Source organism: Motacilla alba, chromosome 4, assembly GCF_015832195.1.
Source record: "Motacilla alba alba isolate MOTALB_02 chromosome 4, Motacilla_alba_V1.0_pri, whole genome shotgun sequence".
Taxonomy (NCBI): domain Eukaryota; kingdom Metazoa; phylum Chordata; class Aves; order Passeriformes; family Motacillidae; genus Motacilla; species Motacilla alba.
Window position 1 is genome coordinate 18,857,348 of NC_052019.1, and position 72,089 is coordinate 18,929,436.

The 72,089-nt window shown below is 35.7% G+C and overlaps 1 long non-coding RNA gene across 2 annotated transcripts; it reads left to right on the top strand.

Annotated features, from left to right (window-relative positions):
- The first annotated feature begins 12,532 nt into the window (after positions 1-12,532).
- On the top strand, positions 12,533-53,080 carry LOC119700867. 2 transcript variants are annotated; one of them, XR_005256906.1, is made up of 4 exons: positions 12,533-12,649; positions 17,961-18,105; positions 45,920-45,977; positions 51,926-53,080. It is a non-coding gene; the product is annotated as an uncharacterized LOC119700867 (long non-coding RNA). The 2 variants fall into 2 exon arrangements; XR_005256907.1 differs by lacking the exon at positions 12,533-12,649 and adding an exon at positions 16,813-16,898.
- Positions 53,081-72,089: the final 19,009 nt, after the last annotated feature.

Consider the following 72,089-nt stretch of genomic DNA (forward strand, 5'->3'; position numbering starts at 1 on the left):
CCTATCTTTTAATGTTCTAAGCAGCTGTACTTCCAACAGATGTGTTTAGTGTACTTACTCTTATGAGTAATTTAAACAAAGGACCAGCCAATCTGCCTTCTTGGATCTGGTGTGCATTACATGCATAGGAACAAGTGAAGGTCCTGCAAGAGGTTAAAGTTTAAAATATTTTTCAAAGATCAGAAAATAATCATAGAATCACAGAATGATAGAATATTTTGGCTTGGAAGGGACCTTAAAGATTATCTAGTTCCAGCCACCCCGCCATAGGCAGGGACCCCTTCCACTAGATCAGCTTGCTAAAAGCCCCATCCAGCCTTGTCTTCAAAACTTCCAGGGGCAACCACAACTTCTCTGGGAAACCTGTTTCAGTTCCTCACCACCTTAATGGAACATTAAAAATTACTCTAACATTAATTTTCAATAAAATTGATCCTAAAAAACCTACAAAAGCCATACCTGCACAAGAACATAAACTATTAATCTAATTGTTGAACATATTTTTTTTCCTACAAGAATACTCTATTTATAAAGATAATGTCAAGTCCTAGAGGAATATTAGAGGAACACCTAGCTTGCTTACTGATATGGTACACACAGTTTGACAGTTACAGGATTAATTCAGGGAAGTACTTAAACATGTGCCTAACTTTAAACACTGCTTAAATCTCATCAACTTTAATTAAATTTAAGTACATATGGGAGCACTCTCAAAGAATAAGATAATTTCCTGTAAATAATTTTTTTCAGAGGGAAAAAAGCTATATGGAAAAAGCTTTAACTGTAAAGCTTTCAGTTTCCAGTTGCAGTAATGTTTCTGCCTAGTAAGTGGATTTACTAGTTTTAAAGTAATTTTATCTGGCTTGCTTTAGAAGTAGCAAAAGTAGTGAGTGTTTATTTTATTCTTTAATGCAGATGAATGGAAAGAAGCAGTAAATATGAAGCATAGCTGGTTACTTTTATCCTTGGAGCAACTCCTTTGGCTTCTGTGTAATGTTGCTAGGGATGAATTTGGTCTGCTGTTGGAAGACTATTTGTTCTGACTGCATGTGACAGCATAATTTAGTAAAAACATATTAAATATACCATTAAGCACCACACTTCTAGCATTTCTGAGATCCATAGGAATGATGTTCAAGCACATGTGGTAAATTGCTCCCTGGAATTAATGGACTGATTTGATTGTTGTCTACAAGATTAAAAATAAATAGGAAGTTTTTGAATCAGGAATTTCAGAGGAAAACTGTGAGAGTTGATAAGCACACTTAATACGCTATCTAGATGGACCATTAGTTTGATCTGGCATGTCAGTTCTTATGTACCTGAAAATAGCTTTTCAGTACACAAATGCCAAAAGGAATTTCATCTCAGGCAGAGGTTAGAACAAGTTAATTTTATTTTAAATTATTTTCGTTTGTAAATGTTAAAAAATAGAATGATCAATTTTAGCAGAGTGCATACATCTTAAAGGCAGAAGCCCAATATATTTAAGAAAACACGACTGAATTCAGCCTTCTGCCTTTCTGGTGTTGTGGGAATTCAGGAGTTTCCAGAGTCAAATAAACAGCTGCTAATGATTTTGAAAAATAATGCAGACTCCACCTGTATTTGAAGTTTAGCTCATTTACTGTACTTCCATGTCAAAGTGCATGAGTGTTCTGTTTTCAAAAGTGACCATTTTTTGTGACCCAAGGGGCAACTACTGAACCATTCTAGAAAATAATTCATGGACTTGATGCTTTTGTTAAAGATCTATGAAATTCTCAGTTTTTAAAATTGGAAATATACTGAATGATGAAACATCCTCATAAAGGAGGAAAGTAAGAGATTAATGATCTTTTAAGATGTGCTTGAATACTCAAGGAATTTGAGAGCTGTACTGGTCATGTATTTGCTTCTTGCATGTGAATTTTAGATGTATTGCAGAGTTTGTACAACTGCAAATTGAATTAAGTGCAAATTCAAAATAGATCAAGTATTGCATAAAGGCTAATTTATTGCATAACAAAATCTACTTTAGATCTAGAGGATCTAAAGATCAGTCAACAAAGGAACCACTTGATAGGTTGATTCTGTTTGACATCTGAATGAAGCTGGACTACTATGTCTCCGTATCATTTGTTTCTTACACATTGGTTTAACTTTGAAAGTTAAGATAGAGAAACAGTGGGTTTTTTCCTTAAATTTGTTTAGATTTTTGACAAAAATATAGTCAAGGCAAGTTATGAAAGAAGACAGCTATCATAAACTTCTTATAGGATGTGTAACAAAATCACAATGTCTTACACGTCCCTTTCTCCATTGAAGAGCTGTGACTTCTGTCATAAAATCTGCAAGTTACCTTAACAGGTAAATGAGCTACTTAATTTTTATTTTTATTTTTTTAACTTTTCCTCATGGTAGATTCCAGCTATACCCTTGGATGACTGTGACCACCTGTTCTTCCACACCTGTTTCAATTTCCAAACCATATGTTGCAGTCGCAGACTAGAACTGCCATATATATGATGTACTTTCTCATAAATATTTCATAGGCTTCCTAATCTCTGTGATTAAAATTAATTTGAAAGCATTGATTTGCTGAAAATCAGGACTGAAAATGGTTTCTCAGTATTACATCTGTTCCTTGGACAAGGAGTTGTAGTGATTGCTGAATCATAAAAAAATCGTCATAGAATTATCAGCATATTGCTATCAGATATTAACGTTATCTTTTCAAAATGAACTCCACTGTGATCAATGGTAAGGAAACAGAGGATACAATAACTTGCTGTAACACAAGAATGTTTGCAGTCATTTGTATGGTGATATCTCCTAGACTAAGTGCTCAGATAAGTTTTACAATCACAGGTTCAAGTAAAAAATGTCTTTAAATTACTTTATCTTAGGTAATTTAGATAGCTGGCAAAATCCTCTCCTGGTATAAAATAAATATTTTAAAATTCTTTTCAATGAAGTTATAACAATTTGTATTGAATATACAAAACCACTCCACTCACTTGTATGGATACCTAGAAGTTCATAAATTTTTAAAACATGATATGCTTGGATATTAAGTTATAGTGTACCTTTCATTCGCTTGTCAATACTGTGAAACCTCATTCAAAATATATTCTGTCTCTTAAACTGGTCCCTGAATGGGAAACCCTCCATACCCATGCAAGATGAATGCTGGGGGTAGATAATAAAACCATTTCTCATGAAATTAATAGGCTGAGTTTTAGATCCATTCTCTGGACTTTTAATCTCTTCCTACAACAAAATGTGGATCCCCTTGCCTCCCATGGGCATATATCTTCACCAGCTTGTTCTGAATTGGTTTGGAAAGAAAAAGAAACCCTTGTACGTGAACATGCTTTCTGAAGCCATTTGCCTATGCTGGAAATTGAGATGGTCTTATGAAAGCCCTTTATGCCTTACTGCCTTTCATCTACTCTGAAGTGTTTGAAAGAAGTGGAATTGCTTGCAAAATAATTTGTTATGGCATGGACTTTATGCTTCACTTTTACCCTTCATAATGAACTAGGAATGTATATTTATTACACTATGCAGGGGTAGTGAATCATCATGGGTGATGCAGAGCTGAATGTTTAATTAATACCATGGATAAACCAGAATAATATTATGCTATTTACCTATTATTGTTGAAAGATCAGCAGCTGCCAACATAAAAAGTCAATTACGTTTGTAATAGATTGTACTGGTGAGAAATAATGGCTGCTGGAGGTGGTATGCATTTCTTTGTTTCTCTGCTTTCTTCACTCCTCTGTGCTTGTCTTTTTCTTCCCCATTTTTGTTTACTACTTATTCAGTTCACTGATTACTTATACAGAAGGAAAGTTGTAGTATTAGAAATAAACCACTGCTTGCTTTCTTCTTCTTTTCCCCCTTCCTTTTTTTTTTTTTTTTGGGTTTATTATGTCCCTATCATTTTCATAGTCTTTCTGCCTTGTTTTAAATGCAGTTAATAGAAATTGCAGTGTGGGAAAATGAGACTATCAGGAAAAGTTAATGCTTCAAGCTATGACTGTTATAGCTTAAAAGAAGTCTTCCTAAACACAAAGCTCAAGGAATAAACCCTACAAATTTTCAGTGTCTAAAAACTTAATTTCAGCTTAATTTGCTCATTGATTTATCAGAAGTTTGGTTTATAATTTGTCCAATAATGTTTAAGAGAATCTTATGCTAAAAGTTAAAATTCCTTGTGTTGTGTAACATAGCGTCCTCAGAGTAAATAGAGAAATAGTCATCCTGATTTAGGCCATGAATTTTGTATTTAAAAGATGTGCTGTCAATAACGTTTTGAACATTATTTTAGAGAAAAAAAAAAAGACTTTGCAATATTAACTGTTGGAGGTTTCATGGTATGAGATGAAGTAACTTTTTCTCATTTTATTTTGGTATTGCTTTCCCCTTGTCATAAGAGATGGATGGAGTCTAGTTTCCCTGACAGTAGGGATCTAATATTAACTGAAACCACCTCATTATCTTTATTTATCATCTGATAGACTTTTGGCTGTTTAGGTCACCTCTAGGCACAACAAAAACTGTTTTTAGCCACTCATGCCAGCATAGGACTGGTTGACTCAGAGATTGCTTTCTACCCCTTTCTCCTTTTCCCTTTAAAAAACTTCTGGGATTTTTTTATTTAATAAAAGCCTTGGGGTTTCTTGTCATTCCACTTTAAATTTAGACTTTTTCTGCTCAGAAACACAGGAATATGGCTCAGTTCTCTGAGTTGCAATTAGTGAGTTCAGTGCGATGAAGATAAATTAATTGAAACTGATGGAATTTGGGTTATCATCCATGGCTTTTCAAAACGAATTTTTCATGTTTTATTTTACTGTGTGATTGTCTTGATCTATAATGCCACAGACTTGCTGAGATGTTTTGATACAGTTTAGTCTTTCCATATTTCCTCCAAAGTCATGTTATTGTGTTTTCCTCCATATGCTTAATTAAAATACCAAAATGCCTTCCTCAAGCTACTTAGTGACATTTAGTACAATGGAGAAAAAGAGAGTAAGCCTTTTAATTGGTAGTTCCATGTATGAAAACAAGCAATTAGTTTCTGACACATAAGATATGACAGAGAAATTTATTCAAAGAAGTTAGGCTGGAGCAAAGTATGGAATCTGGTTATGTAATGTATAGAAACAAGAGCACAGCATCACAATCTTGGTGCCTTGTTGACACAAAACATGAGGCTAGAGCCATCCTTGAAATGAAACAGAATATTTAACTCATCTAGGAAATTAAAGCATGTTATGTAAATAGGAATGTGATGGAGCAGTGACTAAAAACCCAGAGTAACCACAAAATCTGACCTTCTACTAAGGACTTACTACTTCAGATAGAAAAACTTTATGTATTTGACTGAACTATGCTACTGAGATTCAGCCCATGCTTAGTTTTAACTCTGCCATAGGAAAAGCTCAGTAGGACTCTTATTTGGCCACTAGAACTTTTCCTCTTAAGGACTTGACTAACATGCACCTGTTCTTATGGTCTCTCTTTTGAACAGGGATAATAGGCAAACTTTAGACAGAATTTGGAGCATAAACTAAACATCAAGGTGAAACTTGGAATGCTCCGACATTACAAAAAATAAAAGCAGAAGGAATCACATCTTGATGTTTTACTCTTTAACAATAATGAACAAGTCTTAAACCAAAGACCTCAAGAGTGTTTATAGAGTCATTCACCATCAACCACAGAAGGTGGAGATCTGAGACTTTTTTATCTTTTTTCTCCTTAAAAAAAAAAAAAGAAAAGAAATTACTATTTTTTTTAGTGACCACACTGTCATCACAGAACTCAAATAGTTAGTGATTTAAGGAAAAATAAGATATAGTATTGGTAGATAAGTATAGTTCTCTCCACATGCTTTGCTTTCCCGGCTTCTAAAAGCAATGTGCGATAATAAAGTTTCTACTGCCAGGAGGGTCATCCAGAAAAACTCTCCTTGAGTTTAAGTGAAATAAATGTACTTTTTTCTTTTTCTTTTATGTTGATTTTTAGGGGAACAAGGGGAAAATGCTTTATGTCCAAGGTTTGACAGGGATGTTTTTCCAATCAGAGAGAAGCATACATTTATTTTGCTACTAGAATACAACTGCATTCCTGGAAACGCCAAGGTGAAAAAACCCCAGGGTAATTTCCTACAGCCACACAATATATAGGTTAAACAGTCTCACATTAGGTTAAATTCAAAGCTGGTGCAAGATATTCAGTGGGAAGGTTGAACAAAGGTCCTCAAAGTTATAACTATTGATTCTGGTTAGTGATATAATGATTAATTAGATGTCACTCAAATAGTGATATGTCAATAACAGCTTGCTGGGCTCCAGTAACAGGTATCATTAAGTAAAATTTAGTGTGAGCTCTTAACCCTCCTACTGTTACTACTTTTCTTAGTAAAGCTTAGAAACCCTTAACAATAGCAGAGCCGCTTGGCTTTTGCTCAAATTCGCACACATAACAAGATCATTCATTGTCACCAGTTCAAAGCCATCCAGAAGAGGCAGAAAAAGAGAAAGACAGAGAAGTGATGCAGCTAAGCTAATAAATGAGGCTGTCCAGGGAAGTTTGGGAATAGGCTAGCCTGAATGGTTCCTCGTGGTTTCCTTGAAGGCCTGGGGAACTTCACCTGCTACAACTCTGTCTTTCCTCCTTTATGTTGTAGAAATCTTAAAAAGCAGGAGCAATGTCCTAACAATGGAGGCAGGGTGTTGTAGGGGCATCACATTTTTGTTTGATTTTAGCCTGGAATGGCTTTTAGTTGCTTTCAAAATGCAGTAAGATGAATGATGGACATGGAAAAGTTTCTGGGATTTCCTGTGAGTACTTCAGGCATGCTAATATACCTTACGAAATCTAATTTTATTTACGATTCCTTATTAAATATATATGTGTGTACGGCCAGAAGAAGGAAAGTCAAAGGCACAATTCAATTGCAACCGGATTTCTTAATTTCTGTTTGATTTTGAGGCTAGCATTGAGAAGCCTAAGCCATTTTAATTTCAGTAAGGTTTAAGCTCCTAACTGTATCTGTGAAGTGGGGTCTTGGTATGTTTTCACTTTAAATATCTCATGGAAAAAATAAGTTTCACTCTGGGATGAGAAAAGAAGTTTAGAAGTCCTGAACAGGTGGAGGCAGTTAAAACACAGACTCTGTAAATTCCTGAACCTGGAAACCTAAGGCTGCAAGATCCAAAATACTCTTTCTATTAAACCATTTGTCCTGGTTTTACTGGGGTGTAATCATCAAAACTTGTTGAATGCAAAAGGACTTTTTCTCACTGGGAGCTCAGCTTGTTCTAGTTTACTAGTTCCTATTAATTTGTTTTAAATAAGAAAACTCAATCAAATATAAAATTTGAGTAAGAACATCTATAGATTTAAACCTCTCTGTTTACCAATATTTTTAAAGGTAGACACAAAAATGACTACATATATTCCTGCCTTTAAATGCATTTATCTGTCTTTGCAAAATTATTCCAATAATTGTTAAATGAATTAAAGATCTCCATTTGTTGTCTGTCTTGTCACACAATATTTTGAATCATAATTTGTTCTACTGTTGTAGCTCAAGCAGACACATTTTCTTTTATTTGTTCTTTAGAGCAAGTCTAGAGATATTACTCCAAAAGGATGGTTTTTGTGGAGCTAAAAGAGCCAAGGGTATGATTAAAATTCGGCCTTTGTGGTTATCTGTGGTATGTACTTACCTAGAGGCTGTCTCTCAATACTGTAAGACTTGGAGAAAATGATTTTCTGAATAAGCCTGAAACAAAATGGCTTTACAAGAAGCATAATGAAGCAGTACAATAGCCAGTATTCTTTTGTTATGACACTCTGGTACTTTTTGTTCTGTCTCCCAGTGTTCTAATAGAATAATCCCCCAAATCACCAAAACAACATATTTCTGTGAGAGTTTTTGATTTCTCCTCATCATGACATCCTGGATTACAATGACACTGGTGATCTGAAGTAAAATATCTGACCTGGAGGGTGATATTATAATTTAAAAGATATTACAAGTCAAATACACTCCTTTCTTCAGTGTTGGTCTCATATAATCAGTTTTTCTGTCAAATAAAATGTCCTCATATAATAATACTAGAGATCATGTCAATATCTCTGGAAAAAAAAATCACAACATTTAAGATTGTTCTCTAGAAATTAAATAATGCTAGAAATGGAATGTTGGAAGTTGTAACTAAACACACTGCTTTACAGAATTAAGTTCCTAGGAAAACTACCTAAGAAAAATAAGACAATTTTTTCTTCTGCTTTTGATAAAACTTCTGATAAAAATAGGAAACTGCTGAATCTGCAGTCCTTTATTATGGCAATTTATACATAGCGATCCTATGTTCATACCTAAATAAGCATATATGGGATTTGGCTAACAGTTCTGACCTACCTGAACTATACAGTTTAAACCACTTTTAATTTCAATGGAAGTGTGATACTCACACATAGTAAAAAAAGCCTCCCAGAAAAATGGTGAAAAGATCCTGAGTACTAAGAGTACAAGTACTCTTCGTGTGATAGGAGAGAGTGGTAGGAAGAGCATTGAGGAGTTTTGGTTTGTTTCTTCTCTCTTCTTAAATATTCTTTGAAGTTGCTAAGTATTTTTTCCTGCCTATTACACCATCATCTTGAGTGATTAATAGTTGTTAAGGTTCATGAAGGGAAAATATTGGATGTTAAAGGCTCCTTCATTTATCAGAGAAAATCACAACAAGAACTAATGTCTGAATGTTAAAATCAAATACATTCAGGTTAGAAATAAAGTGTCTTTGCTGTTGCCAGTGTTAAGAATTGAAATTACTTATAGAGGGAAATGGTGCATTTTCCACTTCTTGGTATTTTCAGATCAGTCCTGTATGTTTATTTCTGAAAGGTATGATTCAGTCAAAGCCATTTATTACTGATGTGACTACAGGAGTAATTGGGTATATTGTTTAGCTTGAGATACGTGCAAAGGCAGACTAAATGCCTCAGTGATTCCTCTTGATCTTGAAGTATTTTATTAGACAAGTCTTTTCAAGTGGAATATAAATATTTTAAGAGTTGAGGTTTTATAGAAAACCATTTTATTTTTATTTTTGAAAGTATCAGCTTCTCCCCTGAGGCAACATTTTACTATAAACACATTGTACTGTATGTTGATAATGGTCTCTGGATTTAGTTTTTTCTTTTAAATTTGGCTTCTACTAACCCTATGAAAAAATAGACAGTTTGATTAAATTCTATCCACCTATAATGATCTTGCTTTAGATATTTGTATTATATTTTTCAGGATCTTTTCACCTTTTGAATTACATGAATCTGAAACAGCTCTGAACCCCAAGTTGGCAGTGGTATGGAAGGAATCCAATATAACCTGATTTGTTTGGATCATTGCTTTAATGCAACTACAGAGGCACAAGGTTCACTAAATAGATGGAGAAAGCTTAAGTCTGTGTCTCAAGGCCATATAGACCATTGAGTTCCTTGAAAGGTGCCTTTTGTTTCCTGAGAGCTTTCAGTTAATTTGTTTGTTTATATTTCTACTGCATGATTTTTAGGGCCTTTGAAAAAGAGGGGCAGAATTTTTTTCAGGGAATCACAGGGTGGCTGAGGTTGAAAGGGACCTCTAGAGACCACCTGGTCCAAAACCCTGCTAAAAGAAGTATCACCTTCAGTAGGTTGCTCAGGAGCATGTCTGGTTGGGTTTTCAATATCTCCAGGGATGGAAAATCTTTGAATTCACAGCTCTCAATTTGCTAAGACCACAAGATGATGTGGCAACTGTCTGAAATATCTCTCTGAAAAATAATAGTATTCCAAACTCTTCTGGAGGAATCCCCAGCCGTGTTTGTGAAGCTACTGTGGCTCCCTGTCCCCTGATACAAGTTACTTCCAGTCTATGCACACAAGTCTGACATGATTGTGGCCGCTCAGACCCCCACACAGAGTGGTGCCTGTACTGACACCCATAAATGCACACACAGCCCTCACATAACCATGAGTCTCACAGTCAGCCTGAACCTGTTCCTCCTCTCTGTGATCAGAAGACACAAAACTGCTCACTATCTGTTCGCATGATACTTGTTTTGTCATATTTCCTCTATTTTCCTGTGTTTGTTCCTCCCAGTTCACCTTGGTTACACTCTTCCCATCTTTGGTCCTTACATTATACATACCATAAAAAGTTTGAACATTCCCACAATTAATGTGATGCATCCCTTAATAATTTTTACACAATCCATGAATCGTCTTCACCACTCCATTTCGTGATAAATCCTGTACCCTTGAAGGCAATAATCTCCTTTTAGTCGGAAGGCCTCTGAGAGAGAGATTCTGCTGCTGACTCATCTCAGTGGGATTCACACCAGGGACAATAATTTTCTCTTGATAGCTTTAGAGGCAGCTGATTCAATGTGCTCTAATTTTCACTGATTAGGTTTTTACTGATTGTGTTACTATGGGTCTTCCACTCATGACTGTTCCTTAGATCCTTGCTGGGCCTATCTGTTCAATTTATTATCCTTTCATCACCGACTCTACAGACAGCTAGTTTTTAAATGAAGCAAATGTGGAACTTTTAAAGAACTGAAAGAAAATTTCAGGTTTTTCTTGCACCAGCTTGCTTTACCTGTTTAAGGAAGAAGTTACCCAATTTGGAAACTGAAATAATAATGTATCCTTAGCTTTTCATGCAAACCATAGGAAGGACAGTATGGGGAGTTCAGATGCTTTCAGTTTTTCTCTAATCTGTACCAGAGAAGCAACATCTGATATTAAATTCATGTCTCTATGTTCAGTATTGCTGGATTTATGCACTCAATTCCCTGGTGGTCTCAAGTTGATCAGATAGAGCACAGTTGCATTTCTGTTCACAAAGACCACCTCATAGTGCTCTATGCAGGCTTTCTGCAGCAGTGGAATGGCTGATATGTGATCTGGAATAATGTCTATATGGAAAAAAAGTTAGCTTTTCAAAATTTTTGAGCCCTTTTGAACAGACAAAGTGAATTTTTCAAAGCTTTGTCTCGTACAACTGACTTATTTTACTCCCATCTTTGGTACCTTTCTACTTAATATCAGATTGACTGTTTCATGGAACCATAGTGCAAGCCGTAGCTCTGGAGAGTGAAGGTATGTGGGTATAAGAAGTAGCTGCTCTTAGGGAGTGTGAGAAACTATAAAAACTGGAACATTAAAAGTAAGAAATTTGAATTTAAAGAGAAAAAAATGTACTTCACCCTCTTTCCATTAATTCTCAGGAAACATTTTCCTCAATCTATCACTCAATATTTAGTGCTACATAGGTTGCCGATAAATTGATTCCTTTGCTTCAAAGTAATAGAATGCTAAGCAGGACTTATAAAGGTGGTTTATGTTCTCCTTTAACAATTAAGTTTCTGCTTACTCTTTTTGGTTAAATGCATGTCAACAAATTTATTGATTAATTAATCATTATGTCATTAATCATTAATTCTTAATGCTCTTCAGGATAGTAGCTCCTTAAATTGGATGCACTTATTAATTATGGGCTATGGCTTCTGAAATGCCCCCTATTTGACCTTTATATTTGACACTGGTAAAAAATGAGGTTACTGCTTATCCTGGACCTCCTACTTGGAAAATATAGTAACCTGGATCATTAATTTTAGTTGCTATCTGTTAGTAATGAAAATGTTCATAAGTAAGTTTCAGTGGGTGAGTGCCTAAAATTAGCATAATTTTTAAAGTTAGAAGATGCTGATTAAGGAATAAGAAATTGACTCCTCATTCCTTGCTCTTTCAAAATTAATCTGATTTCACTGACTTCAGACCCTTTGTAATTGCTCATGGATAGTTTGATGTGTCATGAAGTTAGTAGTTATATCACATATAGGGATCTTCAGTGTCTGTGAAACTTGTGTCATAATTGTTGTGTTACACAGGCGGGAACACATTACTGTGATGCTAATATATTTTGCTCACCAGTTTAACAGTGTTTAAGGTATTGAAATATTACTTACATTCGCTCTATTATATAATATAAACTGCTTCAAATATGATGAAATTTGAAAGATCCCTTTAGTGCCTCAAATCATTCTCTTTGTTAAGCAAGCAAGTACCTTTTAGATGCCCGATGTAAAGTCTTATTCATTGAAAGGATAAGCTGTGATAGCATATATGCTTACAGTTAAAAGAAAAAAGACTTCCTATTTGGTATAGCACAATGCATTAAAGAGTCCATACAAGTTAAAAGAAAGTGATTATGGTTTTAATGCCTAGGCAACTTTAATTTGTTTCCTTATTATCACCATTAAGAGTGTGCACTGCTGTTTTCATGGGGGAGAGGCAGACCTCTGTTTTCTGTAAAGCCTTTCCCTGGTCTGCTGTATGTAGCAGAATACTGTATATATTCCTAATATTAGAAAAAAACTGCAGGAGAAAAGAAGTCACTTTCCCAGTTATGCCTTTCAGAAATGAATTCTATTCCTCCTTTTGCTTCAGAACTCCTACGTGATCCTGTAAAAGGTATCTGCAAAGACTCATAACGCAGTCATGTGGATGAGGTTCACTGAGGATTGGGAAGCTGCATCCCTGGCATGAAGATATTTGGTTACCTGTTATCAGCATCACCAGCACATTGGTACACTAGGTGAAAATATGGTTTCACTTTATCTACTGTGTGCATCCTCTGTGTTTCTGTTCTGCAACTAAAGGTTTAGCAATTCAAAGAAGTCTTCTGAATTTTATTCAACAGATTTTATCACCGTTCCTCCTCTTCAACTGCATGGAACATCCTTAAAGGGAATTTACAAAGCATCTTTATTGGATGCTTGTTGCAGATTGGAAACTGAAGGTCATGTGTCCTTTGTACTTAACCTTTTGTGACTCCTGACAAATTAATACTTGAAGGAGAACCCTATTTTAGCTGATTGATTCTTCCTTTTCTTGTGTTATCTTTGTGTGGCTTTGAGACTTCTTTTCCCACTTGGGTGGAAAACCTTCACTTTGATGGTAGCCAAAAAATGATCTATTTATTGGGTGTTGTTACATGTAGTGTAGATCAGGAAATATTATAAAGTTAGACCAGGAAATATTATAAAGTTACAACAGGAAAACTTTAGAAGAGCCTTAACAAAATTAGGAAAACTTGAAAATGTCACATTTTGAATCAGAAGGCCTATTAGCTGCCCAATGTGGGAATATTTTAGCAGATCTGAATGTCTACAGTGGCTATATTAAAACATAGTTCTGAAATGACTGACACCTGATTTGCATATATTATGAAGATGTGTCCAACTAGTTCATGGCAAAAAATTAATTGAGTTTTTCCAAGGCTTCAAATTTTTGGCTATTTCATGAAAGAGTCCAGGTTAAAACAACCCTACTTAAAGATATGGAAACTAAAGAGTCATAAGTGGTAAATGTTTTGGAAATTTTCATTTTGGTGAGTTAGTATGTGAAAAGGTGATTAGAGTTATCAGAAGGAAACTCCAAGCAGTACAGAGACAGTTTTTCAGAAAAAAACCCCTGAAATTTATGATAGAACTTTGTACCAAGATTACTAAGATATTTATAAGTTACAGGATGACTTTTCCATTATTATATAAATTAGAAAAAATAAAACAGCCTCATTTTAAGGGAATGAGTATTTCTAAACTTAATTATTCATATTAAAATGAAAAAGAAGTATGCAATTCTTTTTGAGTGCATTGTATAGCTATTAGTAAACCATTATTTTAAAAGGATTATTACATACCTTGTCTGTAGTGCTCATTTCTCTGATAGAACTGCAGCTGATGACTGGAATGTTAAATTTGTTTTCATTGAGGGAAAAAAAATCAAAGAAAGTATAATGTTCTTCTGTAAAAAGCATGAAGAATTCTAGCTGTCTGTGTTACCATAACAAATTTTAATGAATTTATTTCTGTGGAACTGATAAATAAGTTTTTCATTTGAAGTGCATCTCTACAGAAACAATGGACTACAGAAGAAAAGTTTAACATTTAAACAATTAGAATTATAATAAAATTATTTATAATTACAATATATAATATATAGTATATAATATAAATTATATAATTATATAATGATTATTATAAACAATATATTATAATATATAATTATAGTATATTATTTACAATTATAATATCCTCATACTTTTGAAAGAAACTTTTTCTTATTAAATTTTATTCCTTTATTTATAATGGCAAATTGCCATTAGAATTTTTTTAAATAACCTTTAAAAAATTTTTATTACAATTTGAGCAAAAAACAGAGCTAAACTGTTTACATTTCAATGGCTAGCAACTGTATTCTCCACTGATACATAAATACCTATCTTTTTCCTCTCTAAAATGAAATTTGAGCATATAAATACCAGAAATGAATGACTGCAAATATTCAAGCTTATAGTACTGGTGCACAAGGCAAGTACTAAGAGTTGTTAATTGGAATCTTCTGCCAATAACAGATTTACGTGTCTCATATCATGCTATATGATTAAGTTGTAATCCTTTTTTATGATTGGTCACTTTTCAATATGGACATTGCTAAAATTGCAGCTCCAGGTTATTCTGGTAGGCTGAAGGTCCCTCCTGCCTGCCTTGGATACCAGAGGTGGTAACATTCTGCTGTTTGACATCTGCATCCACCAGGGCTGCACAGGAGACTGCTACTGTGTGCTGGCATACCAACAGAAGGGGCACAGTAGTAAATAGTGCCTTTGCACTATTGTTTCTAGTGCTGTAAAACTCTCAGTGAGCTGTTTTAAGTCAGTGCAAAAAGCAGCTACTGAAATCCAGAAGAGACATCATCTTGTCTGTGCATTGTACATTTTTTGTTCCTCCTCCAGTCTATTTAAAAACAGCAGGGATTTTGGCTTGCAGCTATGGGTTCTCAGCTGGCTCCCCTTGGAGCAGGTATTTCCCTGATATTCTTACTGGCTTCCTTTCTAATTTTTGTCTGTGTAGCCATATACACATAAAGATTGTATGTAAATGTTTGCAGGGTTCTGCTGGGGTTGCCTGGTCCTGTTTCAGGCTTTCAAATCCTTTGCAGTGGTGATACCCTGAAGGATGGCAGCATAATAAGCATGCAGATATGTGAGTCAGCCAGTCAGCCTCCCTCTCTGAAAAGATGGGTTATGACAATTACTGTAGGAAAGGAGGTTGCTAGAGAAGCCTTGCTGATAAGATTAGTGGTGGTGCTGATACTGGCTATGTTAGCATGACACACCTTCACAAGGTCTGTTATAGTAACACTGCAATTCGCTTTTACACAGAAAAGTACGAAAAGAAATAAAATCAGCTGATCAATCTATTTTTATATTTATACACATCACCTCATATTTAATGGTAAGAATATAAAAAAATAAAAAATTGTTTATCTAGGAAAAAGTTGATACATATTTATCAAGTCCTCACGTCCAAATTACAAACTAAAGGATCTTTTTAGTTTCTATGTGACACACAAACTATAGATTTCAAAGCTTACTACTGTTGCAAGGCTGTGAAAGAGGCAAGTTTGTACTGAGAGTAAAATATATTGTATAGAGGTGGTGGTCATGCCAGGTTTTGATCTCTTTGTATGCCAAGAGCTTTCTCAGTCTGAGACACTTAGACATCTATTTACCACTAACTCCAAGTGATATTCAGGGCCAATTAGGAGCCCTGACCAAGGTGTGTACAGAGCATGCTGAAACCATGGCAATGAGGTTCACACAGAACATGATGTGATGGCTGCTTTTTAGTGTCAGATATCCTTTTCTAAGCTTTAAGTTAGAAATCAAAATTCCCTAGATGCTCGCTGATCTGGATGTAAATGGATATTTAGTCCTTTAGGCTGCATTCTCAAAGCGGCCAGCTGTGATAGAAGCTGTGTTATTCTTACAATTCCAAAAATTAAAGGAAATTATATCTTGCAGCTGTATACCTGAAGAGTCCCTCTTCTCAGTGAAGCCTTTATTTTGTCCTATACATTCAGCAAAATACTCTGTGAGCTTCACACACAATTAACTTACTGTGTTGTCAAATTCATAATTTTTGAAGAAAGTTTCAGTGGAGAAAGTGTCTCAGCTTCTAGCACTCTTCAAGAAGTGACTTTGCATAAATAAGATTAAAACAAAAATAGACTTTCATTGTCCTAGTAGAACAGCCCAAAAATCCCAAAATTCTGGTTAAGTATTTTTGGCAAAAGACTAGCAGTAACATTTGTATTGATGTTATGAAAATTTCACTACTTATCACTTTAAACCGCCAACTCCACATGAAACAACTGGATTTGATGAGCAGCCAATATGATTGCAAATTGTCATAACAGTTGACTTAAAACAAATGAAACTCAAGCCAGAGTTGTCTTACCAGGCTCAGTAATCCTGATGCACAAAATCAATTCAAAATGAGAGTTCCATAGGTCAATGAGAGTTCCACAGATCTAAACATGAGCAAAAACTGACTGGCAGAATAGGCTATTTTTTAATCTACTTGATTTTGGCAAAATAATTAGCTAGAGAATTGAGTTGTAACCCAAATTCTTATTGCTCAAGCTTTGGGGATTAAGAGCAGGTAAACTAGCATTACTGGAATCTTCAAACCTTATAAGTAATAAAATTTCACAAACACAGCATTCTGGGAAGGAAAGACCACCTCTTGCATGGAGTTTTTCTTTGTGTTGTCCTAATTCACATTTACTGTTTACTGTTGCCTAATTTTAGGAAACTCCATTCTGGAAAAAAAATGTTAATTTTGAAATCCTTTGTGTCTATAGACATGTTAACTGGTAGTACAGATGCTAGGTTTATTTTTTTCCTTTTCTTTGATACAGTAGTGCTGAAATTGTCTTCCTTTCTGGAATGAAAGTTAATCCTTTGTGTGAAACAACAATAGCAAATAGAAAGACAGGTAATTATCTCCAAAAACATGAACTGATTTGTTTGAAACTGAACATCTATGGACTAAGCTATATCAAATTTAGACAGTGCTTCTGAAAATTGTGGATGTATAGTAAATCACTAGCCTGAGGGCATGCAAAGCCTGAAAGAACAAAAGCAATGTCCCATTTTACCTGTAACAATCTGCTATAAATGATTTTGTAAGTTGCAGCAGTATTTTGTATTGTGGGAAGAATAAGTAGTGCTTGGCATACCTTATGTGCAGTGCAGAATTCTTTATCAATTACTTTAATAGGAGAGAAGGTAATCCTTTGTGAAAAGACTCTCACTTGGGAAAGTGAAATGGTTAAAATGTTACAAAGTGGATGATTATTTTTAATTTTTGGATTACAGTAATGTGGTATGTCTGTTATCTAGCAAATCCATATGCAAAAGACAACTGACCAGAATATTAAACATAACCTCTAACTAGATAAGAGAAGCCCTCAGTTTCATAGATGATTTTTTACAGCTACTAGAGCTAAAATAGATCTCAATTAGTGAACAAAAAGCTTTCTCAGGGTTTTTGGGAGAATTGTAATAGAATGTGAATTCAATGAGGATTAAGTTCAAATTCTGCAAATGGTTTTAGGAGTAAGAACAACATATCCTGAAATCTCACCTTTTCCTAGATTTAGCTGACTGTGTGAAGCAGAAATTCACAGCTTCAAACTGGACTTAGGCATGGTATCTTTGGGGCGCCAAGAAACTATTGGCGTTTTTTCTCTAATGCATGGTGCAGAGCAGGAGTCTGTGTCTGTGCTATGAACAGAGCAGCTGGCCAGGGCAGAGGGTACAGGTAGTGTGCACCCAGAACCTCCCCAGGTGGAGAAGCCCCCACTCTGCTGTCTCCTTGCAAAGGGCTGAGCTCACAGGCATAGAGCTGTGGTGGTACCAGCTGAGGGACAGACTCTCCACCTTGGAGTGATTTTGGGCATTAGTTGCTAGGCATGGAAGAGAAACGGGATCTGATGCAAATCTTGGAATGCAGTTGCCTTGTATTCTGATCTGAAGGTTTTCCTTGTATTTGCAGAAATCCTGAATCCTCTTCTGCATCACATCACAGCTTTTGCACAAGGACTCCAAAAGGCTGGGGGCCAACAGGCTGGTGGCTGAAACACTTTTGGCTGCAGAGAAGGGATTAAACTTGGACTCCATTAAGTGACTTTAGCTGGAAGGTATGACTTTGGGTGAATGGCTTTAAGTAGTTTACAGGAGACCTCATGGTAGTGATAAAACTGGTGTAGTCATTTTTATTCTAAACTTTAAAACTGGAGGCATGTTAAACAGATATTATATGAAGAAGAAGAGAAAATTAATCTGTAGCTATTGATTAAAGTTTCTGCAGACCTGAAAAAAATATAAAGTAAATAAATGTTTTTTATTAAACCTTTGTCCTGTTAAATGACAGGAATCTACATTCAACTAGCATAGTGTGATTTACTCTTATGGTAACAAGAAAACTTGAGGCAGAAACTAATTTTCCGCATCCACTGAACCTGCATTCATGTGAAAAAATCTAATGATTGTAATAGAACTACCTGTGGGAATAAATTTTAGTGCAGAGTATGAAGTGTCCAAGAAGGTTTAACATATGCAATGTAATATTATTCAGGTGTTATGGAATACCAGCTCCTCCTATGAGATGTCTGCTTTCTCAGTAGTTACACTGAAGCTTGCAAAGAATGCAAGTTTTTGTACAATTTTCAAACTCTGTGTGCTCAGTTCAGAAAAGAACTAAAAGCTACAACTCTACTTCTGTAGTTGTTGAAGTAGTGCTAAGTACATTCAGATGTGCATTAAGGAAATTTGAATACAATTTTAAAATATTTGCTTTACTTTTAGTTAAAAAGAAGTGAGCTTGAATTCCTCCCCCACACCCCCAACTCCCAGGATTCTACCTCTAGCTATGTAGAGATATCTGTTATACTTTGCAGGAAGTTACTTAGTGCTTATAAGATCACTTCCTATAGTTCTGCTGTGATGGCAGTAATCTTCAGTATGGAGGGGGTCTTTATTGCTGTTTTCCATGCATTTACATTGTAAGGCAGCAGTTTTTATGATTTCATCAGACTTGAATGTTAATGCTGACTGTAAGCCAAATCCTGCCTGTCTCACATGCATACTGGTATAGAGAACTTTATAGAAGTAACAGGATTTGGCTCTTTCTAATATTAAAACGTTTGAGCTTTTCAATGTTTTACATCTATTTATTTATCTTTGTTGTATTTCAAATATGCATGATATTGATTCAGTTGACTATACCAGCTACAGGGTCATTGCTGTACAAATTAAATGAGGATAACTCAAAGAACAGACTTCTCTCTTGAAAGCCACTCATTTTTGCCTTGGATTTATATGCATTTCCTATATGATACATTGAAAGTGCCATAGAAAAAATATGTAACTGGTGTAATATTTAATGATTTTTGTGTAACAAGACATTTATTCATCTCTTATACTTATTTTTATATTATTTGTAGGAGGAATTTGTTTGCAGAAAGCATTTTTGCTAACCATATTCTCTTTCCACCTATTGAGGCCAGGTATGGTTAGTGTTGCTGAATCTCTCTTCAACTGTTAGAGTTGAACATGCATTCCTAGTGGGCACATGAATTCACAAATTGTGTTTTTATATTTAGACATGTTCAGCTACACAGATCAAAATGCTGAGAAACACTCAGCACTGAAAAAATCCCAGCACATGTGGCCTCATTCTCTTACCCCCCTTGCCTGATACGGATGAAGATGCATTAATGGGAATAAATTTGCAAGGTGGGTTCCTCTAACAGCAAGGCTCAGACACTCAGTCTGTGCAATAGCTTTCTCTGGATCCCAGGCTCTCTAGCTTCTGGCAGCTGGGCACACAACTTCCAAGGCTGATACCAGTCCCCAGGTCCTCCCTCTGCACACACAGGTGCAGAGACACACTGACACCTGCACTGTGGAGCCCTTCAGTAGCCAGTCTTAGGCACTCAGTCTCCCCAGTGAGTGGCCTGTGCATCACTCACACAAACTCTCTCTCGTTTTCTCTCTCTCTCAGTTGGTCTCTGGATCCTGTGGTCTCTAGCAATCAGCCTTGACCTCTGGGTCCCTCCAGTAGCTGTCTCCCTCACAGAGCTTCACACTCAGATGCACCCCAAACTTGAGTCCACTTCCATACCTGGACACTAAGCCATGTGTCCTGTTCCCTGGCTTGTTCAGTCTGCCATTTGCTGGGGTTTGCATGGTGACACACAATCACTCACAGTATGTGCAGGCTGGTCCCTGCAATTACTGGCACTACAGACAGATAGTCCCTTTGACCCACGGTCTGACTCTAGTTGCTGACACTCAGATCCTTCCCACCCCAAGAGCACACAGGTCCCTCACTGAGGTAAAGAAGTAGAAATGGGATTAAATAAGAAGACAGGACAGACAGTGGTGATGGTTACAGGGCATGGCGAGGCAGACAAACAGAGTAACTGGAAAATGGGTGTATAAATATGACTATTTACATGTGATCACCTTCTTTTATCACCTTATTCATCTATTTTCCCATGCTTATTCCATCAAACACTTTGATTCTTCCATTTCCCCTCCTTTGACTCCTCCCTTAAGTGTTTCATGATGTCTTATGCAATGTCAAGAAATTCCTCCTCTTCATCCCATCACAAAATCCTACATCTCCCTCAGTCTGAGGGGTGTCGCCCCCAACTTCACCGGGGTGATGCTCCCCTGGAACTCTCCAGGTTGAGACAGGGAGCAGGTGTAGGTGATGAGTTTACTGAGTTTCCCCTGCCTGACCCTGTGCCTCACACATCTGTGTGTGGGCAGAAAAGCCTTTTTTCCACATAAACTAACACATATATACAAGTGAACTTGCATCCTTATCACATCGCCTTTGAATGTGAAAACAGCTTATTTCAAACAGAAGAACAGATGAATAAAAAGCCAGAGGAGACTGTATGCAAAAATTTCCAGCATCAATACATGTCAGTGTTTGATCTGCAACACCCCTGCCTCCCAGCACCTCTTAGCACCAACAACTCTCTTGGCACAGCTGACAGGCCTGTGACCGCAGTAGTGCTAGTGGATATCAGATAATTCACAGGTAATGTTCATGGGATATAATCTGCTCTGACACTATACTGTGTAGTGCATATTCCCTGTTCAGGAAAATGCCAGTTGCATTCCATTCTATGTAAAAATTTCAGCATCTCTATTTCTCCATACAGGAAGCTGAAAGTCAGTTTGCAGCTCAAAGGTAGGAATGCATTACTTAAAATTACAGGATCTCTCTAGTCACAGCCCTTGCTTAAAATCATCCATGGTGAAAAGGAATGAGCTATTTGAGAAAAAGTAAATATTTTATGCTGTGTATCAGCTCAGCTTTACGCATAGAACCCCTTGGTGCCTACAAATAGATAAACTATTGTGATCTACCAAATTTAAAAAAAATTCAAGATTATAAAATTATCAGCTAAGAGAATAAAAACATTGTATAGGTTGCATCTTTTATGCAGTCCTTCTGGAAAAGTTTTCAAATTGCTTTTGGTATAAATCTGGCTAGAGGATTTATAGGAAAGAACAAACAGGAATGAATACTGTTTAGACCTTTAAACTTGGTGATATTTTTATGAAGAATGGCTATAAAAGTGTGATGACATATCATAAATGAAAAAAAAGGAAGCAGAAAAACCCAGTGCTTTTCAACCTAGGTCTTTTGGCTCCAAAGGACTGTTTTGTATGAGGCAAAGACAATGTTGATTCACAAGGACTATAGATTACTTGAGGTAAATTTTGAATCTTCTGGTGGGCATGACCACAGTCTTCTGACTTAACTTTAAGGCTATCTTATATGTTTTTAAATAGTAGTATACTTCTGAATTTTCAGGCAATAATAGTTATTTATGATCCTTTTATATTGTTACAGCAAATAGCTAACAAAAGAGCAATGACTTAAACACTCCCAAATCATCTTTTTTAAGGCTTCATGATATGCTGTGTCCAGGATTGCTAGAATAGTTAGGTATTTTGTTGAGGTAGAATACACCTGACAGCTGGTTTAATCAAAAGGTCTGATACTAGAACATCTCATACAGGTTGAAGGGACCAACTAAATCTCCTGAATTTCAGATTTGGCACTTTAAATGACAGCTGCTGAAATCAGGCTGAGAAATTCCTATGTTTTCGTCTATATATCCTTCCAGATTCTTCCTGGTCTTCTGTGGTCTGTCAGTGCCTGAGCAGACAGTTTTAGAGGCTAGAATAAGCATCACATTTTCAACCAGATCTTCTTCTGTATATAAACGGGACACATGGGGTTATGACTTATTTCAGTGAGTGACATAAGAAAGATGGGAGTAGTTTCCTCTTTGTCACTGTTTCTCTAAGTCACATGCTTCTCTGTTTTAGAGGCACTTAGTCTTTGAACAGTTATCTAAACAGGTGTCATTCCAGGGATGTACCTCCAACATTTTACATGAAGCAGTAGCCCAGTTCTGAGGTTAATCCTGCAATCAATTGCAGTTGTTACACATAGTTTTGGTTCCAAAGGAAGTTTTGTTACGCAAAAACCAGATGTTCAACAGAGGATATTAAATTGGGAGCTCTGGTTGTGCACTTTATAACAGTACAAGTTGAAACTAATGTTTAATGCTTCATAATATAGTGGTGATGGTGTTTCATCCAGGGATCAGGTTAAAGCCAGTCTGAAGGGAACTCACAGACCATGCAGGGTGTTAATGCTGGGTCACATCACCACCTGGTTTTGATTTACTGGTCTTCCTCTGTTTTCAGTATTAAAAAAATACTTGGTTTAAAATATTACTTTTAAACTGTTATTTTTCTTCATAAAAACTGTGCAAAAAGCTGTTTTTCTCCAGCATAAGAACAGGGATGTGAAGATACTGAAAGCAAAGCACTGTGTCTTTGATCTCTCCTGACCTAATCTGCAGCTCCTTTGACAGTTACGGAGATAATGGACAATCCTTGATGAATTTGTTCCTGTCTCACTGAGATAGAAAGTCAATCCAATTCTCCATTTCTCAACTCTGTGTGATAACAATTAGTGCCAATGTCTTGTCAACTGTGTGCTCATGCAGGCCTTTCATATGGCAGTCAGTATATATTGAATGAAAACTATACAACAAGAAGGTAGATAAAAACTGGGTCAATATTTCAGGGTCAAGTACTTCAGGATTCAGTGTCAAACAAAGCCCAAAAGTGAATATTAAGTTATTGTTTCCCCTAAGAATATGGAAGTGTTCTGTTTGAATGTTATATGAAGGTCATGCTGATCCAGCAACATTTTAAATTATCATAAAAAATTCTTCTTGGATATTAAAATGTAGGGTAGAGTACATATTTTGAAGCTATATCACCAGATGCATGTGACATACAGTTAACCTATTGAACAGTAGCTATAAGCCTGTTCACAAAGAAGATGTACACTGCAGAATGCAGATCTCTAATTTTGTTGCAAAGGTATAACAAGATGCAAGGATCTTATTTCAAGGTAAAGCAAGATAAATTCAAGGTTGAAAAGGAAAGTACATATTTTTGAAAGTAGAAGTAATTAATCTTTACAAAATCTTATCTAGGGAAGCTGTGGATTTTCACTGTCTGAAAACTTTAAATAAATCCAGTGTCTTACAAAAGAGATATTCTAGCTAGAAAGGGAGATATGAGCTTATATGGATTAACATGGAGTATTCTGTGGTATGTGAATATCAGAGGCTAGACTGGATGACTGTCATGGTTCCTAGGACTCAAAGACTATCAGCTTGTCTGCTATTAATTTAATCAAGATTTGTGTTCCAAAAAAAAGAGGAGAAAAAAGAATTTATCACTTTTTTGTCTTAGTAGACAAGGATTTAAAGTGATAGATGTTCACTTTCAAGTTAGAGTTCTTTTTGTAGGCAAATGTTATGTGTTAACAAAGTTCCGCAGTGACAGGTTGCCATTCTGAGCTCGTTAACAAATAATTGGTGGGTTCTTCTGATGTGCATAACAGTTTCAAGTTTCTATAATACTTTGAATTAATGAACAAACTGTAACTGATTATTTGGTTTGTTCTTCTGAGGTGGGTGAGTAATAACTTTAACAAATGTCAGAAGTCTTGTATAATGCAGGAGCTAATACGTAATTTTTGCAATAATATAATTACTATTATTATGTGTTTAAATGACAATATCATCATTTATTCATTCACTCTGCAATAGTACTCAAGTTAATCAGGTTAAAATGGTTAATTATATTAGGCTCTTATTATGCTGAAAAACCAAAAATATTTCTGAGCAATTTGTTACTGGACAATTCTGATTTTAAAATCGCATACAGAGGAACAATAACCAAATAAGGGTATAGAAGGTCCTCATACAAACAGTGTGTATCCATATAAAATATAACATTTGTATACAGGCCATACATATATAATATACTATATTTGTAAACTTGCTACTTATTTTGTTTTAAAGAAGCATAGAAAAATCCTCAACATTCCATTGAAAATTTCCAAAATTTTCAAAACAAATGAGAAGAACTGCTTTACAAATTTCTTTGAACACAATAGAAAAAAATTTCCACAACTCCCAGGAGATTTCTTAGCAAAGGACAGTTTAGAGAATAGTCAACAGATTTGGACACTTAAAAGTATTGGGGAATAATTGAAAGTCAGGGAGAGAAACATACAGACAGAAACTTTTACCTAAGGTTTGTGAGAAATGGAAACCAAAATATTCATGAAAACATGAAAAGCATTCTTTAATTTTATTTATTTTCAAGTTTACTAACATTAAAATTGAGACATTCTGCAACAAGTGCATGAATATTTACTGTTTGACTAGTAAATATATATTGCTAGTGGCTTTAGGCAGAGGCTAACATTGGAAAAGAACAGCTTTTAAGCAGTAGGAATGACTTTGACACAGACAGCATGTGATACAGTCATATGTAGTTTATCAGAGTACCTGATATTACAACATGTAGAGGTCAATACTATACATTTTATTGAATATTATATTGCAAGCACAGTTAAGCAATACAAAACATCAAATATAATTCCCACTGAGTTTTAGGATTATAATGCATAAATTATTCTGGGATTTATAATATTTTTGCAACTACTCGGTTATATCAAAAAAGTGTAATTGCTGGGTAATCTCAAAGCAAATTTTGACAGTTGTCAAAGGCAGGATCTGAGAAAGAAGATCCTTGAAGTGGAAGTTCTTGAAGTGGAAGAGCAGCATATTTTGAAGTCTTAGTCTAAACCTGTGAGGTCCAGAGCTCCCACAGAGCACTTTCTTATATTTGACAGGTCTGTAATCTGTAAGCACTTCAGTTCCTGACCTTAAAGTTGTCCAGATGCTTAAATCACTGTTACCGCAGTTGTCAGAAGTATCTCAATCCTGGTAGTTCAGCAATTCAGCCCTAACTCAGGGATCCAGAAACTAGGCACCTACTGCCTTCCTCCTTTGAGGGGTATGATCTGCTAAGCTTCCTCAGACTTACAGGTTACTGAGCATGCAGTGATAGTGGCTGCTTCCTTTTAAAGCATACCTAGAGAATAAATCTGTCTTTTCACTTAGAGATTTTGTTATTTTAACATGACAGTGTGAATCCTGGTTCATTTGCTCCTGTACTGAAGGAAAAAAATCTTAATAATACTTATCTCTTTAGACTCACCAACTTAGTTGAAACTTTATGAACTTCAGTGCATATATTATGAACAAAAATGCTTTCCACCAAAGATAATAAACTTATGTCTTCGTGATGAATTCCTAAATGGAAGGAGCTAGGAAAAAAAAAAAAAGCATAAAACAAGCTGACATGTAATCCATAAGCTTTTCTGAAAGAGAGGAGTTTTCTATGTTTTATCCAATGATGACATGATGTCAAATAAATGTGAGTAAGTCACTAGGACTGTACTGCATGAACAGTTCAGCAATGAGTTTGCACTCAGGTGGGAAACTGCTGAATTCGTGGTGAACTTGTGTAAACCACTACAAAGACTGCCAGGTTTCTAGCATAACTTTTATCTGTGAAAGAAAGGACTTAAAAGGAAATCCTGGAACTGCAGGGTGAGTCAGACTTCCATTCCTTGCAAAATGGTGATCTGCAAAATGGAATAACATTTTGATGCAGCACAGGCATAATCTCATTGTGTTAGGTGCCAGTAAAATGGGGTTCTATAAGAGTGTGAGTAAGCAATCCTTGAGAAACTTCTCTTTAAAGGCCATGTAAGAAAGATATTTGCTATTACTGTGGAGAAAAACTAATGGCTTAATAGGATGGCAAGATGAAGGGTAGGCCACAGCTTAATTTTAGATCTCTTTGCAGAGGAAAGAAGAGTATGGATCTCCATAGATCAATGATGAGTGCATTTTTATTCAATATTTTCACTGATGACCTTGAGACAGGGAATGTGTAATGTTAAATACTCAAGTTTGCAGATATTACTGGGGTCTTTCAGGCACTTAAATGTGGCACTGATGGTGAGAAACCCCATAAGAAGATCAGTAAACTCAATTATTGAGTAAAGAAATGCAAGATGATAATTTATGTAAGTAAATAGGAAGTAATAGAACATAAATCATACTTTAAAAATGGTGAAGTTGAAAGTGGAAGTTAAAATTCAGGAAGAATATTTTGGGCTCTCTGGCAGTTTTCTGAAATCATCAACTCAGTGTGCACTTTGTTCTCAAGAACAAACAAAATATTTGGCATCATCAGGAAACATATTGAGACTAAACCATAAACAAGCATTTTTTTTCTCTGAAAAACATTGATGCACTTGATACAGTGCTTTTCCTTGCAACTCAAAAAGGCTATAATGTAGTCAAAAATGATGCAGAGAAATCAACTTCCCATGATTATGGGAATGAAACATTGTCTCATATTAAAGATTGAAGCTGTCATAGAATCATAGAGCCGTTTGCATTGGAAAGGACCTTAAAGATGATTTTGTTTCAATCCCCTGAGACTCCTTTCACTAGGCAGGTCCCATCCAGCCTGGCCTTGAACACTTCCAGGGATGGGACATCCCCATTTTTCTCTTTCTTCTCAGGGCTGCTCTCAATCCATTTTCCAGCCTGCGTTTCTGCTCAGGAGTGCCCCAATGCAAGTGCAGAAATTTGCTCAGCCCCATCTCTCAGGCATGTCAAGGTCCATCTGGGTGGCATCTCTTCCCTCAGGACATTGACTGCACCACACAGACTGGTGACATTGGCAAACTGGCTGAGCCTTTCCATTTTGGGAAAAAACGCCTGGGCAGATGATAAATATTGGCCAAGTCATGAAGATAGTAGTTAAGGCTGCTGTTACTCATCAAATCCCCCAGTACCTGAATAAACTCACTGAAACTAGCAGGATGAGAGCTTAAGAAAGGTAAAAGAAAGTACTGCCTTGTAGAGTGATTAGTGAGTGAGTGGCATGTGTTGCTACAGGTGGTCCTGGAGATAAATAATATCAAGCAGGTTCAAAAATGGATTAATCAAGTTCCTGGGTAGCATGTTGATAATTGGACAGTGAAATCAGAGATGTACTCCCTGCAATTCCTTCTGTGAACAATTTCTTCTGAGAAGATAAGGATAGTGGATGGCAGATAGTGGAAGAACTTCTGTGTGATTGCTAAATAGTGCCTCCTACTTTTGCAGAGAAAATGCTGAGCTGTGTTCCTGTTTAGCAAGCTTCCACAGGATGATGATACCAGTGGCTCACCAAGGTTAATATAGTGAGTCCAGATTAAAGGTAATGAGGGATAATGGGACCCTGCATTACCTTTTTCTCCACAATCAATGGCAAATGATAGCTGAAGGATAATTTCAGGTAAATGTAACTATATAAATCTGGAGAGACTAAAAAAAAAAAAATAGGCTAAATTTAAATTTTAAGGAGCTACACATCCAGCTGATCCACTCTCCAATGTTTTCATATTTGAAGAAAATAGTATGAGGTAGATTGTTTAACTATAATATAATCATGAGGCAATGGACACAAACAGAAATACACAAAATCCTACTTAAACATGAAAACCAGTTTTTTACTGTGAGAGTGACAGAACTCTTGAACAGTTTGTCCAGGGAGGTTGTGGAATCACCCTCCTTGGCAGTACTTGAAAGTTGCCTGGATATGGCCCTGACCAACTGATATTTGGTGCAGACTAAATTGCATTTGATTTTGGATAAATGTAATAATTGATTTCCTCCATAATTTGTTTCCCATGTACTACTAATGAAGTAGGGGTTGTGAAAAGGGACCTCAAATTAATATTAATGACAGCTCAGATATTTACATTCAGTCATTTGGAGGATATGTTGGAGAAAACATGCTGTCATTCATTTTAATTTATGAGTTTTAAAACGATTCAATATCTGGATCTTTCTTTTAGTTTCACTCAAGTTTTTATCAATTTTGTGTTGCTACTGTGTACTGCACTAGGGTCAATAGAAAATTTAAAGTCTTTTGTAATCTATTCATTATTTCATGCATACTGAGATGCATACAGGCATCTTATATACAGGAAAGGAAAGGCTAGATCAGTATTTTGTGATGATATCCAGTCTATTAGGAAATCAATAACACAGATTTTGTGGAACAGGGTTCATCACAGAAGAAATACTGCAAAAATTAATTCCTAACAAAGCATAATTCCAAACATGCGTGGTGTGAATTGTTAAGAAATAGATAAAGTTTTTACATGCATTATCAGAATTCTAAAATGAATTTTATCTTCCTCCAGCTTAGGAGGAGTTTTTCTATTTTGATCATAGATTAAACAGGTACAAAAGATTTACTTGTATGCCCAGAAAGCTTCCTGGTACCCTTTATGATTAGGCCCACTATCCAGGGAGTATTTTGTACTTGAAAATGAAGGGACAATCAAAGAATTAAGATTATCAGTAGAATATCTACATTTAATTCTTGTCTCTATTAAAGACTTTTTGCATAATGTAGAGGAAATGATTGTTCTGTGATACAATACCTCATCTCTAATCTTCAGAGGAAGGAATGTGTCTGCCTTGTCTGTAAAGTCTTTGAAGCAGAGACTGTCTCCTTGAATGCATTTCCCAGCATAAAGTACAATGGAACCTCTGATTTGTGTGAAAGCATTTCAGTGTTACTGTGATAAAAATAAATAATAATTAGTAACAGATGTTTTGTCTACTTTCTTTATGAAGAAAAAGTTCATGAAAGAAAGCAAATTTTTCCCTGTATATTGAAAAGAACTCAGAGGTCAAATTTTAGCTCTTATTCTAATGAAAAATGAGTTTCACCTAAAGCTGTTGATAAAGAGTATATTTTTAAACATTTCTCCTATTTCCTGTAAGTTGTATTAGAATTATTACTGTCATTTTAGAGTTTAAACCCTCAAAAATATTAAAAGCCCCCACAGATTGCATTTTTTTCCCTTTAGCTGTACTATAAAGATATCATCAAATCTTCCCCAGAGCCTTCAACTACCTTAGTGTTTTAATAAGGAAAAAAAATAACAAGATTTATGAAAATTTCAGTGGAATACTTATGCTGGGAGAAATATCAACTAGTATCTATCCAGCATTATATTTGTAAATAACAATTTTTTGTAGAAAGTCAAATTAAAGTAGGTTGCATTTATTTTTATGTTGGCAATGCTTCAGTACATAGAACTCATTCATTTTAAGCAAGAAAAAAAAATTAATTTGAGTTAATACCAACAGTCTTACCTCATTCTTCCTGTCTGAGGATGGAATCAAGTATGGGAAAAACCAGATTATTATCATGATGTTTTATTTATGGTTTAGTGACTTGAAGGAAGCAAATTGCAGTTTCCAGTGATATCACCTCTTACCTTGTTGAGTTTTTATATTCTCTTGAAATTCTTAGTTCATTAAGAGAAACTAAGTCAAAAGATTAAAATAAATTTATGTTCTGAGAATTTCTAAATTGCTTTATAATATATATATGTGTGTTTCAGAGTAAGAAATAAACTTTGATGTATTTGACAATGAAAAATGATTGAATCTCAAGAGAAGGATTTTAGAAAAATTTATAAAATTAGCTTGTTTGAAATACACAGATGATGGAGAATTGTCAGTGAGCTGCTTTAACTTTTAAGTGATTTTTATCTCCTGACTTGCTGACTGCATAGTGCTTCGTATCAATACTAACTTTGGAAATGAATGACAGGAGGGATTTACAATCTTTTTCTGTAGGTCAGCAAGGATACAGGAAGGAAGAAGCTGTCTTCCTTGAATATATACAGCAGATAAATTCATATTGAGTTAGCATCATTCCCTGAATTTCTCCTGCAGTCCTGTGGTATCTCAGGATCCTTAACTGAAGAAGCAGAGCATCCGGCTATTTCCATGAATGTTAAAGGGACAGCAAATTAGAAATAAAGATTAGAACCAATGGTATTATGCTATCTGTTTTAAAATATTTTGCATTTCTGCTAAGTTAGAGAGTGTAAGGCTATCTGTACTTCACATCTTCCCACATATATGGACTTACTCCAACACTCCTTTATGTTTTCCCACCATTCCCACTAATGGTAATCACTAGTTCACTTTTCCTTCCCTAAATTCGAATGCTTGCTGTGAGAAGCATGCTTTAAATGTCAGCAGTCTCTTTGACTCAGTCTCATTTTCTTATGCTGTTTGCCAGTTTTGCTTATATGAGAATTGTTCCATCTAATGCTCTAAAGCTCTCTTAGCCAGATCCTCATCAAATGTAAATTTACTTAACATCATTGGAAGCATTGGAGCTGAAAAACTTTCTTTCTATGCTTCTTACCCTCCAGAGTGTAATAGATGTATAAAATGCAGAATCAGAGAATTGGTGAGGTTGGAAGGGGACTCTGGATATTTTCTTGTGCAAGCAGTCACCTGGAGCTGGTTGATCAAGGCCATATCCAGACAGTTTTTTAATATCTCTGGGGATGGGGACTGTAAATCCTTTCTGGGCAATCTGTTCTGATGTTCTATCAGTCTCAGAGTAAAAATATGTTCTCTTATGATAAAATAGAATTTCCCGTGTGGCCATTTACTCTTGACCATTCCCAGGGTAGCATGAATGAGAGCCTGGCTCTTTCTTTACTTCCTCCTGTCTGGTATTGCTAGACACTGATTAGATTCCTGAACCTTCTGTTTTGCAGGCTAAGCAGTTACAGTTCTCCCTGCTTTTCCTCATAGGCTGAATAGTCCAGTCCCTTAATCACCTTAGTAGCCTCTTACTGGAATCAGTCCAGTATTGCCATTTCTCCCCTGTACTGGGGACCCCAGCACTAGACACAGCACTTCAGGTAAGGCTTCACCAGTGCTGAGCAGAGGGGAAGGATCACGTCCCTTGAGCTCTTGACAACACTCCATCTAGCTCAGTGCAGGAAGCTACAGGCCTGCTTTGCTATAAGGGCACATGGCTGACTCATGTTCAGCGTGCTGTCCATCAGCATCGTCCTCCAGTCACCTGGTCCCTGCATGTTTCCATGGCGTTCTTCCCTTCCAGATGTCTTCCCCTTGCTGAATTTCATAAGATCCCTGTCAACCATATTTCCAGCTTCCTGAGGTTCCTCTGAATGACAGCATGACTTTTTTGGTGTATCAGGTACCCTTCGCAGTCTTGTGAAATGTATGTAATTGCTGGAGCAATACTCTGTCCTATCATTTATATAATTAATTAAGGTGATAAACAGTGTTGCTCCAGTACTGACCCATTGGGTTTATCATGAATGGCTGACCTCCAGCTGGACTTCCTTCTCTGATGATAAGCCTTCAAACCTAGCAGTACAGCCAGTTTTAAACTCACTGTTCATTTATCAAGCACATATTTCACCAGTTAGTCTATGAGAATTTCATAGGAGACTGAAGTCAAGATAAACAGTGTCTGCTGTTCTCTCCTTGGCCACTGAACGAGTCATTTCACAGTGGTCAGGACCTTGGCAAAGCCATGTTGACTGAACCTCTGTCACTTTTCTGTCCTTCATATCTAAAAGTGTCTTCCACATTTAGCTGTTCCATCATTTTCCAAGGCTTTGAGGTGATCACTTTGAGGATCTCCAAATTTTTCTCCATTCTGTTTTTCAAAATAGGAGTGACATTTTCTTTCTGCAAGCCCTCAGAGATCCCCCCTCTCTCTCCCCATTGGCACAGCCCTTCAAAGATAACCAGAAGTGGCCTTACAGTGATGTTGATCAACTTCCTCAGTGCTTTTCCACAGAGGGTACTTTCCTTGCTCCAGATTTTCCTATTGTTCTCAGAGCCCTGGGATTCTTGTAGGCAAATCTTCCCATTGTTGAGGCAAAGAAGGCATGGAGTGCCTCAGCTTTTTCCATGTCCTTTTTACCGGGTCCCTTGCTCCACGGAGTAGTGGGTCCACATTTTCCCTCATCTTCATTTTTCCTGCTGATGTATCTGTAGAAGTCTTTGTTTTTACTCTTCACATTCCTCTCCAGATTAGCTCCAGGTGGGCTTTGACTTTTATGACCACATCCCTGTGGGTTCCCTGTGTGACCAAGCAGTCAATGCCTCTATATTCTTGGGTGATTCAAATTTTCTTCTATCTCTTGTGTGCTTCCTTTTGATATCTGAGCTGAGTCAGAAGCTTCTTGCTAATCTGAGCAGGCCTCCTGCCATCTTTGCTTGATTTTCTGCAATTTCAAATTCAGTGCTCTTGATCTTCGAAAAGATGATCCACAAAAGTCAAACCACTCTTCTGGACCCCTCTTTTGTCCAGGTCTGTTGCCAGTGGTATTCTTGCAAGCAGAAATGAAAAATATCATCTTCCCTGCCTGGAGAACATATCCACTGTAGCTACTCCTATAAGCTAGTCTCATCAACTCTGTTTTATCCAGTCTATATTTAAACTAAAAAATACCAATAAACTGATTATGCCACTAATTATAATAAACTAATTAATGCCAGCACTGTCGATAATATTTTATCTGACTTTTCATGTTAAAAGATATAAAGCCTAAAAATCGCAAAATCTCACCATATCAAGTTTCTGCTCCGCAAAATAACTGAAAAGAGTATTCGTTATTTCCATGTGCTACAAAAAGGCACAGTTTGCGATGAGGTTAAAGCTGTGTTGTGTTAGGCATGCTATAAGCACATGTTAAAATGGAACTTGTCTAAACCTAATAAAGTTCCCAATATGCAGCAACAGAGCAAGAATAACTAAAGCATCTTGTCTGCACACTTGCAAGATGACAGCAACTCACATTTAGTTTAGAATCTAGCCTTTCAGCTTTCTAGGTTCTTCCTGTCTTCAGTAAATCATGTCCTTTCCCAAGTAAGTATTTCCTGTGCTAATATTTCTCATTCTAAATGCCACAAGTTGCAACATTTATACCTTTTATTGTCTTCTCTTTGTTCTATTCCTTGTTAGAACTTCCTGACAACAAAGTCTTTAAAGATTCTTTTTTTTTCTTTTTTTCTTTCTTAAGCTGATTTCAGTAGGTTTCATTATATCCTCTATGATCATTCTATATAATTCTTCCCCTTCTTTTGCACCTTCTCATTGTCTAGTTAGTGCCTCCTTACACTGCTCCTACAGGTGAAACATAAATAATATTTTAAAAATTAATTCTCTATATGCTATGGTCTACATATTCCAAGAATTGTGTAAAATAATTTCTTTTGGGGTAGAACTATTTTAAATTTGATGTTTATGAAATCATAACCGCAATTGAATTGGCTGTGGTTTTATAAATGAAATTTTTGAAGAGCTCCTATCCCCGTAGCTGATCTAACTCTACTTAGGTTGTCCTCATGTTTTCTTCCAAATTTTAAGACTTCTTCCTACTTCCCTCTGAGCTGACAAAGTCACAATAGTATATCCTTTATGCATATTTTAGTAGCATATAAAAACACTGTTGAGCTGTAAGAAAACTAAAAATTGTTTCAAAACTCTCCTTTTTTGTTATTTGTTCTCAAAAGTTGTGGCACTAGCAGTAAAACTGTCAGGTGTCGTCATCACAGTTTCAGTCTTCACACCAAGGACTCAGTGTAACATTTTAGCATTTTGATCAAGGGGTAGATGGCTTCCTGAGATAATATAAAGGTTATGTACCTTTCCACTTGTGGATGTGCTTAATTGGTGTCTCCATTGCTCTTTGTCCACAGCCATGGATAAACAAGTTGTAATAATCTCCAAGCTAAGCCCTCTCATTACTACACTTTTTGATCTGTAGCTGTATTTAGAGCACATACAATTTCTGTGCTACCTGTTGACATCCACTTTTAAGGTACTCAGATTTCAGTTTTGGTTTCTATCAGTAATTTCATATGCTGTTATCTTCTTAAGGAAAAAAAGAACACATTTCTACTGTACAAGTTTGTAATTCCCCCGACTCTATACAATAAGGTGGATATATTCCCACCAATTAGATTAGACTGTCTTGATCTTCTGTTTACATGATTTTTTTACCTTGCAAAGCAGTTCAATATTTTCTAGCAAGAGTTAGCTAAATCTTGATTTATGCAAAATTTCTTGATGTATTTCCTAAGCCTGTTTTCTAACCTTGCTAGGAAAATGATATCACAGCATCTTTTTATTGTCACTTCATTATCCTCATCTTTTCCCACAACAGAAATTAAGAACAAGAATATGGCTTCAACTCAGCCCTAAGAGCTAGCAGCACTTATCTTCATGTGATGAAAGCAGCATAATTTAATGGTTATGTATTACTACATTTAATTTGTACGTAGTAATTCAGTTTTGTGGATTTGTAATCTCTTGTTATGGAACCGTAAATATATAATGAAAAATTTTTCTGGTGCCATGGACCTTTCTTCAGTTACTGTGCCCTTTCATGTTTTCCTTAATGACTTATAACATGTTCCAAAAGAAAAAGTTAGTAATTTTTCTTTATTTTTGATAGAAGTCATGTCTGAAGCTGACCTATTTCACATTGTTAGGCATTCTTTCTCATTTTTTGTCCAAGGTGGTAGGCATGAACATAAAAAAGTGCATTTAGTATTAGTCTGACATAGCAACTGTGCCATAAAATTGAATCATGCAGTTTGAGGAGGTTGCTATATTCAAAAATCTGTTAGATATAATGTAAGCATAACTGAGGGAGAGGAAAGGATACTGAAAGTTGTGATGCAGCCTTTATTGATTGATTATGAAATAGTGCATTCCAGAATGACTACAGTAGCATTTGCAAAGCTGAAGTAAGACATGTCACTGTGTCATTGATTTAGACATTTACATTTTTACTTTTATTAGTAGGAAATAGAGTATATTTTTCAAGTTATAGTGGGAATTGGCTCTGTACAATTTTGATTCCAGTTACAATTATTATCATTCCAATCATTGCTATTGCTCAACTCAGAATTTTAAGTAATACTTTCCATGAAAATATATTTAGTTGAAATCTCTGCCTTCAGTAGGAAGGAAACATATTTTAAAACCATGCAATGTTATATTTTTATTAATGCTTTATTGTTTTAAAGTAAAAGAATATTTCACCTTTTTGTGAAGGGAATACAGTTAAATTTATACTTGCATTTTCATATTAGGATATGCAAAGGCTGTGCTGGAAGCAGAAGGTGAAAGCCATGGCACGCTGCTGAATAGACCATATTAGAGATAAGGATAAATTAAAGAGTGTCTCCTGGCTTTCTTGGCAATCTTATCTAAAAGTGAAGCTAAACTGTAGTTATTGTTGCCCTCTAACTATGCTAGAGCTGCTAGAGTTTAGTGTGAAAATGCTTTTTGATGAGCGCTTCATAACTGCCTTTTTCAGACCAGTGAAGAAAATGTTAAAAAAAAAAAAAAAAGAGTATTCCACAAAAACATCTGGGTGCTGGACCAAGACCTGACAATTTATGTTCTATTCCTGCCTCTAAATGTTCAGCTTTGCTAGTAACTCATATTACCAAATCATCAGCTTTAACCATCATCTCTTTTCTATTTTATTTACTTTAAGTGAGAAATAGTTGTATCAGGAACTGTTTGGTAACATGTATGCTCAATGTCCTTAAATAGATTTATAATTTTAGTTGAGGCTTCGCTCCGTCACTCCAAATAAATAATCACAAGAACATCCTATTGAGCAGTTTGTATTTCACAGATGGAAACTAAAGCAGTGTTCATACCAACTTTGATTATGTGCTAAAGCAATTAATGTAGCATTCCAAATCCCCGGGGCAGGGTGGGGGAAGATTTTTAAGTACTTTCCTATAGATTTTTAAAATCTCTTCTCATGGTTGCACAGAACATAATTGGAAGCTTGCTATTGATTGAGGTACATTGGTGACATGGGTGACCAATAGCTTCAGCTAACCCACAATTCCTTCTGGCTGTTTCCCATGAGAGATGAATAGAGTAACCTAACTCAGTCTAGCGAGTGATGATGAATGTTTAATCTCTGAAGGAAAAAAAAAAAATCTATAATCCTTACTGCCTTAAACATGCAGGGGAAATTCTGATCAGTATAATTTTTGGAAGTGTAATTGTAAAATGAGAGTATGTGCACTTTAGATGTTTCCTGTGTTGGCTGGTTATTCCGCTTTTTTTGCTTTTTTTTCTTGCTGAATTGGTTAAAAAAGAATGATCAGCAAACATAAGGAACAAATTGCACTTTCCTCAGCTGAAGTGTATGAAAGACCCCAGAGACTACCCAAACAAGCCTATCATGGTCCCTCAGGAACCTAGAAATTCCATTGGCCTTTTTAAGACTGTCTACTCTAGGGAACAAATCCCTGCAGCTGCTTTTAAAATTGAGGGTTAAAAGCATTTTTGTTGCTGAGAATGCACATTGAAGCACATGTAATGCTTTAATGTGCATTTTAAAGTGAAAATACAATACAAATTTTCAGAACCCTTGAAAAGAATCACAGATTTGCTTCTGTGGTTGAATGAATTCAGAAAGGTACTTTCAGGCAGGGCTGACTGACACTCTGAATATCCCTTCTAGAAAAAATTTTGCTATTTCAAGAATGTTTTCATTATGAATGAGAATGAATTTAAGACCTTCCATTTCCCTTCACTGGAAAAATAACAGTGAAAAAAAGGAAATGTTTGTTTTGGCTTTGAGGGTCATGGTGTTTTTTGTTTGTTTGTTTTTTTTTTTTTTTTTTGGTTTTTTTTTTTTTTTTTGTTTTTTTGTTTTTTTGTTTTAAAGAAATTTGTCATTTCTACACTTAAAAAAATATTCCTTGGGTTGCTAGCTATTAGAAGAATCCAAAGAACTCCCAGAATCTAAAGTAATCCCTTGTCATTGAAAAAATACTCTGAAAATGAAGACTTAGAAATGGCTTATAAAGTTTAGTTTTTTGCATAGTGTTACTTGAGGAGGAAAAAAAGTCATGTTATCATCACATTTCCTGATATTAAATATTTTTCAAAAAGGGCAATGGAGTTCTGGGAAACTATGTAGAATAGCTAAGCTATCTCTCTCTTCAGTGATGCATTTCCTCACTGAATACTTTAAGGCAAGTTTTGATTGATTTCATTTCATAGGGAAGATTTTAGTAGAATATGCTGCTGGAAGCTCTAGGACTGATTTTTTATCACCCACTCTGAAATTCACATGCATGAATATCCTATATCAACCAACTTGTCTCCCTCAACCAGTCCTTCATGGAGCCTGCTGTCTGTCTAGTCGAGCTGCACATATACAACTATTTAACTTTGATATTTTGCTGTAGATAAGAGGGAGAGCTTCTGACTGAGACAGCAATGAAGGCAAAAGGGAGAATTTTTCCTGCCTACTCCAAAATACTCCTGCAAAATAGCTCCAGAATGCTATAGGCCTTAAATGGAGAGGTGGGAAGAGCAGTGGCAGAGTCTCAGGATGTTTGGGCCACTTCAGTAGGAGTTAATAGACAAAAGACTTCAAATACAGTGACAGCAGAAGAAAATTAGTACAGAAGTATGTATTAATATCTGTCATCCTTAAAACTGTGGTACTACCGTGGGTCATACCTTGTCCATGACTATTTAGAGTCAATGAAGATATTTTCTATTCCTTCTTGTACCATGGCTTCAACAAGTGAGTGATGTTTGAGATGAACAGTGCTAAGGAGCAACTTGATCCCAAAATGACTCTTCTGTGAAACTGGGCCTGCACTCAGAAAATGCCAGACATTCTGTTTCCTGGTGTGTGCTGTAATGAGTGAGGAATGGTGAAAAGTAGGACTTGTTTGTTCTCTTTTACTTGATGTATATCCTCAAAAAATGTCAATAACACAGCTATGTGTCCTCAGCTAAGTGCCCATTCAGACATTTGAACCTTATGTATCTTTTTTATTTCTCTAGACAGCATCTCACTAGTCATGGGCGTCCTGGTTTCAGCCAGAACAGAGTTAATTTTCTTCACAGTAGCTGGTACAGTGCTCTGTGATTTGGATTTATGAGGAGAATAATGTCGATAACACACCCATATTTTAACTGTTGCTAAGTAACTTGCTCTAAATCAAGGACTTCTTGTATCTCATGTTCTGCTGGTGAGCAAGTCCACAAGAATATGGGAGGTAGCATGGCTAGGATAGCTGACCCAATCTGGCCAAGGGGATATTCCATACCATAGACTATCATGCCCAGTATAGAAACTGCTGAGAGCCACCAATCGCTGCTTAGGGACAGGCAGGGCATCAGTCAGGGGGTTGGGAGCAACTGTATGGTATATCTCTTACCCTTTCTGGGTTTTATTTCTCTGTCTCTTTTTGTTGACTCTCTTTTCATTACTGCATTTATTATTATTATTATTATTAATAATAATACTTTATTTCATCTATTAACTGTTTTTGTCCCAAAATATGGCTTTTACCTTTTTTAAAAATTTTCCTTTCTGTAACATGGAGGGGTGGAAGGGAGGAATGTAAGTGAGTGTCTGCGTGGTACTTTGTTGCTGACTGAGGTTAAACCATGACAATGAGAAAGTGATGAATTATCTCAAAGAGGTACTCATACTCCTTTTGTGAGGTTACCAAAGAGACCTTCATTTCAGTTCTCTTATGTATCCCTCTTGACTAGTACCTGTCTTTGCATAGTGTATTTTTATTGCACAGGTGCTCTGAAACACTTTGCCTATTTTGTATTCCTACCACAGCTGGCCTAAACATAGATCAACAACCTGAAATACCCCATTCAATTTTGTAAAGTAGAAGTATTCTAAGAAAAAAAAAAAATATTTTGTAGCACCTAGCTTTGAGTTCTCTTCTAGCAGAAAATGGGGAATATGACCATTATAGGTCTATTTTTGAAGCTGTAATCACAGTTAATGATGCAAATCATAACTCATTTTCACTAAATTGTGGATGTAAAGCCAGCAGGTGTAATGTATCACTACTTAGAGACTGAAGTAATACTGAGTACAGTTATCTATTCACTTAGCCATATTCTTTGTATTGTAGGAATATAAAATTTTAAATATATTCCAGATAGGACTTTGATGGTCATTGTCCACAATAACCTGCTAAATTTAGCTGTTAAAAAAACCCAAAAAAGGCATCAGGTCTAGCCAAATAATTCTGCTCCCTGCATAGTCAATGAAAGTCAAACCACAGACTCTTACCCCAGGCCTTTGGAGTGACTGTAGGGAGCCTATACAATTATTGTAGGAATCTGTCTGATTTATACGTGTTAAATATTGATAAAAACCATTTCAGCTCTATGTTGTGATGATGCAGACTTGTTTCTTTGTCTATTTCATTTGTACCTTATATACCAAGTGTCCTGGGACTCAGAGAAGGATTTCCTTCCATTTAGTAATGAATATGCTGGCCCTAAATTGTAATTTATTGTAATATTGTCTCCAGTGTGGGCTCGTCTCCTGGCCACAGGGCCTTACGAGAAGCACCTGCTCTGAAGTAGGACTTCTGTGGGCTGTCATCCCTGCAACGGCCTCTGGCATTGGTCCTTCATGAGCCTCGTTCCTTTGGGAGAGAGGCACATATGTTTGCTTCACCGCGGAGTACCTCCCCCTCCTTTGCATTTGGTGTTTCTTCTTGTTTCTCTTTCTTTTTTCCCTTCTCTCCCATTTTCTGACCTTAGGCAAAGATGTTTTTAGAGAGCTGTGATTAGCTTGGCTTGATGGGCTCAGTCGTGGCCTGTGGTGGATATGCTGTGGAATGGGCCTGATCCGGCCCTGTCTGGCATGGGGCAGGCCCTCCTCAGAAGCCACACTTGCAGGCCTCCTTGTACCAAAACCTTGCTGCCTACACCCAAGGCATTAACAAAGGGCCCAAATCAGTTGCCTGAGCAGCTGTGCCATCTGACATATCTTACGGTACCCTCTATGCCCAGATGAAGACACAACACATGGCACAGGTGAGGGTCAGGGCACTAGATGCCCATGTGGAGACAGTGGAATTACACTCGTGAAGTCCTTGAATAGATCATTTAAATATCCTTTTACTCATTTTCAGTAATCATGTGTTCCAACATTTAATTCTAAATGTTTATACATTTTTGATATTTCTAGCCTAGAAAGATTCAAAGTAATGCAAGTTTTTCACAGTATACTTATACTTTGGCTAAAGAAACTAGAAGAATACACTATACCTATTCAGCAAAGTTTGGGCTGAAAGTAGGTTACGGGTGAAATTTCTCAAAGATTGGCTCAGAACTCAGTCATTTAATATATTCATGTACGACCCTGGCACAAAAAGCAAAAATGTTTTAATGGAATTTGCAGAAGGCATAAATGTGAGAGGAACTATAAATACAAAGCAGTACTTGAATATTGTGTGGAGTTAAGAGACCTTGAGGACCAGGGTAAGAGAATTGTAATAAGATTTAATAGCACAAAATAAAAGGTCACAGAATTTGGCCTTTTCATCTTACCCATTATTACCTATCTAAAACTTAGAGGCCTACTTTAAGTTGCTCACCTGGGCTCCTTTAAATAATCATAGAGAAATGCCTCTGCAAGGACTAAAGTAGTTATTTAAGACAGGAAGGTTGTACTGGCTTTTAGAGATGCCCTTCTCACTGCACTGCTTTTGGAGGAAAACTAGATGTCTCCTTAGCCTAGATCCCCATGAATCTCAGCTTCAGATATAATGTGAATGCTTTCTAAATGCTTATTCTCCTTCAGTTGGAAAAAGAAAAATCCATTAACAAACAGCTTCAGGGAGTGCAAATATGATCCTTCGATACATCAAGCTTAATATTTCTGTGAAACAAAAGGAAATAATGAAAGTCCCTGTAAAAATTCCTTGTGGAATATCTTCTAGGACCTTCACCATTAAAGTTCAAAAAATAAAAATTAATTGTAAAGATACAAATAGTAATGAGGGAAAATAGTTTTACAAGATGAACTGACATGAATATTTTTCATATAGCAGATTGAAGACAAGAGACACTTTTTTTTTTTTTTTTCTGATCTGAACCAATATCTGCACCAAATATTCCTGTCCTGTGTGAAATAACACCCGTAACAAGTTGGGTTAAAAACCACAGAAGCTGCATTAGTGCTAGACTGTGCCTCATATAAAACATGCCACCACTTGAGGTGACTGTCTTGTTTCTGAGATAGACATGGCTGTAGCCACTGGCAGCATGTAGACACTAGTCAGTAGCAGCAATTTTCCCTATCACATGGACTACATCTCCAAATCAGAATATGCTGGGTTAGATGAGCCTTGTGAAAAGATTATTGAGGTTCTAAAAGTTTGATTGATTTTAAAAGTTATGAGACTTTTTTTTCAAAAGTATGCGAAGCCTTTTTTCCAAAATATTCCTTTATTGTCAGGCCCACCATTTGTGTATGTATTCCAGCATTTTCAGTAGACTAAAGGTGAAAATAGGACTATCAGTCCTTGAGTAGTTCTGCTTAAGCTGATCCAACCCTGCAATATGAAGTCAGCTGAAGTGCTGCACTATGGATGTGGGCACAAGTCATTGTTTTTGAAGCAGTTAAATGTTTTGGGTAGCTCAGCTTTTCTAGGTGTTATTTAAAACATTAGAATTTCCATAGTTTTGAAAATCCCCATTTTCCTTGAAAAAATGTTATATTTGCAGAATTTTCTAGTTATTCCAAAATCTTTCAGATTATTTCTGTCTGTCTAATTCACTAGAATTTTCCATCTTATGATTTCATTACAGTATTGACAATATAAGAAGTGTTACTTTGACTATTTCTTGAGAAGGGAACAATAAAATACACAGACTGTAAAAGTCCCAAGATAATGTAAATCACCTAACCTGGGAATAAAACCAGCTACGACTTGTAAGGCGTCTTCTGATTTACACTCAAATATCTGACCCATACTTAATACCAAAACACGGTTCTGGAATCTGGAAAAATAAGTGAGAGACAACATTTGTCTGGCTGACAAAACTATGTTTCTTAAAAAAAGCTCTTTAACTCAAGTTCAGCTAGCTTTGCACATTTCTACTAACCCGTGGATGACATCTGAAACCTAAAATATGATGTGAAAGTTGAAGAAGTGTTCCTAAAATAGATTTGATTTATTGCAGAGGTGGGAAATGAGCAGTGCTGCCAGCTAAAGGAAATGTTTGTTTGACTCTGTTTTGTGTAAAGATGCTACCTTGAACTTGCAGATTGAGCAGAAACAATACTGAGTCTTGGAAATATACTATTTTCATGAATGCCATCTACTGGAAATGAGCCAGTTGTATTTGCTTTCTTTGTTGTCAGCATCTCAAGACTCAGCGTGAACTTTACCATGGCAAACTTGGAGAAAGTTATTTCTAGACTGTAATGAGTACTTCTACCACATTATTAATGAAAATAATCGGTCTCAAATGTGGGTGGTATACCATTTTTCACCAAAGTAGTTTTTTAACATTAGACTGAGCATGAACACCCTTCCAACACTACTTAGAGTATGAAAGACTGAAGATACAATTGTCTCTATAACTACGAGAAAAACTCTCTCTGTATGTGTATATAGAATTTACAATTGGTGTTTGGAAAGAAATGGGACAAAATTTTCCAATATATAATAAAAGTAAATTTTACAGGGATTAAATTATCTGAAAATTTAGCCAAGAAAAATGAATAATTGTATGCAACAAAAAATTTAAAAGAAAAAGGAAACATATAATAAAAATGTAAAAATGTAAAACTTGAATTTAATTATGTTTAATTGCCTAAAATAAAATGAAAAATGAAAAAGCTAAAAATTTGTATGAATTTATGAATATAGGTTGCATGTGATTTAAAAAAAAAAACATTTTGGATTAACACAGTTTATTTTTCACTTTCACCCAGTGTTCTGTTTTCCTCTTTTCCTTTGATTTACTATCCTCCCCTCTCCTCCTTTTTATTTGTAATTTACCATTCCATATTCTTAAATTTTTCCAGTCAAGAAAGTTATTTCTTAAAATAAGCATTGTTTACCAGTTAGTATGAACATTGTCACTATTATTTTGCAACTAGTTTAACACTAATTAAAACAAAAATTATACAGTGATAAAGGAGGAGCTATTTGGTTGCATGCTTCCTAAATTTGATGTTCAGGATATTAGATAGCTAGTCTAGTTGATCGAACTTCCATAATTTATACAGTGAGATGTAGATTCCAGCCTGTACCTCTGCGGCAGGTGTTTCACACTGGGGTGAATTTCCTCCTGAAAGGCACTGTTTCTCTTTGTGGGAAGTATGTTAGGAATGTCCTCAGTGGCAGTGTTTTCTTGGATGGTGCTAAGGCTCACAGAATTTTATCTGATTATGATCTGTGGCATGGCAACCTGAAAACCTTGGGCAAGCACCCCAGCTCTCAGACAATGTGTTCCCAGGCTAAGCCTGTCTCAGAGTTAGAGCCTCTGATTGGAAAAGGTCAAGCAGGTGCAGAAATGAGCTGTATAATGTAGATTTAAGGGCCTCTGTGCCAATTTTTTGCTCTCCTGATCTGTTCCCATCACACTGAATTACTTGCCAATGCAAGCACAATATAAGATAATCATATAATTCCACATATAAAGCTTGACAGCTTTGTCTTGTTGTCTTTATAAAACTGGCATAATTATTAAACCAACTAATACTCAAATATGTTTGGCTTTAAATTTATATCAATTATGAGAATAAAAGGTGTTTCAATCATTTATTAAGAAAAATATCCTGAAGGAGAGGAACTGTGGATACCATTTGCAGTGGGATCTTAAGAACTATGAAAGAGGGGGTTACTGTTTGTTAGAAGCATTTAAATCAAGTGTATGCATGTAATTTAAGGCTTTACACACAAATAGTGCTCAAAGTGAAAAAAAAGAAAAGTTACACTATGACTTATTTTTCAGTGGAATAACATAAAAAAACCAGGGAGTGGAGAGCTCTGTTTCTCAATTCACAAGGTAGAACAGTTTCCCCAGCAATTTTAATGTATTTTGAGATATATTTTGTTAGTTTATGCTTTATCTAACTTCTAACTACTTGAGACAATCAACCATATTCCCCATTTTTAAAACCACCACAAAATATTAATTTTTGATGTCAAGATTCTAAAACCAAAGCAGGATTACTTTTTAAAAATTCTAGAGATAGATAAAGAACTAACTGAGTTGTGAAAGCAGAGAAATAGAAATATTCACCATGATTAATTATTATTCTTTCTTTCTAGAAGATGATTAGAGATCAGAGCAGGTGAAGACTAATGTTGAAAATCCCTCTACAGACTAGGAGTGGTGGCTAAAGACAGATGAACACAGTAGCTATCAAAGTTTGAAACTGGAACATCACAGCAGGTTTTTGTCTTCAGTGAGCTTGACAATTTATTTCAGACCCTTGCTTGCAAAGTTAAGATGTCAGAAAAGAAATCCAGTTTGGGGAAGCTTGTCAATGGGAGAGAAGGTTTTGTCTCTCTCCAAAGATATGCCTGCAGATCTTTCAAGGTCTTGAGGGCTACTTTTTCTTCCCACAAATCTTCAGAAGTCAACACCGAGTGAAGAGAGACCAATACTTTTCATTTGCAGCTCTCCTGACACATCATTTGTTGCTATATCATGCCATCCTTCTAAATTGCATTCTCTAACTCACTATTGTTTGACTGTGACATGAGATTACAGAAAACAGAAGCATCCATGAGGGATCAAAATGAACTATGAGGTGAAGAGTTAGGCTTGAAAATGAATGTCTCCTCTGAACTTTACTCCCTTGTTTTGTTTTATTCCTCTCCATTAATGTCCTCTGCCTTCAAGAGAAATATATAGCATCTGTTCTTCTTGAGTCCCTATCATACTGTAATAATTCCTTGATTTATTGCATGATTCCCAGTGTCCTTTCAGTTTGGAGCACATATAAAACCTTTAGAAGAAGAGGATTTGGAGATTATCTAGAAAGCTATATTTGTGTCTTTAGGATACTTCTCTAAAGCTTTGAAAGAGACTCACATTAATGCCAGATTCAGGAAGAATTTTTAGAGATTCACTCCTTGGAACAATAAGTGTACACATGCCATAGGGAACTCTCCTATCACTTGAACATGTTTGTTATACATGAGTGTAGGGCATGTAAATTCTCTGTACTGGAATAATATATTTGATTGCTTTTCTCAAGTAGATACAGTACTGAGCTAAGCAATCTAAATCTTAAAGAAGCAACAAATCATTGAGAAGGCTATATGTTTTATGAATGTTTTTGTTATGTCAGCATTTCAATCTTTCATTTTTCAGTACTACACTAATTTTTAAGAACTAAATGAAAGCTACAGACCTGACCTCTGTGGAGCTAAGGAAGAAAATTCACAGTAGAATTTGGTTATAAAAATGGTTGTGTTCCAAATAAACAGTTTTGGAAACATGCTATTTGTACTTCATATGCACCACAGGACTTGTTTGAGTTGAGGAATCCATATCCTACTACAATTTGCAAGATATGCATTTTCCTGAATGCATGGGAAACTACTTGTTTAATTCCAATACTTCAGGCAACTACTCATTTAATTCCAAGTATGAACATTAGATTGGGTATTTTCAAAGTAATTTTCTCCCCATCATGTGCCACTACTTCTACCTGCCAACATTTTATCAATATGTTTTCAATAGGAAATTCATTTCATACTTGCTGCTGGAGTTTATTCTAACAGCTGAATAGCCTGAACATGTTCAACATTATAGGTCAGAAGGTGCCACGGTGTACAGCTGAGATAAGGGAAAAAAGAAGACCTCCAAGAAAGTAAGTTTTGACTTGTTTCTTCTGGTATGTAACAGCCAGCATTTTTTCCCTATCACTGTTTCCCAAGTGTTATAATTGGAAATGTAACATTTAGCTTGATAAGGGTCTTTCTTATTTCAGTCAGAGACTCCTATTTCTGTTTAAAAGCATACTGCTAATGTATTTAATTGGAGAAATAGGAATAGTTTGCATTCTGCAAAGTGAAGAATTGCTACAAATTATTCTGGATTTTAAGCCTGTTAAGAATCGTGCTTATTTAGAGGCCATACTTGCAAAACATATTCATGTTGTTGGAATGTGCAATCAAGGAGGTAATCTTGCAATACTCACTTAATGGAAAGTCTTACCGAAATCAGTAGAAATATTTTCTAAAATATTGATGTTTTTTACACTTGGATATTACAAAAAAAAAACAACAAAAAACCACAAACAAAACACCCTTAAAAAACCCACAAAAACAAAAGCACAAATAAAAACCTGAAACCCAATGAAATTTAGAAATATTTAGAATAAGTCTATATATGCCTGTCATTACATTGATTGTAGAGTGGAAACTAAGCATGCAGTCATGTGAGGCAAAGTTATTCCTTAATAGGAAGGTAAGTTGTATTATTACTCTTTGTAGAGCACTATACTCATGAGAATAATTAATGGAATCCCTTCTGGTTATCAAAATTCTTTTTAGAATACAGAGTTTTGAATGGGCTAACATATTTGATAATGATGTTCCCAATTCTCTATATCACTTATGCAATCTTCCTAGGTCATCATTTATCGGATGATACTGGCTCTTTCAGTACTTATTTTAACTACAGTCTATTTATTCAAAATAACATTTCATTTAGCACTTGGAAAGAAGAGTTTGTTCAGTACAATAATCACTTTCAAACTTGAAGATAAACCAAATAAACACAATGCTAAGGTTTTATTATCACTGTCAAAGTAATGCATTTTCCGTATTTATTGAGTAAAAATGGGAACAGTTCACTTGGTTGGGCAAATAGCTTTGAGCTATACTGAAAGTTTCTATTGAACCGATTGAACTTTATTTACAACAGAAGAATTTGACAGCCAGCATAAAATAATATAAACTTTTAAAATTAAAAGAAAAAAAGTCTTCAAAATTTGAACATATTTTGCAATTTTGATTCCCTCTTCTTTACCTATTTCTATTTAGGTGAAAAATAGTGTGATTATCGTGTACCACCATTTTATTTCTCTTCCTCCTATGACTTCACAATTCCATGTTTATGAGAACTAAAGCACTTCAAGAAGGATGTCTTCTAGCTTTCTTTTAAATTTCCTGTGATTTGAAATAAATGTTTGATTACTTTATCACTAGAAATAATTTAGAGAACAGTTTACAGATAGTAGGAAAGGAATACTAAGTTTTATTGGCTATCTGAAGAACTCCAGAAGCCTCTATTTTTCAGAAAATGCCATTTTTTCAGTATTTATGATGCAGCACTGCTTTGGAATTCAAACTGGGAGAATTTTTTCACTTTTTTTTTTTTTTTTTTTTTTTTTTTTTTTTTTTTTTTTTTTGATTTAGACTTTTCTCTGAGGGAAATTTTGGAAAGAATGAGTTTTTTGATGAACCAGAAGCTCAAAAGTTTTTTGTTGAGTTCACAAAGCAGGGACAGAATTTAACCAGAATCCGTCACCGAGAGGATTTTCTGCACCACTGCATGCAGGTTTAGTAAAATAAGCAGATGAGGTTTCCTGCAGTGACATGGAAGGGTGACATAGGTGAAATAATGAAAGCTTCAGGATCTGGTGGTAGTAGATGATCAGTGGCATTGCTATCTAAAGACAGAGGTGTTGACTATGACCAGTGAGCTACCATGTCTCTCCAATGACAGAGAAAATCCAAGAAAGGATGATTGTTAATGGCAGTATTTGCTTCCTATGGAAGCTAGACTTTCTAAATGAGTTCCTTTTGCTCACAGCCCAAATTCCAATGTGAATACAGTCCAGTTTAAAGTATTCAAGAAACAAGAAGCTTCACTAAGGCTTTTGAGGAGTGTATTGCCATGAGACTCTCCCTGCTGAATGTCTGTTGCTAGGGGGCAAGTTTGCATGAGGAGATTGTCTTCTGCAGCTAGCTTAAAAGCAGAGGTAATATGTCCCCAAGGCAAGGTGGTTTAAGAAGAAAGGCATCAGCTAATTAAACTTAATTGGGTTAGCCAGGGTAGTCTGATTAGCATAATTAATTTAGGCCTCTGAGTAGGCTTGAGGGGTGTGTGTTTTTGTGAGGGATCCTTTGAGGGAAGTGTTTAGTACTCTAAAGTGGAAAGAGTAGTCAAATCTCTAGGTCAAGGGAGAGACACTGTAGATGAGTGGGAAAGACAATGTACAGAAATGCAGAGGATTTAGCCTGCCTAAGGGCTATGTACTCTTTTGAAACTGGCAATGGTTAAGAAATAAACCAGAGGGGCTAGTTAGAGGATTTTAATTCACCTGGAAAGCATGGGGAAGGAGCCTAGCCAGACTGTTACACTTGTGCTTGACAATACTGTGATATAAGTAAAAATGTGGTGTCTAGGGAATAGTGGATAGGATTAAAACCAGACTGTATAGTGAAGAGGTAGAATCCTCCAGTTAGGGGAAGTTAAAACGATTTCACCTTAACTGATTTGGGATCTTTCTCTACTGCGAAAAATGAATTAAGTACTGGTTTAAACTGTATTCAAGAGCTTTGTGTACTGTACTCTTAGTCATGAAAAGAATCCCTAAGAAATAAAAACTTGCAAACATAAATGATTTTAATCAAATGACAGAGTAAAACAAAAATTATGATCACTTAATAGCACTTCTTCTTTTACAAAGAAAGTGGATTTGAAAATATGTATATCCTATCTTTGCAGCACTATTTTAATGGAGTAGATGGTGTAGTTCTTTATTCCTATGCTACGTTACATATTATGCCAGTTTCCTTTGGTTTCAATTGGGTCTTATCTGAACTGTCTACACATTTCAAAGCTTAAGTTTTCTGTTTTTTTTCTTTTCTTTTCATTTTTGCTAATCATTTAATTTTCAACTTCTCTGTGAGTAATGCAGTGGTCAAATGAGCCTTTGCCATGCTCTGTTTTAATCCAATGCACACCCTGACTGCCAGGCAGACAATCTCTTCCTTCCTTCCTTCCTTTTCCTGAGAAAATGAGGTACCTCTATAGTTACACTTACTCTAGAGCTGGTTGCTACAAAGCATGGTTGAGAATCCCAGAGGGGAAAAAGAGTGTACTGCTGCCCAGCCAGTAGTTTGCCCAGGTACTTCTGTGAACTCCTTTTATTACTTGCTGATCTACAATTTAAATCACTACAGCTTCAACTCCAAGATAAAAGTGACAAATGGGTATTTATCACTGAAAAACCTTATCATAATTCCGTATACATATTTGTGGCTATAGACTACTCTTAAAAGACCAATCTGAGGACTTTTTATATGAAGGATTAGTAATTTATAATGAAGGATATTTGGCATGTAATTTTGTAAGGATTCTCCTGAGACCTTGAGAATTTTGACTAAATATGATGAAATGTTGTTTGCAATAAGGAAATGTAGTGATTAAATGTTGGGAACAAAATATGTAATTTGTCCAAATAAATTATGCAAATTGAAATATTGCTTTTTGTAACTAATGTTTGAATTGCTATTTACTTAACTTCTTTCAGAATTTTTTTAGCTGATTTTTCATTCCATCCAAACCATCACACATTCCTTGAAAAGAAGTTTCGTATCCTAAATAAAGGTATTGATATTTTACTTGATGGTTTGGAGGAGAATCTCAGTATGTGTGAAGGCAATTATAAACTCAGATGGTTATATTCTAAGATCATGTTATGTGATAACCTTTGGGAAACTTGGTTTCATTCTCACTTGAAATAGTATGAGAACAATTTTACAAGGAAAGTTTTTTTTTTTTTTTTAGTGCTAGCTGGACCTGGATGACAGACTAAAGCATGAAAATTAGAATCAAAGCAAAGCTGATGTACCAGAACTGAGACAAATAAATAAATCCCTAAGTTTTCCTTTTCTAATCTTTAAAAGGTTTATGTTTAGGTCAATTCTTGCCCAGTTCTGCTTCAGAGCCATTCAGATGAGATTTTATTAAAGGAAGAAAGGAGAAATATTGCTAAATTGCTTTGAGAAAGGTTAGCCACTCAGCATGAATAAACTAGAGTTTGCTACACCACAGATATATATGACATGTTGAAAAATGTTTTAATGAAGTAGCAAAGGTCTGCTAGAGAGTGAGTTAAAAAAGAAAAATATGGCAGTCTAGTACACTTTGAAAAGACAGAAGAATTCTTTTCTTCTTTCTCTTAGAGAAGAACTGAAACCATAGTATTCCATGTCTTTGTTTTAAACTGTGTGGAAACTCTGTATTGTTTAAAATAGGTACTCCAAATTTCAGGTTTGGCACCTGCATTATTTGAGGTATAATTGCATTTACTCTATAGAATTACAATATAAATTTGTGTTGCTGAGGCAGGATAGTGTTGTGGTTTTTTGTTTTTTTTTTTAGGTACTGTTATGCAGTCTGGTTTGTGTTCAGAAAATTTGCCATGACAGTGCTTCATAATAGAACCAATTATCAGGAATGCTGTTACACATAGCCTTCCAGACCCCAATTTAAACAGAAGCAAGTGACAATTCCTTCTGTGAAACTGTCACCATAAATCAGCCATATGTGAAGACCTACATGCTTATTGAGGATAAAACAAGAAATATGAGTTTTAAAAAAATAATTATGTATTTTTAATGTGTTCTGATTAACTTTCAGACTAAGGGGAAGAAGCACATATTAATAGCACCTGCCAAAACTGCTTTCCATGTATCTTTAGTATGTATCAGAATACTTTATTTTTTTCATATTTCATTTTAAGAGGAAAAGATCCCACTTCCAATGCTTCAAAATAGATGTTTTCTAATCTGCAGCACAATAGGGGACACTGCAACTGATCCTGCTCTTTGACATTCTTGTCCTGTATGCAATGACATACCTGTTTAATGGACATTCTCAGTTAAAATGCACAAAATTGAACAAATAGCCACTATTTTTGATACATAATCAATATATCTTTTTTTTCCTCTGAGGATTCACTTTATTAAAATGATCCAAATAGCTCAGTTCATCCTCAGACACACTTGGGTACTTTTAGATGTAATGTTTCTCAAAACCAATGCCCTTTATCATTGAACTATCTATCTCTGAACTCAAAAATCCAAACACTGGCTTAGATGTCAAATTTGGTTTTTCCCTACATTGATTGTAAGCATTTCCAAAGTATACTGTGACACACTGGAACACAGAAACTTCAGACAATATTCTCTTTCCATATGCTTGCTTTTTTATTTTGGATGTGTTTCTTTAAACATGTGATTATGTAGGTGTTTTTATACTATATTATAATTACATGCCACTTGAAGTTTTTCTTGAAGAGCAATCTAAGCAATAAGTAGTTAAGAATAGCAAACTTTTAGAAAAACACCCAGGAAATAACATAGCAACTTGGGCAACAAAAAGCAAATTAATAATTTAAGACACTTTTACTACATAATATTTCAAATATACTATATTAAAATATATAAAATTGTATTAAATTAAAAAATAATTATTTAAAGTAGAAACCTTAATGAATGTTCTCCTATGTTTCTATTTTGCCTTGACTGGTTTGCCTGCTGGAAACAGATGGGAATGGAGTGTTTGAAAGTATCTTGCCTGAAAACTTTCTAGATTTTCTTGGCCAAAACTTTAATAAAAATATTAGCTCCCTAAAGAGAACATGAAATTTTAAATAAACCAGAGTTACTAATATAAATTCCAAAATTGTTTATTTTCTTTCGCTGTTTTCTGTATGATCAGACATAGGTCAGTATTGCATTGAAAGTTCTGTGAAAGAATGGGGACATCTCAGCCTTCATCTCTCTGCTTTCATTTCAGGGAATTCAGTGAAAGGAGTAAATCTTAGCTTTCTGACTCCTAACCTGTTTTCATCCAGACATCCATACCCTGCTGCTGCAGAACTGGCAAGTATCACTCCGGATCACACAATGCTCACCTTAACATTCATTACCATGCTTGTAAGGTTTTCTTGCAATTTATTTGACAGCAAAGGAGCCATGAGATCAGCTGTAGCTGAAAGTGTGAAAAGTAAGGAAAAGGGACTGTTTTAACACTGTATTTTCCACTATTATGAGCCAGTTTTGCAGAAAAGAACTTTGTTTTGCTTGTGAATACCTTTTTTCCATGTATCCAATAAACAGATTATGAGACTGGATCTTAGGCAACAAAAATAACAAATTCTTTGGTTTCTCAGAAGAAAAATAACTATAAAAATTCACTTTGGGTCTACCTTAAAAGCAGGGGGGGAAAAAAAGTGTTTATTGGTTCTTTTACTCTAAATCTACCTTTTGTGTAGATGGTGGGGGTGGTAAGTTCAGTTCAAATGTTTGCTGCAGATATTTTGATGGTAGAAACAGAGTTCATTTGTTTTCTTGGCACTGGTAAATTAAAGCTTTATTTTTTATGTGTTTTAAATCTGAAATGTGTAATAAATATTGACTAGGTCTAGCTTTCCTAAATGTTAAGCATTGCATTTGTTTAAGGCAGAGAAATATGCCAGAAAACTCTGCTGCATTCTGCCTCGGGGAATGTGCTGGTGTTTAGTTTATGTCTCAGTTTGTGCAAATCTATAGTTTTTCATCTATACAAAACCAGTATTTGCACTTTTTTTTCTTTCACCTACTTGAAAAGAGGGATTGCTGCTGTCTAACACTGCTGTGGTGAAGAACTATCTCAGTATTTTAAAATAACATTTGCAAGCCATAAAAGGGATGGCCTGAGATATAATTATCGGATCTAATCTCTCAAGATTCCTGGGAGGTCAGATTCACACATTATTGATTTGATTGATTCTTTTCCTGAAGTTGACAATTTTACTTTCAATAAGCTCACTCTCTTTGTGGTTTTGTATTGTCATTCTAAGAAATATTGAGAATGAAGACATTATTGTCCATTTCCATTTCCTTGTTGAGAGGAGAATTAAAGAGAAAGAATGAATAAAATTTGGAAGATATTTCAGTTTTATAGAAATAAATTTTCTTTTCCATGTGGCTGTGTGCTGTTTCCCACTTGACTTTCACTCTGTTTTACTTTGGATGTGCTTTCATTTAAAAAATGGTGTAGGTATACAATAATTTTTAAAATATTTAAAAATATTTGAATAGTAAAGTGCTTATACAATAAAGGAGTTGTCTAAAGCTAATTAAAAGAAGAGAGAAACTTTTCAAAGTCTGCTATTTGGCCTTCTAGTCAGGTCCAGGTTTTTTACTTCTTTCTACTTTAAAGAACAATACTCAATTCAGAAGCTGTTCTGGAGATAATAATATAATGATTTTAAAAAATCCGGAATTTCGGAGTCTAGAGGTATGAGTTCTGCCTTTGAAATCTTCACAGATTCAAATGAATAGAGCCAGGCTTTCTTACTGTCTATGAAATAAATGAATAAAAAATGTGTTTCACTTTCTTGCCAACCCTTCATGACAATGACCATATCATTCTCCCTCCCATACATCTGACGATTTTGCATTTGTTATTTTAAAAATTAATCTTACTGACAAACCAAACATTGTTTTTGAAATTAGAAAACCATTAGAACACCATTGTGGAATATTGTATCACAGTTTGGGAATGGGCAAAGCATTCAGTGTTAGTCAGGATTCTTCAAAGACTCTGATGGAGCAGAAGTTGATCTGGTGATCCTTCTCGGGTGAGTATTGGAAAGAAAGTGCTTTTCTTCTCCTCCAGCCCATGGTTCACTCAGGTCACCATGGGCATGTTGTGAGCTGAATTCCTTCAATGCCTTGCCTTATTGAGAGTATTTCTTTTCAAAGGAGCTGCTGGGGCTTATCCAGCTGTGTTACTAGTTCTCTGATCCACACCTGTTTCTGACACCTTTGTTGTCCAGCTTGGTCTCTGAATGGCCTCTTGACTACTCTTCATTTTTATTACTATTTGAACCATTGTTTCTCCTTTTATGCCTTTAAAATTCTATGTTAGGGATAAAATCTGTTCTGTGTGGCAGAAAGCCATTGCCCTTACTGCCCTGAAGAGCAATGGGTAACACCTTGATATTTCACTTGCTAGCTGTTAACCCAGGGACAAAAAGGAGGAGACAAAGGCACCTTGGCTGGATACTGAAAGGGTGTTTGGACAAAATGGCTTCTGTGCTTGCCCTGTTCTTAAGCTTCCATGTGCCTCCACTCTGGCCACCATCAAACTCTGTCACTGGGTCAGTTAGCCTTGGTATCAACCACTAAGCTGTTTCTGTTTGACATGAACTACCTTTAAACTTTATCTTTGAACTGGACCAAGAATGAGGGAGGTTTGTAACATGAAGCTACTTTCCCTTAGTACTCTCTGAATTCATTTAGTGGTGATTTCAGCTATACAATCTTCTGTGTAGGAATTTTCTGCTTTCTCTCACCCTGTTGCTGGCACTCCTCCAAAGTGTTTGATTAGGGGTTATGTCTGTAGTCAGTGCCTAGCAGAATGAAATACTACTTTTCAGGGTGTTTCTCATGTCCTCTCTTTATCATTTTGTATTGTATACTATTCTTTCATCGGGGATACTTAAAACTGGCAAGTAGTTTGCCTGCAGGTTTGCAGGATTTTATTCTGCTATATTACTTTCATTTCTCAGCCTTAATTATAATTCTAAACTGTCTGTATGTGAAGATAATCACATAGCAATCATATGCATTTATAAGGAGGATACAAACTGTTGATTAAACCTTTCTATTATATTTTTATTTGTGTTTTGGTTGTTAGGCAAGTGGGCATTTTATACATGGGTGCTTTTGTTCAAAGCTTTTTTTATCTGGTGAGTGAGAGAAGCAGCTAATATCTTGAAAATTCAGTTTTCTTTTCCCCATAGTTTTTCTGCCTACACAACAAAAGTTGATGGGGCATTGTGCTGAGGAGACTATGCCAACTTCTTTTGTATCAGCATGAACACCTCTGATCAAATCAAAACACCCAGTGTTTTCAGACTTGTTTGAGGAGCCCCATATTGCATTTTCCAGGCAAGTTTTCTTCAAAAACTCATAAAAATAGAAATTCATAAGAGAAAGAACATTACATGAGTGATGCTGAACTGGAAGGAATCGCTTGGCCAGCAGTCCAAACATCGGAATGGGTATTTTTATAATATCTTATATGAAACTCATCAATTTACATTGAGTGTGGCTGCAAAACTGCAACTACAGCAAAGACAAGAAAGTCAACACATTGCAGTAACGTATTTAAGAAATCACTGTCAGCATCTCAGCTAGACTGCAGATCCTGTTGTATGGATTGCCCATTTGGAGATATGGCTCTACTTAATAATTATATTTAAAGGCAAATTTGAGAATAAATCTCTAAAAGATGTTTGGCTATAGGTGTGATTTTTTTTTTCCCGTGCCAGCAAGTGGATTCTATTTCAAACTGGTACAGCAAATTATGGTCATTTATGTAGCATCATTCTTAGAAAAAGCCTGTGTGATGTGGAGTAATTCAGAGTGACAAATATCTAAATGCAGATAGTTTCTTAGAATATTACAGAGAATTGTGTGTTGCATTATACTGCTGCAAAAGCATAAAAATTTATGCTGTTTTTAGGAGTCTCTTTCTCCAAACGTAGGTAACCCTCTAATTTTAACCCTTCAAAAACATATAATAAACAATATAATTTTATTATTTTTGTTATAATGACACTTTTCTTTTGATCTAAAGACTAAACAGAAATTTAAAAAAAGAGTAGTCAATAAATGTAGAAGAATAATGTTGTTTTACATTCGGGATTTCTGAGACCAATGACAGCAAATTATGCCAGTGTTGGGGTGCAAAATTGATGGGTAAATTTAGGAAAAAAGGGCCAAAAATAAATTAAAGAATAATTTAAATATTTAAAATTTTATTTTGAAGTTATAAATAGATTTAACTTTCAAATAAAGTGACCAGCCTGAAAATTTGTTGTAAATAACCATGTGAAGAGTTTTCTGATGGTAATAGCACAGTAGATATAGGCCAACAATCTAATATACTTCTAAAAACCAGATCTGAAACTAATGATGATCATTTAAATTAGGAGGGGGTGCCTTTTTGAAACATGTTTTGACTGAATCTAACAGGTGGAGTTAGCAGAAAGGGAACCAGCTGAAGAAAGTACATGAACTCAGTTCATCAGAGCTACTCTGCACATGGTGATCAGGAATAAACAAAAGCACTCAAAAATTTGAATCTGTGGGTCTTTGAAGCATTTATGACACTATGAGGTGGATATGTGCCTGAACAGCAATGAGCATCCTTACGTAGATCCTGTCCTTTGATTGGAGGATCTACTAAAGGAAATGGGAAATCTGAGGAGGACTTACTTGTAAACAACCTATATGGATGCTGGGGTTTGAAGGTATGCACCCTTGCCAAGATAAAACACAGACACACTTAAGAGTTCATTTCGATACTGGAATCATCTATTTTTCTTTGAATGTATTCCCTTAACACTAAATCATGAGCCAATTGAGCAATCATCTTTTAGTTAGAAGGTTAGACTTCAAATTAAGAGATGTCGTTTCATGTCCTGGAACCACTCTCTGGTGGCTTCAAGTAAGCACATTTTCTTATTTTTGTTTTCTCTGTGTTAAATGGAAGCAATAATTACTTCCTGAACTGCAAAGCTGTTGAAAAGTTTCAAGACACACAGTTCTGGGTGAGGGGGGAGAAAAACCCCTGAATGAATAAAAATGTGTTCAGAAAGGGAATCAGAAGAGACATGATATGATTTCAGAAAAAAAAAATAATGAAAAGAGGTGCAGAGAAATTAATGCTTTTATGTAGTAATAAACCCCCTTATATTTGCCCCTGAAATATTTTTAGTGTGTGTCTTTCAGGAAATTCCAGGAAATTCTGGAGGCCTTAAAAGGTATCTATGTATATTTAAATTAGGAAGGAAAAAAAAAGGGGAAATCATTAATTTTCGGAGTAAGAAGGATTTACATTTTCTATTTTTAGATCAATAAAGCTCTTAAATCTAAATGTAAACATGATAGGAATCAGACTGGAAAACTAGGGTTGCACCATATTGATGCATTTTAATGCACACGTATGCTACCATACAGAGCTCCTTGATAAGCAAATTTCCCTTTTTGGCACACCTTCTTTCTGTTAGTTTTTGTGTCCCGTCTTTTATCACCAGAAGAGAGAGTCAAATAAATGTATACTTACAAAGAGGGTGTACTGAGTGATTTATACATGAACATCTCGTGAGCAGTAGGAAGCTGCTCTATTTTACAGTTTTCTAGACATCTTTTCTGAACTTCTGACTATTTCCAATTTCTGTACAAGTTGAAGGGAACAGAGCATGTTGTCAGCATGAGCTAATTGAGAAACAGATTTGTAAGACAGTCAGGGAAAAAGCAGCTCATGCTGTAAAGTTCTTAAGTGTTATAATGAAGACAGATATTTAAAACCATTGATTAATGAGAAAGTAATAACTGCTCTAAGGAAAAACATTAAATATTTAGCACCACCAAGAGATGAGCACAGATCATACCCAATATATTTAGTGTGAACAAAATAATCAGATTTTAAAAGTAAATAAAAGCGTTCTCTCAGGCAAAGCTGTAAAAGTAACTGAATAAATGCAACATGAGGAATAGACAATTAATTTTTTCAATCATATTTTGTGACATTTCAGACCCATATCCCTTTAGAAGGATCATAAATATTCCTGTAAGATACTACAGCATTGCAGTTACAAAATATGGCATCTTTTACCTTTTGATTTTATTCCTGATAGAGCTTCATAAAAATATAGGAAGAGAAATTGCTGAAATGCTTTTCTTTAAATAACTCTGATACTTCCTAGAACTCAGTATAAAATAATACTTTTCTTCAGCTGGAAATTCAGATAATGAAAGATCTGCTTTGGTTCTTACACTAATGAAAAAAGATTTTTGCCCTGTAAAATTCCAGAATACCTAAATGTGGAAATATCAAAGTTTAGAGAACAATAAAATATTTCTTTTTGTGGAAATAAAAGATAAATGACAAAAGCCATTTTTTTTCTGTTTTTGAACGAAGCTTTGCTATCACTTCTTTTCCAGCTTTTTGTGGTTTTGTTTGCTTGGTTTTGATATGAGTTTAATAAAGTGTAGAACCAGGAGCTGCACTTCTGTTTAAATGCAAAAATATCAAACTCCTGAATTTATTGCAAACATTTTGTTTTTCTTGGACATTATACAAACAGAGGAGGAAACCTAGTCCATTCATTATGACATGAGATTATGGTAAACATATCAATGAAATCTACTGAAAAAAATTAGTGTTTATATATATATAGTCTTGAAGACTTTGTCAAGAAACTGGAGAAGATACATTATAGATTTTCAGGTCATGGATACATTTCATCAGCAAATCATAAACTTTGTTTTAAAGTAAATATGTAGGTTTATAAAATGTACTTAAATATACAATATAAACATTAAGCTTAAAAATAATACAGCACTACAAACACATTGCCAAATCCAATGCAGAATTTAAATCTGATATTCAACATGATTAATGATTATGAAGATTTTAAAAGGAAAATAACAAAATATTTAATAAAAAGTTACTTAAAGATAACTTTGTCAGTCTCAAGATGGTATCCGTAAGTAAATACACACATCAGCAGTCTGCAAAAGCTGACAAGAGGAGAAATAAAAATAAACCAGAATTATGTTCACTCTGAGTGAAAAGGAGTAACCAGATTGTTACTAGATTGTAACCAGACCTAAAACTAGAGGCCTATATAAAAAGGCTTAAATGTTCTGAATTTATCTCCAGCTATCATAAATTAGACTATGCCAGAGCTGTACCAAGAGGAAGAAAAATACGTTTTCTACATCCTGCCTTTCATTCTGAAGATTCTGCCATCTGAGTACCACATAAGCAATGTAAGTATGTTAAACCTGAATGCTCTGTCCTCTAGCTGTGCTCTCTCTTTTTTTTAATTTTTTTTTTTATATCTGAATTATAAATAGAGTGCTTTGCTGTCGTTGATGGAAGAAATGTGTAACAAAGTATTGAAGTGAGTAAGAAGAAGTTTGCACGAACAGCAGGAGAAAAGCTGTTGAGATGACAAGTAGGTCTTCCATACACATTTTGATTAGGCATGGTACTACTTTGCCCACTGGTATACGGTATTAAAACAAGAAGCTGTAGAAGAGAGTGTTGGGCATAAATTCAAACAAACTGGCATATCTGTATTATCCATATTGTCTGATAAGGAGTGGAAAAAGAAGATATGGCCATAAATCACCTCTGAGTCAGAACAAAATATATAATTTAACGTGTGTGGGAACTAAAAATAGTATACACTGACACCACAAATGCCACAGTGCATGAAATGAAAAAATGTAGACTCCAGTCTTGCGAATAACAAACTAATCATATGGAGAGAAAATAAAATAAATAAGATCTATAACTAATTGCAAATTGAGGAATGATATTTCTAGTTTAGTTATCTGAACGCACAGGAATACAAAACTGCTTATTGACAGGTGTGGAGCAGTATATTTCTTGTGGTACTTTAGTTCATTACAGAGGCTTTTTGACTACCTAATCTCTATATTTTTCTGAGTCTCTTGAAGGCTCTGTATTAGCCATAATGGCATTTTGCATAAATTTAGAAGACATGAGCATTCCCAGGCTGTAATGAATGTTATTGGACAAAGCAGATGGCCCAATAAAGGGCCTGTGTGATGAGATCCTCCTATATAGATAATTATTACAGAGTTTTAAAGCTATATTAATGTTGTGATTAAATTTGTGAATGGGCTACTTTTCTAACAAATTTTAATTAAAAAAATTGTTTAGTAGTATCTCTTTAAACTCTTGACAGTTTCCAAAAGGTGTAAGCAAAGCTCCATATGAAACAAAAAGTAGTTTGTCACAGTATTTGAAGTGGGTAGGATCATTTGCTGGGTAATGTGTAAAAACAGTGATGTTTTCCTTCTTGGCTGACAAGTAATTGACTGAAGATGAACTTACAATCACTGTATACATGGATGCTGTAGAAAAGAATACTACCTCATTCCTATTACCTATTTTCCCCTCCTTTTATAAAAATTGCTGTTTAAAACTAGTGAGAAAAATCCTGAGAAAGTAAGATGGAGTTTGGCAAACAAGCCTGGTGATCAAGATCAGTCTATCTTCTCATGAAAAATGTTTTGAAAGTCTTGATAGTTAGGAACTGCCTTCTCATCCCAAACTCATACACAGCACCCCTGCTAACATGCAAAATTCATCCACATTTGATGTATTTGAACTGAAAGACAGTAGCAACCCTTTTTTGGTGACTGTTCCTTGTACTAGCTAACCAATTTAACTTTGCTGGGGTAGGTAACAGAAGAAAAAACCACTCACACCCTGAGCCATGATCTCAGCTGGAAAGCAGGCACCAACAGCTGTGAAACTACTGTGAGATGTCCCTCTTGTCAGAGCAATGCCTGACTGAAAGAAAGCTTCTTGTCTTTATGTCAGTGCAATATTGAAGCCTAAGCTTCCAGCTGTTTGCTCCGAATGGAGCTGTGCAGAGTTTTATCTAAGCAGGCTTCCTTGCTTAGCTTTAAAATTATCTCCTTCTGTAATAAAGATGCCTGAAAATGTTAATATTTTCTTCCAGCAAAAGCTATGAAAGGGCTAAATGAAACTATTGATCATTACAGTAGAATTAAGCAGAGGAATAGCTCTCCAGTTTAGTACCAGTCTCGGCTTTAAGGTGCTGCCCAACAGATGTAAAGAGCGTGACAAGTACCTAAGGCTAACAGGAGAGATGGATACCTCTTTACATGACCTTCTTAACTGCTCCACTACAGTGAAAACCATATTAATTTAATGTTTTTATGGCATGTCTCATTGGTTTGGATTGTCAGGAAGGCAAAGTGGGCAATTAGACCATGAGAGGAATAATTAGGTATAAACTTAACTGCATAGTGATATTACACAAATACCTATAAGATGTTGTGGTTTTCTATAACACAGAAGATGTTTCAGTTTACTCAGGCCAGAAAGAATTATTTTTTATTTTGCTTTTATAAATAGAACATTCAGGTAAAAGTAAAAATTAAATTTTTAATAGTTGCTTTAATTCACTTTAACAGAAACATTCAACATTTTAAAATTCATATATTTTTCCAAAACAGCTCTGAGGAATTTCTAATTGTGATTTGCAAGGTAGAAAATGGTGATTGCTTTTCTGAAGTTGCCATTTTTCCTTTGAAACATTCACAACTAACTTTTGTGTGCACGTGACTGGTTGTGGACCTGCTCACATGTACATATATTCCCTTACTTTCTGAATTTTGAAATAAGAAAATGTGAAAAAAAAATTTGATCTGAAAATACAGAAGTTCAAAACCAAATAAGTAATCCAAACATTTTCTGAAAAATGTTTTCTATATTTTTCGTTTTCTGAACTTAGATATTGAGCCCAGTTGTACCCAAAGTATTTCCAAGATAATTCCACTAACTCTGGTGTTCTTCTGTTTTTGTACTAATGAAAATTAGTCAATTTTTTTCTCTAGACTTTTTCTCTGAAGTTTCTAGAAAATATTGTGTGACATTTGCTACTGCTCAGAAATTACTGTGAAGTGGCCACTGAGCATATTCATCATTATTCGTTTGTGCTTGTCTTCCACATTTTCTTGCATTCAGCATGTTTGGGCTTTTTTATTTTCCTTGCTACTTGTGAAAATTTAATTGAATACATTATACAGTATTTGACAATTTATTAATCCCATGTCCTGTTGTTATAGGAAATGAGCAATCTCCAATGTAACCATCTAGCATATTCATGTGGGTCAATCAAGGTCAGAATTTATACAAACAGCTACTGTCAGGAAGTAAATTTTATATGTACTAACAAATGTAATGCAGTCTGAATACTGATACCCTGGAACAAAACTAAGTATGTTCTCCTCTGTAGTTTCATTCTTTTGTGTTGATACCATTATCAGCTTGTTTTATGAAGGAATTGAAGTTGAAAAAACCAAGAATACATTAGCTTACTTGACTGTCTGGACATATGGTAAGCCATGGGATCATTAACAATAACACATTAGCCCCAATAATGTTTTCTGAAAGCTCACGGGGATTTAATTTCTTGTTGCATATTAAAGATACACATATTGTTTCCTGTCACCTTACAGATCATACTGAGTCTACAAAAATAGCATCCAAGTTTTATTCATCTGCAAACTTACATGGAACAGCTGCACACAACAAGAAGATCATTTCTGTCAAAATGTTCTTGATTTATCATTAGAAATATTCTCCCTTCCATAAGGCAACAGCCATTCGTTCACTCTGAAACTAGAGAATCTGTGTTCTGATCTAGCTGTAGGGTGTTTCCATAAAGAGGTTTATTTCTATGGATAGATATCTAGGAGGACTATTAGGTTATCATATTAATGTTATTCCAAATTCAGGATTGACTGAGTGGTTTAAAAATACATGCTACTCTAACCATTAGATCAAAAACCAACTTTGTTTCTCTGACTTAACTGGTATTGCTAATGAGTTAACTCAGCTCCCTGGCGCGGTTTGGGCATGGTAGTACGGGCTAGGTAAATCCTGTAAAGGTATTACAGGTTGTTAATGAAGAGTTCAAATGTTTTTCTGCTACTTTGGGTTCTGCAGTGCTCACACACTCTAGGTATAATGGCTCAAAATCCCTAAAAATGGGTTGTTAAATCTAAGGAAAAAGTACGGGAAGTAGTTAAACAATAATGGATTCATATAAAAAAATGATTGTGGAAAAAGAGAGAAAGATTCAGCCCTGGGGAAAGATTAAAAAAGGACAGAGAGTGACTGCTCCTGCTATAGTATAGTCTTTCCTGGGGCTGGGCCCTAAATCTCTTCCTATATCTTGGTTAGTTGTCAAGTTATGTTTATCAACAGCTAGGTAATGTAGAGGCATACAAGGTTTCACATACCTTGTCTTTCTGACAGACAGCAGGAGACGTTCTCTATTTTGGCTATTCATTCCTCCTCACATCCTTCTCCCTCCCCTTCCTGTTGCTTTTTTCTTTAACCAAGATCATGGCTTTTACTTGCTATACAATATTTTTATAACATATACACACAAATGTACACACAATAACATTTCTATATGTTATTTACATAACAAAAATATGTAAATAACATATAGAAATGTAATGATAATATAGAAATACTGTATATATTTATAAGTATTCACTGGGGTTATAAGTAGCAATACTTGGACAATTGAACTGGTGGCAGATTGTAGCTGATGTGTGGGTTGATGGCAATGCATCACAGGCTTCTTAAATCAGCTTCACCACCAAGAAAAGGTGAATGGAACTTCAGTCTGATTCTGAGTATCTTGTCATGAACCAATCCACAGAGCTACCTTAGCACCACAGATCCAGCAGATGAGGTCAGATTAAAGAGCACAAGATGGAAAGAAGCTCTTCTTTATAAATGATAAAATTCTTGAACATCTGTCAGTTTAACACACAATAAGATATAATTCACTCAAGGCATTTATTTAAAGTGCAATTTTTGTTCGAATGTCACTAAATGTATTATTTTCTTTAGTACCTTTAGTTTCTTCCATAGGGACTTTAAGTGGCCTGCATGGTCAAAAGGTATGAACTAAAGAGTGGTATGTGAGGTACAAATTCTTCTGGTTAATGAAGCATTTCAGATTGCTTCCATGAAATCTTCTCTTAATGAATTGTTTACCCAAAACTAAGGCTTGATCCCTGGTACCTTTCATGATAGCTGGTATCCGCTTTGAAAAAGTATTTTAAAAAATCCTTTAGTGTAAGTTGAAAGTTTCTATACTGAAGTAATTGAAGCTAATTGGATTTAAATAATACAATCAAACATTTTTTATTTGAAGTTGAATGTGCAATTTAATTATATTTTTCTTTCCATTTAGAATTAACTAGACAAGCTGAAATTAGTGTATATGGACTAGTATCAATGACATCTAAAAACCTACATAAATGGCTGTTGACTGTGAAGATCAAAATGCTTATTAGGCAGGACAGCACTTCCCAGTGATTCATTGCACTTCTGAAATCTGTGGAGAGCTTTCCATTAATTTTAATGGAGCCTGAACCAGGCCCTTGTAGAATTATATAAACAGTCTAGTATTCATAATTTCCTAATTCCTGAGAAACCTGTACTCACCAGCTATTTCACTGAGAACTTGAAAGCACAGAAATGCTTTCCCTTTGCTTGTAAATTAAGAATGACCCAATCTTGAGGCTGGTTGTGAAAATAAAGCGAGGAAAAATAGCATAATTATATTTAAAAATTTCAGTCCATCCACAGAAGTACAGATAGAAATGCTGGTACAAAACTACCTATACTATGCATAGTATCTCTTTAATTAGGTGGAAGCTGGCTTCCTAATCACTGCTTCCACTTCAGCCTGAGTGGCTTTTGTTCACCATTATATAAGACTGAGAGCCACAGTGTTTACCTGAATTTATGACAGAAAGAGTCTCATTTCTGATGCCCAAATCCCTGAGCACTAACCTTCTACTACCTTCACATGGCTTTATGTCCTTTCAGCTTATGTTTTCTTTTCCATTATGTGGTCTGAAGTAAAAGAGGCTGAGGGCAGACCTCATTTCTCTTTATAACTACCTGAAAGGAGGTTGTAGTGATGTGATCTCAGTCTCTCCTCCCAAGTAGCGAGAAATGGGACAAGAGGAAATGGCCTCAAGCAATGCCAGAAGTGGTTTAGATTGGATATTAAGAAAAAATTCTTTATGAAAAGAGTTGTCAAGCACTGGACTAGGCTGCCCAAGGAAGTGACAGAATCACCATGCCAGGTGGTGTCTAGAGGACATGTAGGTGTGGAACTTATGGACATGGCAGACTCGTCAGTGCTGGGATAATGATTGGATGATCTAAAAGGTCTTTTCCAACATAAACAGTTCTATGATTCTATGATTGCTGTGCCTGAACTAGAGGTCTACATTCTGTCAATGGACATGGAGGGACTTCTCTTCACTACAATACAAAATGAGCACCATCCTTAGGAATTTGTTTACCTGAACAAGTGTAGGGAGAAATTGCTGAAATAAATGCTTATTAATTTTCAGGATTTCTTGCATCTTGCTTGGTGTTCTCTGTTATTGATTTGAATATCATGGCTTTTCACATAAGTTGTCGCTTTTCTCCCTCTTACATCTCACATCTACTCTAGGAAGCCTAGTCTGACAATTTGGTGCTGTATATTTGACCACTAGGTGCTGTCTTGACTAAGGTAAACTTTGTAGTCTGGCTTTAGCTGGTTTTAAAGCACTTCTCCTTTTAGGGACTATCAGTTTTACTGTTTTGCTGCTCCTGGAGGTTGATATAAATATTGAATTAACCTCTTTTAACATCTGTTTCTTATGCCAATACATATGAATAAAAATACACTGTCTGCCACAGGGTTTCTTTTTGCCCTTTCATCTTCTTTTTCACTATCAAATACTGCCTGTCACCATCTTAGGTTGGGCATGCTTGAAGCTATTTTGCATTTATGTAATGAAAAATAAATATGTAGGCCACTGTAAACTGTTCTGTATTTTTCTTCTTAAATCTAGATCTAATGAACTAAACTTTGATGCTTATATCAGTTGCATTAGTTTTACCAAATTTTTTCAAGCCCAGGTCCAATTTCAAAGTTCATAGTGTAAGAAGGAAATTACCCTGGGGAAAGTTTCTTCCAGTTTGTGAGATAATAGCTGTTCTGTAATTACTATAACTCCTTAACCTGTTTCGAAATAATTTGGTCTCCTACTGCTCACTTGGTGAAAGCAGCTATAAAGTCTTTTTCTAGTAACAATATTTTGAGGTAATAATTTTCATGGGTTCAAGAGAGGATTGTGTTAAAGCTTTCATAACAATTAGTGTCACATCCCAAGCTTGTGCATATACATGTATTGGGATTTTGGCATTTTTAATGGCTGTATTTCTTCAATGATAGTCATAATTAATGGGTACAAACTAAATTTTCTAGAGAATGAAAGTTGGAACTACAGCTAAATGAGTTCTATTAAGCCTAAGCAGAACAACAGGAAAAAATTCCACAATGCAATTAAGAATTACAACTGCTTGACTGGTTCTAGGTGCTTGTTTCTCTTCCAGGCAGAAGCATGCAGAACTTTTGAATTTCCAAAGAATATGTCACCCAAAATTTTACTTTTAATATTAGGATTTTTTCCCCCAAATATCTGTTATAAATTGAACTTTTCCATAAGCCTCACATTTTGTAAAACTTTCAATTTTTTTTCCCAAGATATTCCTGAATCAATGTGGCACAGAAATACTTTGTAAAAGATGAGAGGGAATAAAATTCTTCTAGTTGAAACATAGTAAAATTTATGAAATATTTTCTTGCAGTTCCTAAGGAAAAAGCCTAAATTCCTTCATGGTGGAAGAATATCTGAAATAGACTTTATGACGTTTGTTTTATTTTTTATGTAGCTTTCTCTTTTGTGATACAAGCAATGTTCTCCATCATTGCTTGAGTAGAATGATGGCAGAATATAATGTAGAATGGGAAAAGACTATATGAACTATGTGATATTATATGAGATGTGCTCCAATGTGTGCATCATAGTGTTTTAGTCTTTTCAACTGTTAAGACTTGGTATCCATAAGTACATTTCTCACTGCAGCTCTTTATTTAATTTTCTAAAAGACAGAAGAATGAATTCTTAGAGCACAGTGAACAAAAGTAAACCAAAATATTTGCTCAGATGGTTACTAAAGTTATTTTTTGTCATTATTGACTGGCCATAAACACAGCAGAATTGCCACAGCCTGTAACTTCTGAAGGTATTTACTACCATATTTAACTGTAAGTAGTTATATACTGCAAATGTGTAAATAATCATTTTGCAGAAATACAGCTAAGTCAGCTTCCACTGGAATTTTTGCATGCTCACAAGACCCCATGTTTCTTCTGGTTACACAACACTTGTAATTATCCACTTAATTACAGCTTTTAAGACCTTGAAATTTTGTGGTAAAATGGAATACTATACCCAGCTGAGTGTCAGTTGATCAGTCTTACAGGGGGCATACATGCTTTGATTACATTCCTGCTGTGAAGGTTCTTAGGTTTGAAAGTTTCTGGAATGACTTTGTAATTTTATCAGGCCTTCTTTGAAGCTCTTCACTATACCTCACTGCCTATCGCTTGCAAAAATCTGGAGTCTAATGTGCAATAAGCTCGTCAGATAAAGACTGACAGATGCATATGCCTTCCTACTCTACAGTTTAGTGATGTATGTGCTTTACATTGTATAAACAGCTGCAACTTTGTTGTAGCACAGACCATTTCATAGAATCACAAAATTACAGAATGGTTTGGAAAAGACATTAAATGTCTAGTTCCAAACTCTGTCCAGAGGATATCACTGATGAGTGGAAGAAAGCAAAAGTCATACCCACTTACAAGAAGAGTACTGAGGAATATACAGGCCCATTAGTATTATCTAAGTCCCTGGAAAAATAATGGTGAGTCCTCCTGGAAACTGTTGAAAAACAAATGAAGCAGATGACTGGGAAAACCCAGGATGGATTTACCAAGCACAAATGAAAAATAAAATCTGTTAGCATGAGGAGAACTGTAGATGTTGGTAAAACTGAGTTAATACTGGATAGGCAATCTGCAAGATGGATAGGAAATTGACTGTCAGGCTGCGCTCAGAGAGTGAGTTTTACTCAGGTTGGCAGCCTGGCACCAGTGGTTCCCCAGGGACCCATCTTCATAAATAATTTGTATGATGGGATTGGAAGCACCCTTACCAAGTTTGCTGATAACACCACACTGGGTGGTAAGGTTCACGTGAGTATTTGTTTTGTATGGAATGGTTTTCGCAGCAGGGAGGTACAGGAGTGGATTCTGTGAGAAGCTGTTGGAAGCTTCTACCATGGCTGGCAGAGCCAATCCCTCATGGCTCCAACAGATGGATGTGGTGCTGGCCAAGTCTGGGCCAATTAGGAATGGTGGTAATGGCTCTGTGATCACATATTTAAGAAGAAATCAAACAAAAAGTTGTTACACAGTTTTAATTTCAACCAGAGAAGACTGGAGTGAGAACACATGAGAGAAACAACTCTGCAGACACCAAGGTCAATGGACGAGGAGTGGGAGGAGGTGCTCCAGGCACGAGAGCCAAGATTCTTCTGCAGCCCATGGTGAGGCAGCTGTGTCCCTGCAGCTCATGGATCCACAGGGCAAGCAGAGATCCACCCACAGCCCATGGGGGGGCTGCACGCACTGCAGCGGGTGGATACCAGGAGGAGGCTGTGGTCCTGTGGGAGACCCATGGAGAGAGAAGTGCTGCTTCCAGACTGGAGCAGCCTGTCCCTGAAGGACTGCACCCTGTGAAAGAGTGACCCACGTGGCAGCAGCTTGAGGGGGACTGTTGCTTGTGGGAGGGACTCACATTGCAGCAGTTCACAGGCAACTGCTGGTGGTGAGAGTGGAGTGCTGGAGAAGTTCATGGAGAGCTGTCTTCCAGGGGAGGGACCTGACAGAGCAGCAGGGGAGCCACTCCTCTCCTTGAGCAGTGGGAGAAACCACAGGTTAACTGACCATAACCCCCATCCCCTGCCTCCTTGCAGCACTAGGATAGGAGGTAGAGCTGGAAAGAACAGGGGCATAAAAAGGTGTTTTGAATCATTATCCTTCTCTGATTTTCTTAGTAATAAATTCACTTCCTATCTCTATGTTGAGCTTGCTTTGCCCTTGATGATATTTGATGAGTGAACTCTGTCCTTATGTCTAACCATGAACTGTTCATTAAATTTTCTCTCTTCTGTCTGGTTGCAGCAGGGAGTGAGTGAGCAGCTTCTGTGGGTGCCTGGCATCTGGCCAGCCTCAATCCATGACAATGTGTCTGAAGAGACAGCCATCTTAGAGACCTGGTAGAGCGGGCTAGAAGCAGCAGCATTTAGTTCAGCAGACAAGAGCATGCTCCTGCACCTGGGACAAATAGCCCAGTACTGGCTCAGCTCTGCGTGGCTGGAGAGCAGCTTTGCTGAAAGGAACCTGGGGGCCCTGATGGGCAATGAGCTGAGCAGAAGTCAGCAGAGAACTGCTGCAGTGACAAAGACAAATCAGAGCCTGGAGCATTGCTAACAGAGGTACAGACATGGTCGTTCCACTCTACTCAGGACTGGTTGGGCAACATGTGAAGTGATATGTGCAGGGCTGGTCCCCACAATCCAAGAAAGAAAGGGAGAAAACAAGAGAATCCAAAGAAGGGCCATAAAGATGATCAAAGATCTGGAAATCTGCTCTGTGAGGAAGGGCTGAAAGAGTTAGACCTTCTCTGACTGGAGAAGAAAATGCTCAGTGGGGATTCTCTTCACAGTGTTCCAGTACTTAAATGGTGGCTGCAAAGAGGATGGAGGCTATCTCTTTGGAAGAGCTACATGGAGATGACAAGGGGCAGCAGATATAATGTGCACTGGAGAGGTTTCATCTTGACATAAAAAAGAATTTCTTTTTGTAGTGAGAGCAGCCATTCACAGGAACAACCTTCCCAGGGACATGGCAGAAAAATTGTTAGGCTTTTTGTTCATTTTGCTTTCTGGAGCGAGTGCCCTGTAGTAAAACTAGGAAGATCTTGGGATATGCCTTTACTTTCACTTCTGGACATTTCAGCAAGTTCATAGTCACAAACCCAGCACAGTGAATCTGGGAAAAGCAAGGCATATTTCAATATAATTTACTTTAAATAGTTGCAGGAACATCAAAAAAGGCTTACATGTATATATAAAGTCTTATTCTACAAGAAGACATTCTCTTTCACTAGATAAAAAAAGTACCCCAGAAATCTTTGCTAATCTGAAATTAGTCTCATTTAATTGTAACTGGCCCCATTTCCAAGCATGAGGTTCAGCAATACTGATTTTTGAAAAACAGTAATAAGTGACCCAAGGTTGTATGTCCATGATCAATTACTCAAAAGTTATCACTTTTCATTAATACTAAATCACTTTAATACTTTAAACCAAAGCATGTATTACAAGATAGGTAATCATTCATGTAGAATCTGATTGGGGCATAAGGGTATGTGTTTGGCTTTCAGTAATACACGTGGGTCAATTCTATCTGCAGTGAAAGCTTAAATGAACTTGGCTGCACCTAACAGAGCTCTTGACAGCAGATAAAAGCTGGTGGTAAAAGAGACAAAACAATCCCCAAAACATCAGGGAGAAATAAAGGACTCAGACTTTGAACATAAGAACACCAGGAATGCATCACACCCAAGATTAATGCAAAACCTTGCATTATTATATTGAGTTTTGTGAACATTCAAAGTTTCAGCACTATTTCAAGTCTCTCATTTCTCACAGTTATCTTTAATCCTTACCCTTTCCAAGAATGTCTGCAAGAGGATTCCTGGACAAGAGTATCTTCCTTCTATTTTTCAGTTTCCACTTTGCAACACAGGGGTCTTTAAAATATTTATTATTTCCCAGTGGATTCTTTTCTTTGATTTTTTTTCCCACTGGATCTCATATAGACTTCCAGCACAAATAAGAGTTTTTGACAACTATCTCCTAGGCTACCTGCTGTGTGAATTATTAGTTTTAATTTTAATTGTTATTTTTGTTATTATTGTTGAATCTGCTACCTTTCTTTGATTCTTCATGGTTCTTTTATTTTACAAGCTGGGGAACAACCGATCCAGTCAGCTCATGAAAGTCAGCTGTCAGCATATACCATACTCTGTATTCTCTTCAATCTGTATCTTAATTAATCTCTTTTTTCAGATTGAAGAATCCTTAGTCTGCTTAGTAATTTCTTGCACAGAAGCTGAATTATATCTTTGAGCATTCTTGTCTGAAATTTTACATATCAGCTGTCACTTCAAATGCCTTTGTCAATTATATCTGAGGTATTTTAATCCACGAACTAATGCTGACAAATCTTTTTTTTTATTTTTTTGCTCAACCAGTGCTGACTGAGTGATTCTTTGAAATATTGAAGGACTCTTCCTTCATGAAATCACATGATAACATTTTTAGAATTTATTATTTAAACTCTTAAGAGACTACCTGAATGAAAATCCAACCCTCTGTCAGTTTTTAAAAGGATAATGCTTTTTAAAGCATTACCTGCTCCAGGTCCTGCCCACTTCACCAGCTGTAGTCTTGCTTAAAATATTATCCTACAGTGATTTAAATTAGACATAATCCATTGAATTAAATGTATTATAGTAAGTCCACTGATTTCAAACTAGACAATGATCTGAGCTTCTGTTCATAATATATACCACAAATTCAGTATTATAAAAGATTCAGTATAAATGTAATATGAATACATTTATGTTTGCCATTTTTAGCTATGTAAAACAGTCAGTGCTTGAGTAAGTGTTGCACTATTGTGTTCTGAGTTTTTATTGTGTGAATGTCCTTAATCTCAAGATTATGACTAGCTCATTTAAACTTCTGCCTCATAATGGTAATTTAATGTCAGTGCTACTCTGAAAATATCCAATATGAACGAATTAGTGAATATTAAAAATGTAATCGATTACTGAAGTAGGAAAACTTTACATTTAGTAGAGAATAATTTTTACACAGCAAAATACAGTATGTGGAAAGGGTAACTTAACATTGGAGTACAGGAGAAAAGTTTTATTAAAGCCATTAAAGTTCCATCTCCTCTTACTGCAGTGAAAAGAATCAAAAACACAACCTCCTTTTGTCTAGGAAAAAAAAAGAAAAAAAAGACTGAAAAGCATGCTTGGATCTATGGAATGGAGAGTTGATGGACAGGTAAAAGAGGAGTTCGAAGCTAAAAGAAAAGAATATATTAAGTATCAAGAGACTGCAGGGGAGAATGTGAAGGACATACTGAAAAGAAAATGTTCCTGCACCAATACTTTGTGATTGTAACAAAAATAAATATATGGCTTTTCAGAATGAAGAGGTCATATAAAATATTAGTTTGTTTTGCTTATATATTTGAAGGACGCAATTATGTATTTCTATTTCCTGAGTTCTCCTAGATTTGCCTGCCTGC